At 45.5% G+C, this 72,089-nt stretch overlaps 1 protein-coding gene and 2 non-coding genes across 6 annotated transcripts; 1 reads left to right on the forward strand and 2 right to left on the reverse strand.

The window, feature by feature from the left end:
* Positions 1 to 6,505: 6,505 nt before the first annotated feature.
* On the reverse strand, positions 6,506 to 6,577 carry trnag-ucc (transfer RNA glycine (anticodon UCC)). Its single transcript has one exon. It is a non-coding gene; the product is annotated as a tRNA-Gly (tRNA).
* Positions 6,578 to 15,983: 9,406 nt separating this feature from the next.
* Positions 15,984 to 16,055, reverse strand: trnag-ucc (transfer RNA glycine (anticodon UCC)). Its single transcript has one exon. It is a non-coding gene; the product is annotated as a tRNA-Gly (tRNA).
* A 4,533-nt stretch (positions 16,056 to 20,588) lies between these two features.
* LOC132820929 (NACHT, LRR and PYD domains-containing protein 3-like) lies at positions 20,589 to 31,511 on the forward strand. Of its 4 annotated transcripts, none has more exons than XM_060833302.1 (7): positions 20,589 to 20,647; positions 21,103 to 21,164; positions 21,985 to 22,077; positions 26,194 to 27,913; positions 29,827 to 29,913; positions 30,045 to 30,212; positions 30,359 to 31,511. In XM_060833302.1, exons 3-7 carry the CDS (start codon positions 22,017 to 22,019, stop codon positions 30,438 to 30,440), a joined length of 2,118 nt encoding a protein of 705 aa, XP_060689285.1. In that variant the 5' UTR covers positions 20,589 to 20,647; positions 21,103 to 21,164; positions 21,985 to 22,016; the 3' UTR covers positions 30,441 to 31,511. The 4 variants fall into 4 exon arrangements, with proteins under 4 accessions (XP_060689285.1, XP_060689288.1, XP_060689286.1 ...); XM_060833305.1 differs by having other exon boundaries at positions 20,612 to 20,630; XM_060833303.1 differs by having other exon boundaries at positions 20,616 to 20,691.
* The last annotated feature ends 40,578 nt before the right edge of the window (positions 31,512 to 72,089 follow it).

Here is a 72,089-nt window from a genome sequence, read left to right on the forward strand (position 1 = left end):
TAGTAAATACAGATATAATAACTGTTGCTCCCGTGGTCAAGAGCCTTGACGGAGATGCAGCGAGTGGAGTAATGTAATGTAATTCAATTTTAATGGATTGTAATATAATTTAATGCTATTTTGTTTAATTTGAGTTTAATTTAATTTGGGTTAGGTAAATAAGTGACGATTGTATTTTGAAGAGTAGCAGGCAGTTTATTGTTAACGCTACTGTAATATAATAATAGCATTTTTTATTTGTAAAATATTGAAACATTTTTCAATAAGTATTTTTTTTAAAAAGACATTTGGATAGATACATGACTAGGAAAGGTTTGGAAGGATATGGGCCAAGAGTAGGCAGGTGAGATTAGTTTAGTTGGGATTATGTTGTCATGGGCTGATTGGACAGAAGGGTTTGTTTCCGTGCTGTGTGATTATATGACTCCATAAATATCAACTCTGCTTTTTTCCCACTAAAGGTCCCAGACTGCTAAGATTCTCCAGCAATTTCTAATTAGTGTCTGAACGTTGAGGAAATGAATTATTTCAGCCCAGCAATTTCCCTATGAACAATTTGATTTACATCACAAACACTCCCTCCATTGACCATTTTTGTTCCTGCGGGTGCTCCGGTTTCCTCCCACAGTCACAAAGATGTGCGGGTCAGGTGAATTGGCCATGCTAAATTGCCCGTAGTGTTAGGTAAGGGGTAAATGTAGGGGTATGGGTGGGTTGCGCTTCGGCATGTCGGTGTGGACTTGTTGGGCCGAAGGGCCTGTTTCCATACTGTAAGTCTAATCTAATCTAAAAGAAAATCAGTCAGACCCATTAGACGCAACCTTCCCTTAACAAATTCCAGCTGATTCTCTTGGATAAAACTTTCATTCTCTTTCTGGTCATTTCTATCATCTCTCAGAGTTTTCTCAGTCATTTTCCCACCACTGGAAATCTGATAACAGAGGGTCCCCATTTCTTACTTCTGACTCGCACTATCCAGCACAAGGGGAACAATTATTGCCTGTTGTCTCCATCTCTGATCTGGGAACTTCTCTACTCCTCAGGTGAGAGCCTACTACTGCCCGTAAATTGGAACAGCAATCAACCCGCTGAAATTCTCAGAAGCTGTCAGGATTAATGAAACAGCTCATGTACATCCCACACTCAATTTTTTTTAGATTCCCTACAGTGTGGAAACAGGCCCTTCGGCCAAACCAGTCCACACCAACCCTCCGAAGAGTAACCCAACCAGACCCACTTCCCTTTGACTAATGCACCTAATACTACGGGCATTTTGCATTGGCCAATTCAACTGACCTGCACATCTTTTGGACTGTGGGAGGAAATCGGAGCATCCAGAGGAAACCCACACAGACACGGGGAGAATGTGCAAACTCCACACAGACAGTCACCCGAGGCTGGAATCAAACCTGTGACCCTGGCGCTGTGAGGCGGCAGGGCTAACCACTGAGCTCCCGTGCCACCCCACATATAGATTGAAAAATAAAAACAACCGAATCTACATAATAACAAAAATTATTTGGATATTTGTGAACTGCCTAGTTACATCTTTCTTGAGACCGTGCAGTTTCCCTCCCACCAAAAACTATGTAACATTGAAAGGGGTGACATTTAATTTCAAATAAAATGAAACACTCTGCCTTTCTGGGGGCTTCCTGACTCCTGGGTGTTGTTTATATGGACTTCCAGAAGGCTCTTGATAAAGTCCCATCATACTGAGGCCTGATTCCTGACGTAGATAGGAAAATGGTTGAGTGGCAGGAAACAGGGAGTTGGAATAGTTGGTAAGTAATCAAACTGTAAGGTTGTGGCTAGTGATCCGTAGGGATCTGTGGTGGGGCTCTCAACTATTCGCCATTTCATTTCCCCTTTGATAGTGGCATCCAAGGCTGCTGAACACACAAAATTGGGCAAACCAATAAAATTACAGCAATATATTGATAGATTAGGTGAATGAGCAAAGCTGAGGCCATTGGATGTCAGTATAAGCAAGAGTCAAGTTATCCATTTGGAACGAACAAGGATTGATTGGGATTATTTTTAGAAGGCAAGTTGTTAAATACAGTGGATGTCCAAGGAGATTTTGAGGTTCAGGTGCAGAAAATAATCAAGACAGCTAATGGAATGCTGGCCTTCAAATCCAAAAGGCTGGAGAAAGGGGATGCAGATGGTATGGAAAATCCTAGTTAGATCCCACTTAGAGTACTGTGAGCAGAGCTGGGCATCATACATTGGGAAGACTGTTTTAGCTCTGGAGGGAGTTTCACACAGGTTTACAAGGATGATACCTGGGCTTCAGGGGTCAAGATATGCAATCAATTTAATCAAATTAGGCCTTTATTCACTAGAATTTAATGCTTATGGACTGAGACAATTGAGCTCTTCAGCAAATTAACAGGGAAAGACAGGGTTGATAAAGATAACTCTTTCCACTGGTTAAAGATTCTTGAAACGGGGTATAGTGTAAGAATTAGGGCCTGGAGGAACGGTAGAAAGCACTTAGTCACACATGACTAGTGGAGGATTGGAATTCTCTTCCTCAAATGGGTGGTTGTTCCTCATTCAATTGTTAAATTGAAATCTGAGATAAACATTCTTAAAAGCCAGGGTATCAAGGAATATAGGCCCAAGGCATATGGAGTTAGGCCATGGATCTGGCTTTTGAATGGCGGAACATGCTGCAGGGGCAAAACAGCCCGTCCTTGTTCCTCTGTTTCGAAATATGAGTCCATCATTACCTTTCACTTTGGTGTCATTATCAATCTAACCTGTTACTTTACCTTGCTACCACACTGTTATATGGGGCCATGGAACTAGAGACAGTTTATAGCAAAGAAAGAAGCATTGTCATTGTGTCAGTAAAACCAAATCAACTCTTGTCCAACACCAGGTTTGAACCAGGTCAGATCTTCAGGCTAACGTTCTCACAACTGAGCTATTTCAGCCAAGAACATATGTCACTATTCCTGTGATCCGTTTGACCTACATCACAAATGCTATCTCAATTAATAATCTTGTTCCTTCAAAGATAATCAGTTAAGTTCATCAGTCACGATCTTCTCTTAATGAGTCCATGCTGACTCTCCTGGGTTAAACTTTCACACTCTATTTGATCATTTGGAACTTTTTCAAGGAACAGATACGCAGTGTCCTTGATATGTATGTACCTATCAGGCAGGAAAGAAATGGTCGTGTGAGGGAGCCTTGGTTGATGAGGGAGGTTGAATGTCTAGTAAAGAGGAAGAAGGAGGCTTACATAAGGTTGAGAAACAGGGTTCAGACAGAGCAGTGGAGGGATACAGGATAGCCAGAAGGGACCTGAAGAAAGGGATTAGGAGAGCTAAGAGAGGGCATGAAAAATCCTTGGCAGATAGGATCAAGGATAACCCCAAGGCATTTTATGCGTATGTGAGAAACATGAGAATGACGAGAACGAGGGTAGGTCCGATCAAGGACAGTAGTGGGAGATTGTGTATTGAGTCAGAAGAGATAGGAGAGGTCTTGAATGAGTACTTTTCTTCAGTATTTACGAACGAGAGGGACCGTATTGTTGAAGAGGAGAGTGTGAAACGAACTGGTAAGCTAGAAGAGATACTTGTTAGGAAGGAAGATGTGTTGGACATTTTGAACAACTTGAGGATAGACAGGTCCCCCGGGCCTGACGGGATATATCCTAGGATTATGTGGGAAGCAAGAGAGGAAATTGCAGTACCGTTGGCAATGATCTTTTCATCTTCACTGTCAACGGGGGTGGTACCAGGGGACTGGAGAGTAGCGAATGTTGTGCCCCTGTTCAAAAAAGGGAATAGGGATAACCCCGGGAATTACAGGCCAGTTAGTCTTACTTCTGTGGTAGGCAAAGTAATGGAAAGGGTACTGAGGGATAGGATTTATGAGTATCTGGAAAGACACTGCTTGATTAGGGACAGCCAGCACGGATTTGTGAAGGGTAGGTCTTGCCTTACAAGTCTTATTGAATTCTTTGAGGAGGTGACCAAGCATGTGGATGAGGGTAGAGCAGTGGATGTAGTGTACATGGATTTTAGTAAGGCATTTGATAAGGTTCCCCATGGTAGGCTTACGCGGCAAGTCAGGAGGCAAGGGATAGAGGGAAAAAAATTTGGCCAATTGGATAGAAAACTGGCTAACCGGTCGAAGTCAGAGAGTGGTGGTAGATGGTAAATATTCAGCCTGGAGCCCAGTTACAGGTGGAGTTCCGCAGGGATTAGTTCAGATGGAGTTCAACCCTGCCAAGTGTGAAGTTGTCCATTTTGGAAGAACAAATAAGAATGCGGAATACAGGGTTAATGGTAGGGTTCTTAGTCAGGTGGAGGAACAGAGGGATCTTGGGGTCTATGTACATAGATCTTTGAAAGTTGCCACTCAGGTGGATAGAGCTTGTAAGAAAGTCTATGGTGTATTAGTGTCCATTAGCAGAGGGATTGAATTCAAGAGTCGTGAAGTGATGTTGCAGCTGTACAGGACTTTGGTTAGGCCACATTTGGAGTACTGTGTGCAGTTCTGGTCGCCTCACTTTAGGAAAGATGTGGAAGCTTTGGAGAGGGTGCAGAGAAGATTTACCAGGATGTTGCCTGGAATGGAGAATAGGTCGTACAAGGATAGGTTGAGAGTTCTCGGCCTTTTCTCGTTGGAACGGCGAAGGATGAGGGGTGACTTGATAGAGATTTATAAGATGATCAGAGGAATAGATAGAGTAGACAGTCAGAAACTTTTTCCCTGGGTACAACAGAGTGTTACAAAGGGACATAAATTTAAGGTGAAGGGTGGAAGGTATAGGGGAGATGTCAGGGGTGGGTTCTTTACCCAGAGAGTGGTGGGGGCATGGAATGCGCTGCCCGTGGGAGTGGTAGAGTCAGAATCATTGGCGACCTTTAAGCGGCAATTGGATAGGTACATGGATGGGTGCTTAATCTAGGATAGATGTTCGGCACAACATCGTGGGCTGAAGGGCCTGTTCTGTGCTTTATTGTTCTATGTTCTATGTTCTATGTTCTATGTTCTATTTCTATTGTATCTCAGAGATTTTCCAATCATTTTCTCACCACAGGAAATATAATAGCAGCTGGTCTCCACTCATTATTTCTAACTTGAACCGTCCAATACAAGGGGAACAAACCAGAGTGGGCTGTCCCAGAGGAGGCCGGAAGGTGTGTCAGGGTGGACTGAGAGCCGGAATGGGCATGGAGTGGATCGAGAGCTGGAAGGGGCATGGAGTGGACCGAGAGCTGGAAGGGGTGTAGGGGCAGGCTGCCTTAGAGTGGCCGGAAGGAGGGTGGGACTGGTGGGTTGCTTGTGGCCTATATTGTATGCATTTTTTAAAATGTAATTGGACTGTCTTATATGTACAAATATCATTGTTAGTGTTTTGTAATGATTGAAAGTGGGATTTGAGGTTTGTCCTCATTCCCCTGAAAACTGGTTGAACTGTAGGGTTGGGGCCTGGCTTTGCCACTCCTTTCCCTCGTAAAATTGCTGTTTCTCTGTGTACAGCTGTTATAGTTAATTGTTTTGCAAACTGCGGATTGTTTAATTAAAAAAAATACAAAGGGAACAATCATTGTCTGATGTCTCCATCTCTCTCTGATCTGGGAACTTCATTGTTTCACAGGTTAGCGCCCACTACCGGTCACAAGTGGGAACTGCAAGCCAAACGCGGAAATTCTCAGGGTCTGTCAAGGTTAAAGTTACAGCTAATATTAGGAAACAGATGTGTAACTTCCACGCTCAAGACTGTGCGCATTTAGACTGCAAAATAAAACAACCGATTCAATGTCATGAGGAATATTGTTTGGACATTTATGAATTTGAAGGAAGTGAGGATTGCAGATCAGAGTGGGGAGTGTGGTGCTGGAAAAACACAGCAGGTCAGGCAGCATCCCAGGAGCGGAAGGATCCAGGTTTTGGGAATAAAGCCTTCATCCTTCCTGATGAGGATCTGCTGTGCTTTTCCAGCGCCACACTCTCCCCCTACATTTATGAACTTACTCACTGACATTTTACTTAAGATCGTGCAGAGAGAAAAAAAATCTGAGTTTAACAATAAATGAGATGAAATACAGAAAGACCCACTTCCAAATAAAGATAAAAAACGAAATAAAAATAAAAGTTCTGGTGTTTTGAGGCACCGTTTTATTTTAACCACTTACTGATCTGACAGTTTATTCCTCCCTTGAATACAGAAGTTGCCGATCCTGTTTAGTATTTTCAGCAGCTTGTGTTAAGCATTTGAGATTCCCATTGCGTACAGGATCTCACAGTTTTAGCAATAAAACAATCTGTGCAGGAATGGATGTTTAAATAAGAACTGGGAAGCAGCTGACGAAAAAGAGTAAGGAAATCAGATTCTACACTGCGATTCACCAAAAAACAGTCATCAAGAGAAATAAGGAGCGATTCACCAAAAATTATCATCGGGAGAAATAAGCAGCTGTCTGCCGAATTATTTTGGATCAGCCACTAATCCTCTCATTGTAAACTATAAAGTTGCGATGGCCGGGAATCGAACCCGGGTCAACTGCTTGGAAGGCAGCTATGCTCACCACTATACCACCATCGCACTGTAACAAATCTGTTGCATAATCCCCAAATATAGTCTACAAGAGGCTTATTATAATAGATTCAATGGGATTGAAATAAAAGTAGAAGTTGCTGATGAAAACCAGCTTCAGAATTCTTCAGTTTTAACGAAGAGTCACTCTGTGGAATGGAAGGGTCATGCCTAAACATTCTCTCCTAGTACTGCAGGGAGTTAATCTAATCCTGCCTCGTGTCTAATTCTTTCCCTTCCCCCACCTCACCCTAGTTCCAAACTTCCAGCTCAGCACTGTCCCCATGACTTGTCCGGACTTGTCCGACCTGCCTGTCTCCTTTTCCACCTATCCACTCCACCCTCTCCTCCCTGACCTATCACCTTCATCCCCTCCCCCACTCACCTATTGTACTCTATGCTACTTTCTCCCCACCCCCACCCTCCTCTAGCTTATCTCTCCACGCTTCAGGCTCACTACCTTTATTCCTGATGAAGGGCTTTTGCCTGAAACATCGATTTCGCTGCACTTTGGATGCTGCCTGAACTGCTGTGCTCTTCCAGCACCACTGATCCAGAATCTGATTCTTGTAACAGGACAAGCCTGCTAATATATTATAAAAGGAAGGAGCGGCAGCTCCAAAACCTTGTGGTTTCAAATAAACCAGTTGCACTATAACCCGGTGTCGTGTCAGTTTTGATAAAGTGCCCCCAGCGTGGAGTAGGACTGACGAGAGACTGAAAATCCTGTGAGTTTAGCTAAGTGTGGGGGACATTTAGACAAGTGAGGGAGAGAGGATGTGTCTTATTCCCAGTCATTTCTGCAAAGTGGTGTTTTGTGGTCGAGGTGGTGCTGGTTAGATCTAAGATCGGGCCCGAAGAGCAGCAACAAGGACCTCTTTTTATCTCAGTAGCCCGATAGCTGTTAAAAGAGAGCAGACATGGCACTGGAGTGGTATGCTCCTCAGATGTGGGAGGTCAGGGAACAGTCAACTGTCCCTGGTGACAACACCTGCAGGAAACATGTCTGGCTGCAGCACCTCGCAGATCTTATGGATTGATTGGAGCAGTGTTGAGGAGCATACAGAAGGCAGTCATAGAGTCATAGAGATATAGTAGGAGAAAGTGAGGACTGCAGATGCTGGAGATCAGAGCTGAAAATGTGTTGCTGGAAAAGCGCAGCAGGTCAGGCAGCATTCAAGGAGCAGGAGAGTCGACGTTAGGGCTCATGCCTGAAACGTCGACTCTCCTGCTCCTTGGATGCTGCCTGACCTGCTGCGCTCTTGGAGATATACAACACGGAAACAGCCTCTTCAGTCCAGCTCATCCATGCTGACCAGATATCCTAAATTAATCTAGCCCCATTTGTCAGCATTTAGCCCATATCCTTCTAAACCCTTCCTATTCATATACCCATCCAGATTCCTTTTAAATGTTGTAATTGTACCAACCTCCACCACTTCCTCTAGCAGCACATTCCATACACACACCAGCCTTTTAGCCCTTTGTTGCCCTTTTAAATCTTTCCCCTCTCACCTTAAACCTCTGCCCTCTAGTTCTGGAATCCTCCTCCGCGGAGGAAAAGACTTTGCTTATTTACCCTATCCATGCCCCACATGATTTTATAAACCTCTGTAAGGTCCAGCCCTCAGCCTCTGACTCTGCAGGGGAAATTGCCCAAACCTATTCTGCCTCTCCCTATAGCTCAAACCCTGGTAACGTAGAACATATAACAGTACTGCACAGTACAGGCCATTCGGCCCTCAGTGTTGTGCCAACCTTTTATCCTACTTTAAGATCGAACGAACCTACATGCTCTTCATTTTACTGTCCATATGCCTATCCAATAGTCGCTTAAATATCCCTCATGTACCTGTCTCAAGTACCACTGCTGGCAGTGCATTCCATGCACATAGCACTCTCTGTGTAAACAACCTACCTCTGACATCTCCCTTAAACCTTTCTCCAATCACTTTAAAATTATGTCCCCTTCTGATAGCCATTTCTGCCCTGGGAAAAAAGTCTCTTGCTATCCATCTATCTAAACTTCTCATCATCTTGTACACCTTGATCAAATCACCTCTCAACCTTCTTCGCTCCAATGAGAACAGCCCTAGCTCCCTCAACCTTTCTTCATAAGACATGCCCTCCAGTCCAGGCAGCATCCTGGTAAATCTCCTCTGCACTCTCTCTAAAGCTTCCACATCCTTCCTATAATGAGGTGACCAGAACTGAACACAATATTCCAAGCGAGGTCTAACCAGGGCTTTATACAATTGCAGCTTAACCTCACGGCTCTTAAACTCAATCCCCCTCCTCATGAAAGCCAACACCCCATACACCTTCTTAACAGCCCTATTAACTTAGGTGGCAACTTTGAGGGATCTGTGGATGTGAACCCCAAATCGCTCTGTTCCTCCACACTGCCAAGGATCCTGCCTTTAAGCTGCATTCAAATTTGACCTTCCAAAGTGAATCACTTCACACTTTTCCAGGTTGAACCCCATCTGCCGTTTCCCAGCCCAGTTCTGTATCCTGTCAATGTCCCGTTGCAACCTACAACAGCTCTCCACACTATCCACAACTCCACCAACCTCATATCATCAGCAAACTTACTAACTCACCCTTCCACTTCCTCATTCAAGTCATCTATTAAAATCACAAACAGCAGAAGTCCCAAAACCGATCCCTGTGAAACACTATGGTCACTGAGCTCCAGGCTGAATACTTTCCATCTACTACCACTCTGTATTTTCTATGGGCCAGCCAGTTCTGTATCCAGACAGCCAGATTTCCCTGTATCCCTCGCCACTTTACTTTCTGAATGAGCCTCCCATGGGGAACCTTATCAAATGCCTTGTTAAAATCCATACACAGCACATCCACTGCTCTACCTTCATCAATGTGTTTTGTCACATCCTCAAAGAATTTAGTAAGACTTGTGAGGCATGACCTGCCCCACACAAAGCCGTCTTAATGATCTCTAATCAAACTATGGTTTTCCAAATGACCTAAAATCCTGTCTCGCAGAATCCTCTCCAGTAATTTGCCCAATACTGACTGTGATTCCCAGGGTTATTCCTATTCCTTTTTTTGACCAAGGGAAGAACATTTGCCACCCTCTAATTATCTGATACTACTCCACTGGACAGTGAGGATGCAAAGATCATCACCAAAGACACAGCAATCTCTTTACTTGCTTCCTATAGCAACCTTGGATATATCTTGTCTGGACCAAGGGACTTATCTATCCTCATGTTTTTCAAAATTTCTAGCACATCCTCCTTCTTAACATCAACCTTTTCCTGCATGTCAGCCTGTTTCACACTGTCCTCACATATGACAGGTCCCTCTCATTAGTGAATGCTGAAGCAAAGTATTGATTAAGGACCTCCCCTACCTTCTCCGACTCCAGGCACAAGTTCCCTTCACTATCCCTGATCATAACATCCTCATCAATTTTTTTCTGAACCCTTTCAAGTTTGGCAACATTCCTGATGAAGGGCTTATGCTCGAAACGTCGAATTCTCTATTCCTGAGATGCTGCCTGGCCTGCTGTGCTTTGACCAGCAACACATTTGCAGCAACATTCTTTCTATAGCAAGGAGACCAGGATTACACATAGTATTCTGAAAGTGACCTTCATAGCTGCAACATGACCTCCCAACTCAGTGCACTGACCAATAAAGGCAAGCATACCAGATGCCTTCTTCACTATCCTATCTACCTGTGACTCCACTTTCAAGGAACTATGAACCTGCACGCCAAAGTCTGTTTGTTCAGCAACATTTTCCCCAGCCAACCTTGCTGCATATAGCAGGTTAGGTGAATTGGCCATGCTAAATTGCCCGTAGTGTTAGGGGCAGGGGTGTATGTAGGGGAATGGGTGTGGGTGGGTTGGGCTTCGGTGGGTCAGTGTGGACTTGTTGGGCCGCAGGGCCTGTTTCCACACTGTAAGTAATCCAATCTAATGTCACATGATATTCTAACGTTAAATCTGACTGATTTCAACCTTGCTTATTGTAGCCAATCAGGAGGAGCCAGTGTATGGACTCTCCCCTCCCAGACATGCTCAAACGTTTAAGCAGATACAGCTCTCTCCTCAAATTGCAAAGACTTCCTCCCCTTCCTTTAAATCATGATGTGGAGATGCCGGTGCTGGACTGGGGTGTACTTAGTTAAAAATCACACAACACCAGGTTACAGTCCAACAGGTTTATTTGGAAGCACTAGCTTTCGGAGTGCTACTGGTTCATCAGGTAGTTGTCCTTTAATCAATAAGACATTGCCTTAAATAAAAGCAAATTACTGCGGATGCTGGAATCCGAAACCAAAAGAGAAAATGCTGGAAAATCTCAGCAGGTCTGGCAGCGTCTGTAAGGAGAGAAAAGAGCTGACTATCCCTTTGTCAAAGGTTTAGTTAGACTCGAAACGTCAGCTCTTTTCTCTCCTTACAGATGCTGCCAGACCTGCTGAGATTTTCCAAGACATTGAATTAGATGGTCTATCTATACAAACGGCAATCCCTGCAATGTCAATACTTCAGCTGCTTCAAAGCATACCGTCTAATGAAGACTGGGTAATTACCAAAGTGGACACAGTCAGTGAGAGTGTGACAGATACTAGTTTTGGGCTGGTGATTGCACTGCAGCTTCAGTCAGAAAAATGGGTGTCTACTAAGAGAGATAGTGCAGGTGTTTCCTGTGGCTATCCCTCTCAAAGACAATTATACAGTTTTGGATACTGTTGGGGAATAGCCTCTAAAGAGAAAATAGCAGCATCAGCCAGGTCTTTGGAGCCACAACTGGCTTTACTTTAACACAGGGTACGGCAAAGTCCAAGCAAGCAATTGTGATAGAGGCTGTCTAGTCAGGGGCACAGGCAGTCATTTCCACAGCGGTGAGCGTGATTCCAGGATGCTTTGTTGCCTCCCTGGTGCCAGGGTCAAGGATGTCTGAGAATGACTGCAGCGCATTCTTAAAGGGGAATGTTGGCTGCCAGAGGTCGTTTTACGCATCGGTACCAAAAGCAGAGGTAGAAGAAAAGGGATGAGGTCCTGCAAAGTGAATAGAGGGAGTTAGGCAGGAGATTACAAAGCAGGACTTCAAGAGTAATAATTTCTGGATTACTCCCAGCGCTACATGCTAGTAAGAGTAGGAATAGATGACAGATGAATATATGGCTGAGGAGGTGCTGTATGCAGCAGTGATTCAGATTTTTGGATCATTGGGACTGATCTGGAGTCGAAGTGACCTGCACAAGATGGATGGGTTGTGGTGGGGAGACTTGCTCGGGAGGGGTTCAACTCATCTGGCAGGGGGGGGCCATCCTATGCAGTAGTGAGATGAGATAGAAGGAAGGTTGAGGCTGGTATGGAAGTTAAAGATAACAAGTTAAATAGACAAGAGCACAGCAGAAAACAAGCTAAGACTGATAAATTAAACTGCATTTATTTCAATGCAAGAGGCTAGACAGGTACGGCAGATGAACTCAGGGCATGGAAGAGAGCATGGGACTGGGATATCATCGCTATTACAGAAATATGGTTGAGGGAAGGACAAGACTAGTAGCTCAATGTTCCGAGGTACATTCCAAGAATAGAAAGAGAGGCAAAAGAGGAGGCGGCCTGGCATTTTGATTAGGGAAAGCATCATGGTAGTCCTTAGAGAGGACATTCCTGGGACATGATCCAATGAAGCTATATGGCGGGGGAGGGGGGGGGGGGGAACTGAGAAATACGTAAGGGGTGATCACTGATGGAATTGTACAACAGATTTTGAGGGTCTGGTCAAGAGAAAGAAGGAGACATATGTCAGTTACAGACAAATGGGATCAACTGATTGCTTGAGGAGTTCAGGGTGTGTAGAGGGAAATCAGGAGAGCAAAAAGGGGACAGGAGATAGTGTGGGCAGATAAGGTTAATGAGAATCCAAAGAGATTCAACAAGTATATCAGGGCAAAAGAGTAACTGGGGAGAGAACAGGTTCCCTTAAAAAATCAAAGAAGCCATCTATCCATGGAGCCACTAAAGGATGGGGGGATCCTATTTCGTGTCAATATTTACTGTGGAGATGTCACAGAGGCTAGAGACAACTCAGGGAAATATATAGCGATGTCTTGAAAAACATTCACATGTCTTAAAATGCATGAAGCTACATAAATCCCTGGAACCTGGTCAACTGGATCCCAGACCATTGTGGGAAGCGAGGGAAGAAATTGTAGGGATCTTAGCAGAGATATTGGATTCATCGACAGCCATGGTCGAGGTGCCAGAAGACTGAAGGGTGGCTAAATTATACCACAATTAAGAAAGGCTGCAAGGAAAAGCCAGGGAATTACAAACCGGAGAGCCAGACATCATTAATGGAGAAGCTGTTGGAGTGGATTCTAACAGGCAGGATCTGCATGCATTTGCAAAGGTAAGGACTGATTAGGATAGTCAATGCGGCTTTGTGGGTGGGAATTGTGTCTCATAAACTTGATTGAGTTTCGTGAAGAGGTGACCAAGACGATAGATGAAGGCAGAGTGGTAGACATTGTCTACATTGAATTTAGCAAGGATTTTGACAAGGTTCTTACACAGTTAATGGTAAGGCCTTTGGAGGTGTTGTGCTATGGCCGTACAAGACATTGATAAGGCCACATCTGGAGTACTGTGTTCAATTCTAGTCGCCTTACCTGAAGGATGTTATTAAAACCGAAAGGGTGCAAAAAAGATTCACAAGGATATTACCAAGACGAGAGGGTTTGAGTTATAAGGAGAGGTTTGATAGGCTAAAACCTTTCTCCCTGGAGATTAGGAAGCTGAGGGTTTACCATATAGAGGTTATAAAGTCATAGATAAGGTGAACAGACAAGGTTTTTTTTTCCCATGACACATGGTGGGCAGCATGGTGGCACAGTGGTTAGCACTGCTGCCTCACAGCGCCTGAGACCCGGGTTCAATTCCCGACTCAGGTGACTGACTGTGTGGAGTTTGCACGTTCTCCCTGTGTCTGCGTGGGTTTCCTCCGGGTGCTCCAGTTTCCTCCCGCAGTCCAAAGATGTGCGAGTCAGGTGAATTGGCCATGCTAAATTGCCCGTAGTGTTAGGTAAGGGGTAAATGTAGGGGTATGGGTGGGTTGCGCTTCGGCGGGTCGGTGTGGACTTGTTGGGCCGAATGGCCTGTTTCCACACTGTAAGTAATCTAATCTAAAAAAGGAGTCCAGAACTAGAGGACACGGGATTCAGGAGAGGCGGAAAGATTTAAAAAGGACTTGACAACAACTGAGATGGTCAGTATGTGGAATGAGATGATAGAGAAAAGTTCAATTACAACATTTAAAATACATTTGGACAGTTACATGGTTAGGAAAGGTTTAGAGGGATATAGGTCAAACACAGGCAAGTGAGACTAGCTCAGTTTCGGAAATCTGGGTGGCATGAATAAGTTAGGACGAAGAATCTATTTCCATGCTGTATGACTCTATGTTGCCATCCCTGCTGAGTTTCACCAGTAATTTCTGTTTTCATTGCAAATCTTCAAGCTCTGCCAGGGTGAGAGGATTTGAGCTGCAAGGAGAGGTCGAATAGGCGAGGACTGTTTTCCCTGGAGCGTCGGAGGCTGAGAGGTGACCTTATAGAGGTTTATAAAACCATGAGGCACATGGATAGGATAAATAGACAAGGTCTTTTCCCTGGGGTGAGGGAGTCCAGAACTAGAGTTTGGGATGAGAAGGGGAAGATATAAAAGAGACCTAAGGGGCAACTTTTTCACACAGTACGTGTATGGAATGAGCTGCCAGAGGAAGTTGGTACAATTGCAACATTTAAAAGGCATCTGGATGGGTATATGAATTGGAGAGATATGGGCCAGGTGCAGGCTGGTGGGACTAGAATAGGTTGGGATATCTGGTCGGCATGGACGGGTTGGACCAAAGGATGTGTTTCCGTGTTGTGCATCTCTATGACTCTATAACTCCACGTGAAGGAGCATTTTAAATCAGAGAGGGGTCTGAGTGTAAGGATATGTATTGGCTGAAATTGAGTACAGTAACAGGATTGTTCAAATTTACATTTACTTTCATATGAACAAGATTGCGGGGACAGTTAAAATCTCTGTCGGTTCATGTTGACCAGTCTGTAGAGAGGATGATAGGTGTGGAACCAGTGATCGTTTACTGAATCCCAACCTTCTCCAGATCGAATCCTCTTTCACAGCATTTCTGTGAAGTTCACCAGCTGATGTAGATCTCCCCACAGTCTGCAGACAGCTTCCCCAAAACCAATGATTAACGTTTTATCATCTGCGAATTTGATATCCGACATCAATTCCACATCAGTGATAGATACACCAGACAAACAGGTGACTAATACTGAAGCCTGAGGAAAAATCAAAGAATTGTGAAACTTCATCAGATGGAGACGTACGAAACTCAAAATGTCAACTCTGCTTTCTCTCTGCAACACTGCTCAGATTCTCCAGCAATTTGTTCAGTTTCTGAACCTTGAGGAACTGAACTATTTCAAAACACATGCAGCATTCTTCTTATCATCAGGTTGGTCTACATGACAAACGCATCCTTCATTCTTTATCCTTTAAAGAAAATCAGTCAAGTTCATCAGACACTACCTTCCCTTAACAATTCCATGATGACTATCTTGGATGATGACGTGGAGGAGCCGGTGTTGGACTGGAGTGGACAATGTTAAAAACCACATAACACCAGCTTATAGTCCAACAGGTTTATTTGGAAGCAATAGCTGCTCCTTCATCAGGTAACTGTGTGATTTTTTCAACTTCATCTTGGATTAAACTTTCACTGTGTGTGTGGTCATTTCTATCATCTCTCAGAGTTTTACCGAGTCATTTGCTCATTAATGGAAATATAAAAGCAGTTGGTCTCCACTCCTCCTATTTCTGACCTGCACCGTCCATTGTCTGTTTTCTTCATCTCTCTGATCTGGGAACTTCATTGTTCCGCAAGTTAGTGACCACTACTGACCACTAGTGGGAATTGCAACCAACCCGCAGAAATACTCAAGAGTCTGTCAGGGTGAATGAAGTCAGCAAACAGATTCTGTCTGTGCACGACACAATCCGATTGGTGTACATTTCGATTCAAAAATAAAATAACCGATCTGATATAATAAGTAATGCTGTGCCCATAAACAATGGACTGCCCACCCACTTTTCACTTGATATTAGGCTGTATTTCACAAAAAAAACTGTGAGTAATGTTGAAAGGAGTGAAATACGGAAACATTTCCTTTGAAATAAGACAGAAAACTTATGATTTCAGTTTATTTGAACCGTAAAATGACCGGACTCCTTAACCTTCCTGGACACATCCTTAACCTCAAAGTGATGGCCGCACTCCAGAGGTTTGGCCGACTCAAGCTTCTGTGCAGATGGAACTGGTCTTTTTGCTGTTGAGCGGTTTAAAAAGCCACAGCATGCGATGGCCGGGAATCGAACCCGGGTCAACTGCTTGGAAGGCAGCTATGCTCACCACTATACCACCATCACAAGCGAAACCACTCCTCCACACATCAGCTAATGTGCAATTCGATCAATAGTTCTTGATTCGAAATTTCGTTCGTTTTTTGTTGCACATTTTGCAGTGAAATATTAGAATTCAGAAGTAATAAAAGACTGAGTTTTACTATTTGGGTAGTTCTCATCATAATCTTTAATTCACACTTTTTAATACACACAACCTAGCATTTCTCATGATCTGAAATAAATCAAGGACAAAAATACCCAGAAAACCTCAGCACAACCCTGGAACTAGCACACAGTTAAAACTTGTGAAGTTCTCAGAAAGGGCCACCGGACTGAAACGTTAACTCTGATTTGGGCTTTTGCCCGAAACATCCATTCTCCTGCTCTTTGGATGCTGCCTGACCTGCTGGGCTTTTCCAGCACTACACTCATCTTAACTGTCATCTCCAGCAGGGTAAAAACAATGACTGCAGATGCTGGAAACCAGAGTCTAGATTAGAGTGGTGCTGGAAAAGCACAGCAGTTCAGGCACCATCCGAGGTGCCCTGATGAAGGGCTTTTGCCCGAAACGTCGATTTTCCTGCTCCTCAGATGCTGCCTGAACTGCTGTGCTTTTCCAGCACCACTCTAATCTAGACTCATCTCCAGCATTTGCAGTACCCACGTTCGCCTTTCTCTTCATACAGCTTTACCACCAACTTTGGTTTTTCTTTCTGAGTTACAGCATCCACAGTTCTTAAAATTTGTGAAGGGCTTTCGTTAAACAAAACAGCAAAAAGAAGGAACTGTTCGACTGAGGAGATGCTGCAGTAATTATGGAGAAGAGGAAACTCCAGGTAACAGTTCAGGAAGCGAGTATCAAAAATCCATTTTCTGATTTTTCTAATTCTTTCTTGCCAATGGAATTACTTTGGTTTTCATTATGAAAACCTATTTCACTCTGATCAATTAGGGGATCATAATTCAGTTTTCTGATGTTTCCATTTTTTTTAAACCAATGGAAACACATTGTTCTTTATTAAGAAAATTGATTTCACTTTCAACTCCTTTGTCCAATCACCATTTCATCACTTGGGTGAACGTGTCAAGTTCTGTAGACTCTTCATATCAGTGAAGTATTTTTCATTGTTCTTGGCTTGTGGATAGACCATAACATATAGGAGCAGCCCATTGAGTCTGCTCTGCCATTCAATCGTGGCTGATATGTTTCTTAACCCCATTCTCCTGCCTTCTCTCCATAACCCTTGATCCCCTTACCAGTAAAGATCTTACCTAACTGAGTATTACATACCCTTAATGATTTGGCCTCCACAGCTCTCTGTGGCAATGAGTTCCTCAGATTCACCACCCGCTGGTTGAAGAAATTCCTCATTATTTCATTTCTAAAGAGTCGTTCCCTTCGCTCTGAGGCTGTGCCCCCCAGATCCTAGTTACTAATGGAAAGGTCTGCTTCACATCAACTCTATCCAGGCCTCTCAGTATTCTGTATGTTTCAATGAAATATCCTCTCACCCTTCACATCTCCATTGTGTACAGATCTAAAGTTCTCAATCATTTCTTGTCCAACAAGCCCATTATCCTCAGAATCATTTTTCTGAATGTTCTCTGGACTCCCTCCAAGGCCAGCACATGCTTCCTTAGACATGGGGTCCTAAACTACTCACAATATTCTAAATGTGGTCAGACCAGAGCCTTATCCAGCCTCAGTCGTACATCCCCTGCTCTTGTACTGAAGTTATCTCAAAATGAATGTCAACTGAGGACTGCATACAGAGGAAGTCAATCCGGGCGTTCCCCAACAGGAAACTCTGGATGAATCAGGACACACAGAACCTGCTAAAAACCAGGCGAGGCCTTCAGATCAGGAGACCCATTCAAATATAAAGAATCTAAGTATGACCTTGCAGAGCCATTAAGACAGCCAAGAACCAATACCGATCCAAATTAAAGACCCAGACCGACACCCTGCAATTATGGCAAGGACTGAAGAACATCACAGGTTCTAAAATGAGACAGTGCAAGATAGCAGGTAGTGACACATCCCTCCCATATCATCTCAACAGCTTCTATACTCGCTTTGAGCAGAATTTTGGCACAGAGGTAACACCTATTCTGACAAGTCCTGACGAACCTATCCCAACAGTCATTGCATAAGAGGTCAGATCAATTTTCCTTCGTGTGAATCCAAGGAAAGCGATGGTACCAGATGGAGTACCAGGCCGTGTACTCAGGGCATGTGCAGATCAACTGGCAGAGGCCTTCTTGGACATCTTCAACCTCTACCAGCAGCAGGCCACTGTCCCTGCCTGTTTTAAGAGGGCCAATATCATCCCTGTGCCTAAGGAGGCTCATGCAGCATGTCTCAAAGACACCGCCCAGTGGCCCTAACTTCGGTGGTCATGAAGTGCTTTGAAAGGCTGGTCATGGCATCAATCAACTCCAGCCTCCCCATTACTCTTGACCCACTCCAATTTGCCTATCAGACCAACAGATCCATGTCAGATGCCATATTAGTTGCCCTCCACTCCTCCCTAGGACATCTTGACACCAAGAACAGCTATGTAAGAATCCTACTCATTGACTATAGTTCAACCTTCAATACTACTATCCCCTTAGTCTGATCTCAGTATAAGCCCCAGTTTCTGCAAATGGGTCCTCAGTTTCCTGACCCACAGGCCATAATGGAACAATATTTCATCCTCACTAACACGCAACACTGGAGCCCCCTGGGGTGTGTACTCAGTGCCCTACGGTACTCACTGTATTACCCATGACTGCATCGCCAAATCCCAGATAATGCCATTCACAAGTTCGCTGATGATACTGCCATAGTCAGTTGAATCTCAGAACATATTACAGACGGGAGGTGGAAGACCTGGAAAAATGGTGCACTGAGAACAACTTAGCTCTCAATGTTGGCAACACCAAGGAACTCATTATTGACTTTCGGCGAATGCTACTCATGCCCGCGTGCACATTAGATTAGATTACTTACAGTGTGGAAATAAGCCCTTCGGCCCAACAAGTCCACACCGACCTGCCGAAGCATATACCACCCAGACCCATACTCCTACATTTACCCCTTCACCTAACACTGTGGGCAATTTAGCACGGCCAATTCACCTGACCTGCACATTTTTGGATTGTGGGAGGAAACCAGAGCATCCGGAGGAAACCCACGCAGACACGGGGAGAGTCGCACAGAGATGGAACGAGTGGACAGTGTCAAGCTCCTGGAGTGGTCATCCACAACAAGCTTTCTTGGACTCTCCATGTGGACCCACTGGTTACAAAGGTCCAACAACGTCTCTTCTACCTCAGGCAGCTGAAGAAATTTGGCATAACTGTGAATACCCTGGCACACCGATACAGGTGTGCCATTGAGAACATTCTGTCTGAATGTATCACAACCTGGTCTGGCAACTGAATCATTCAGGATTGGAGACGGTTACAGAGAGTGGTGAACCCAGCCTGGCCAATCACAAACGCCATCTATAGAATCCATCTACCAGGCCTGCTGTCAAGGAAAGGCTGCCAGCATTCTCAAAGATACCTCCCACCCTGGCAATGTTTTTCTACAGCCTGTGCCATCGGGAAGGTACAAAAGCCTGAACACACACACACCAGCCGGTTTCATTAACAGTTTCTACCCTACTGTTGTTAGAATAAAAGGACTCACAAACTCTTAACATTCGCCTGTACATGTGCTTTTGTGTTTGCTGCTCATTCCCTATTATTTACTTATCTAAGCTATTTAACTCTGTGATCTGTTTGTATTGCTCGCAAGACAAAGCTTTTCACTGTGCCTCAGTACACATGACAATAAATAAATTCAATTCAAGAAGTTTGCAGGTTATAAGAAAATTAGTGTAGTAAGTAACAGGGACAAAAGCCTGAGACTACAGAGCTGTGGCAACTGGAATTTCATTCTGAAACATGAGATTCACTGTCTGAAAAGAGTGTGTGTGTGTGGGGGGGGGGGGTTGGAGAGAGGCGTGAACTATCTAAACCATTTGAGAAACATTTAGAGATTAAACATAGAAAGCAACAGGTCAAGTACTGGAAAATGGGATTAAAGAAGAGTCGAATATTAGATAACTGGCACAAATGTGATTGGGTAATGGTCACTTTTCTGTGGCTGTAAAAAGAAATTCCATGACTCCATCTCCCACTTTCTAACTACGAAGTCAATCTCTTTGTCCTTCTCTCTCTCTCTCTCTCTCTCTAGGTCCCGCCACCATTCTCTGGATTCCACTAAATTCTCAACGAAAGGAACTGTGGACCGTGGAAATCAGAAGAAAAGTAAGAAATTGCTAAAAAGTATCATCATGCCCATGCAGCGACCCTTCTTCTGAACTTTTTCCACTTCCCTTATTCCAAACTCACACCAATCCCCGCCCCCTTCCTCTGCAAAGCTGACCAATCAGATCATAGGAACTCCAGTAGACTGTCCTCTCCAGCCTCCCATTGGCTAGAACGGGAAAATTGACAGCCTCGCGATCGAATCGGACAGACCAGGATCGAAGCCACACCCATAACAATGTAGCCATTTCGCACATCCGGAAGCTGGTGTTTCCTGCAGTCGGAGGGAAGTTGCTGGTTGGTTTGTGAAGATGGTGCGAAATGGGATTGATGTTCTTTCTGCTAGTGGACGATTATAGTGAGGATATGTAGTCATACTGAAATGTTACTACAAGCACAGATTGTTCCGGGTAATCCAACTGGGGATGCAGGTGGAGCCAGTGAGATCAGACACTGTGTGACCCTGGGGGAGGGAGGTGTTGGAGCCAGTGAGATCAGACACTGTGTGACCCTGGGGGTGAGGGGTGTTGGAGCTAGTGAGATCAGACACTGTGTGACCCTGGGGGTGAGGGGTGTTGGAGCTAGTGAGATCAGACACTGTGTGACCCTGGGGGTGAGGGGTGTTGGAGCTAGTGAGATCAGACACTGTGTGACCCTGGGGGGAGGGAGGTGCAGATGGAGCCAGTGAGATCAGACACTGTGTGACTTTGGGAAGCCAATCTCCATCACATGCCTCATGTGTAGTTTAATGTCTGTCATTTCGTTACAGCTGCTAAAGTTGTGTAACTTTTTCACGCTGGATGGAATGAGCTGCCAGAGGATGCAGTAGAGGTGGGTACAAATTACAACACTTAAAAGACATTTAGAGAAGTACATGGATGGGAAAGGTTTAGAAGGATATAGACCAAATGCTGGCAAGTGGGAAATGTTCAATTCCAGAGCTAACAGCAGTTGCATTGACATGGAGGAAGGTTTAATGGGCAATGTAATGTTTTCAAAAGCATGTTAGACTTTAGGCTCAATCTACCAATTTATTTTCTTCTGTGGGAGCCCAGTCCTGCGTGCCCTTTAAATAAAGCAATAAGAGAAGATATTCAATCTTACACTTTTAGTTTTATTCTATCAGTAAGTGGATAAAGTATACAGAGCTCTGGGTCTAAATCTTTCTGTCCCTGACAAACTACTAAGTAAGTCAGTTCACAAAGAACAAAAGACATATTCCTTCCCCTGACCCAGTCTTTTATACCATAGAAAACATCATACCATCACTCAAGTGAGATTGTCTTCTAATTGGCTGTTGCTCTGACTCCATTTCCCGCCTCGCATTCCCGGATGTCCGATCCCACGTGACCCTCCTTTGTTTCTGAAAAGGAGCACCACGAGGCCTCCTTTTGGGCACGAAACGGCAGACTCGCACACTTCCGGGGCGCGAAACAGCCGATCACGTGACCTCCTGGCACTCTTCCGGAGCGCGAAACAGGGAGACCATGTGACCGCGCCCGCATCTCGGAGCATCACGTGATCATCCTCTGCGCATGCATCAGAGGACCACGTGACCTCCGAACGCCGAGGACACGCCCACTCGCAATCTACAATCTATTCTACCAGTAAGCCATATATTTACAAACACTCCAATTTTTTTTTGTTTCAGAGCATTATTATTTGGGAAGGTGTAACACCACCATGGCTGAAGATTTGAACAGGAGAGAAAATTTGATATCTTCAAGAGTAGAAATGGACACAGGTATTTTCATAGAATCCTTTTGAAATCGCATTTCTGTCCTGGAAAAAGCTTCTGATCTCAAGCAAGAACTTTACGTAGGAAGTGGGAACAGGCTAGGGGCTGAGCAGCTTGAGGAGAAAGTGATCATGTTGAATAGGCTTGTCCATTTGGTGACCCAGTGGCCAGAATGAGGCTTGCCAAGGTGTTTTATTCATGATTTATCAACCTGTTTGAAAATCCTACAACATGCCTCTGCGGCCATCACATTCTGGGGTGACATTCAAACATGGGCCTTGTGACCCAGAAGCAGAGACACTGCCCCCTGTGCCACTAGAGCCCAGGACTAAATTATTTTTTACTCATCAGTCTGTTCCCACGGTGTCCTAAACAGCCTGTGACAGTCATTCCGAATACAGGTGGAAGGTTCTGGACAGAGATACTCCTGCTGGCAGAGCTGTTTCTCACCAGTGAGCATAGCAGCAGCAGCAAGTGTGGGAGAGGAACAGCCTTAGATTGGAAAAGTATCAAGCCTCCTTAAACCTCACTAACATCATTCAGCCTGAGGCCTAGATACTAGGAGCAGCAGCAGTTGAAGCTGCAGGGCATGAGAGGTGAGAAAGGGGAGATTGCAAGGGCCAGGATGCCAGCTAGGTGGGTGAAGGAAAGAAGCTGGCATTTGGTGGGCAGGGGCAGGTGGAGCCTGCAAGGTAATGAGTTATTGAGAGCCACTCTCCATGTACAGACGTTGATGGACAGCAGTGAGTATGGTGGAGTAGGCCTCCTGAGTCACCAGAGAGAGGGAGGGCACCTTGATTGTTGTAGAGACTGGAGCATTGGAATAGAAGTGAGAATGGTGGGAGGCAGGAAAGTTCAGAGTTGCAGAGTAATTGATTGAGAATTTCCAAGTTATTATAAGTTAGCTTTTAATGTTCATGACAAAGTTTCTGTCTAGTTATGATGTATAGAGAGGAAAAATGTATGATCTGTGCCAGTTGAATGTGGTTTACCCATCTCAGACCTGACAGCTAGATGGTGCAGAGTGTATTGATCTGTGTAGTTTGTGGCAATGGTCTGTTCAAGTGTTCAGTAGCTCTTCCTCTTGGTGTTTCTCCATCTTCTTAATCTTTTTGCATGGCGGCTCAGTGGTAAGCACTGCTGCCTCACAGGGCCAGGGACTCAAGCTCAATTCCAGCCTCGGGCGACTGTCTGTCTGTGTGGAGTTTGCACGTTCTCCCCGTGTCTGCGTGGGTTTCCTCCGGGTGCTCTGGTTTCCTCCCACAGTCCAAAGACGTGCGGGTTAGGTGAATTGGCCATGCTAAATTGACCTTCCAGTTCAGAGGCTTGGTGCATTAGTCAAGGGTAAATGTGGAGTAGTGGAGGTAGGCGAATGCTACTCTTTGGAGGGTATGTGTGGACTTGTTGGGCCAAATGGCCTGTTTCTACACTGTTGTGGATGCTATGATTCAATGATTTTTGACCTCTAAAGAAAGCAACTGCTTGATGAGGACTGCTCCTGTTGCCAAATGCTAATTTGACTGAGCACCAGTGAAGGCACAGCAACCTGGCTCCGAGTCTTCATGGTGTGTGACTTGGAGAGGATCTTGCAGGTGGTTCCTTGTCTCTGATGTCTTTGTCCTTCACGATGATAGAGGTTGCAGGTCTAGAAGGTGTGGTCTAAGGAGCCTTGATGAGATTCTTGTTGGCGGACCACTGGCTAGTGGTGAAGGGAGTAAATGTTGGAGATTGATGGGATGCAAAATGGGAACCTGATTTGGCCTGTCAGGTGTCAAACTTTTTCAGTGTTACTCCTCCAGGCAGTTTGGAGATAATTGTTCCTTGGAGGTAGTGGATAGGCTTTGAGCATGGTTTGATCCTTGGGCTTGGTTGTATTGGTCAAGTGGAGGATATGTCAAGGAAAGATATGCAGCAGTCCCGATTCTTTATCAGCGTATGTAGCATAACAGAGAATGACTAAAAGGTTAATCAGAACAAATAAGTTAGAGCATTACAGGAAGCTGGGTGAAAATGTAATACAGGTAGCAAGAGTTTCTGTAAGTATCTGTGAATGAAAAGATTAAATAAAGAGTTAGGTCTCTTGCATTGAAATAAATGCAGTTTCATTTATCAGTCCTCCCTGGTTTCCTGCTTTGTCCCTCCCTGCCCTGACTGTTACTTGCTCCTTTTCCCAACTGTACCAGTCTCAGACTGATCTCTTTCCTCACTATCTCCCTGGGTTCCACACCCCCACTTATTCGTTTAAATCCTCTCAAGCAGCTCTAACAAATCTGCCTGCCAATATATTAGTCCCCTTCCAATTCCGGTGCAATCCTTCCTTGTTATACAGGTCACTCCGAGCCCAGAAGAGATTCCAATGATTGAAAAATGTGAACCTTTCTCCCCTGTACCAGCTCCTCAGCCATGCATTCATCTGCTCTATCCTTCCATTTCTACGTTCACTAGCTCGTAGCACCGGGAATAATCCAGATATTACTACCCTTGAAGACCTCCTTTTTAAATTCCTGCCTAACTTTCTTCATTTTCTCTTCAGAATCTCACCCTTTCCCTTCCTATGTTATTAGTTCCAATGTGTACAATGACCTCCTGCTGGTCCCACTCCCCTTTGAGAACATTCTGCACCCTCTCCAAGATATTCTTGATCCTGGCATCAGGGAGGGCAACACATCATTCTGATTCTCGCTGCTGTCCGAAGAAACATCTGTCTGTGCCTCTGACTAGAGACCCCTATCACAATCGATCGCTTGGAACTCTCATTATATTAGAGTTAGTCTCGATACCAATAATTTGGCTGTTCATGCTACATTCCATTGAGAGTCCATCATCCTCTATATTTTCCAAAACAGCACACTTGTTTGAGATGGGGATAGCCCCAGGGGACTCCTGCACCACCTGCCCACCCCTTTTCCCTTTCTTGGAGTTAATTGTATCTTTAGCTTTTCCCCCTTCCTGTAACTGCCATCCATCACATCCCCAGTTCCTGTAAAATCCGTATTGCCTCGAACTGCCGTTCCAACCAATCCATATGATTCGATAGGATTCATAACCAGACACACTTCCTGCAGACATAATCATCAGTAACATGGAAACTCTCCCTAATCTCCCACATCCAACAGGAAGAGCACATCACTCTTTGTTTCACAAAGGCCATCTTTGTTTCACAATCTACAGACCCAGAAAATAGCCCAGTCTTACAGCTCTCAAAACACTGCTCCAGGCTAACCTAACACTTAGTAATTTATGGTTTATATTTTTAAAATTTAACTGAGACAGATCTCAATAATAGATATAATCAAGAAAGAAAGAAAGACCCCACTCTACTCAGTCTTGTAGATTTATAGCAAGGTAAAAGACTATGCACTTATCTGTTCCTGTGCTGTGGGCTCTCCCAAACAGGTTCCTCTAAGGTCAGCTGTGAATTCTGCTGTTTGGTATTTTTTCCTAGATGCACTCCGATGTCCAGAGGTACTTGAACTTAAACAGCAAAGGCAATAACTATGCAGATTCACTGCTGTGTCACACAGCACTGTAGGTTTCTTTTTCCGACCACGTGGTCGCTGCCTTTGTCTGTCTTCCTCCTTCTAAAGTACCGTTGTTTTGATCTTTTTTCCCCTAAAGTTCCAAATTAGTGCAACAGCTTCTAAAACAGTAATTGCTGCTCCTGGAATTTGAGGAAGTCAGCTCCAACATCTAAAGTATCTCAAAAAAGGGGTAGCTGTGACAGACACAATTTCTTTTCCTGTCCTCCATCTTGGCTTACCCAGAATCCTTCTTGAGGTGCTGCAGCCAGGCGCAACACGCTTTTTATTTTGGTTATCCCTTCTAATCTCCAGAGAAAAGAGAAGTCACATGTCACCACATTATAGTCCAACAGGTTTATTTGAAATCGCAGTCCTTCCTGGCAAAGGAGCAGCGCTTTGGAAGGTTGTGATTTCAAATCAATCTATTGGACTATAACCTGGTGTCATCAGATTCAGTTGCTGCATGCAAGTTGACAGAAGTTGTAAACAATATCTGCAACAATTTATTCAATAGTAAATACTAAATCATGAAATGGTGTTGAGAAATTATTATAGTGACAGTACATCTAACATTGAGAACGGCTTTCTCTCTCTGTTCCAGTTGAGGGTGTTCAGCAGAAACACAAGGAGTTTCTCTGGGTCCAAACTGAGAAACTGAAAGTGAACACAATTGTAATAAAGGAGAGGGTGAAGATTTTCCAGCTTGTTGATCAGTACACTGAGTTAACGCTCATCTCTCATGGACGAGATCGGACAGTTGTAGAACATGAACTGCTGGCACGAGGCCGAGACCATGAGGAATGCAGAGAGAAACATGTCCAGAGAGAACTGGAAAAACTACAGACTGAGCAGTTGTTCCAGAGCAGTTTCTCCCAAAGAAATTCCACATCTGGGATTATGGTGGTAATGATTGGAGCCTCAGGGGTTGGGAAAACAACAATGGTGCAAAAGATTGTTTATGACTGGGCCATGGAGAAAATATACCCTCAATTTCAATTTGTTTTCAGTTTTAACTTCCGGGATTTGAACACTATTAACGAGAGAATAAACCTGAGGAAGCTGATACAGAGTCAGTATCCTTACTTTGGGGATGTTCTGGGAGAAATCTGGAAAAACCCTGAGGGATTGCTGTTTATATTCGATGGTTTGGATGAATTCAAGGGCAAAATTGATTTTTCTGACAATCAGGGAAATACAGAACCTCCGTTCATGTGCACAGATCCTGAATGTTGGTGTGATGTGGCTGACATTGTGTACAGTTTAATCCAGCACAAGTTGCTCCCAGGATGTTCAGTGTTGGTAACCACTCGTCCCATTGAGTTACATTTATTGGGAAAGGCTGAGATCGACATCTGGGTGGAAATCCTGGGATTTAGTGGAGATGCACAGAAGGAATATTTCAACAAGTTTTTTGATGATCAGGAAGTGGCAGCAGCTGTTTTTAAGCACATAGAAGAGAATGAGATCCTGTACACCATGTGTTACAACCCTTCGTTCTGCTGGATTCTCGGTCTGGCACTGGGTCCCTTTTTCACAGAAAAGGACAGGAAACAGCAACAAGTTCCCAAGACCGTCACCCAACTGTATTCCTACTATATTTATAACATTCTCGAACACCATGGCCGAGAGATTGAAGATCCCCGTGACGTGTTGCTGAAGCTTGGTGAGATGGCCTTCACTGGAGTGTCTGAGAAGAAGATTGAGTTTCGAAGTGGTGATTTGATCCAGTACAATCTACAACCGTCCCAGTTCCTGTCTGGGTTCCTGATGGAACGTTTGGAGAGAGATGTTTCAGTCCAGAGTGTGGTTTACACCTTCCCACATCTCACCATCCAAGAGTTTTTAGCTGCACTTGCTCATTTCCTGTCTGCAGATCCTGAGGATATCCGGAGTCTTAGTGAGGAAGACGGTCGATTTGATATATTTCTGCGTTTTGTTGCTGGTCTCTCCTCTCCACCGGCAGCTAAACCCCTGCAGCGTTTTCTGGGTTGGTTTCCCCATCCAACAACCTGTCGAGTGATTGAGTGGGTGCAGCAGAAAGTTAAAAGTCGGATTGAAAACACAGCAAGTCCAAATGACAAAAAGAATATGTTGCACTACTTGTTTGAGACTCGGAATACAGCACTGACTCAGATCATACTCGGTTCTGCAGAAATCCTTACGTTCCGTGGGCTGGTCCTGAAACCAGTTGATTGTGCAGTCCTGGCACACCTCATTGGACTATGTGATTTAATACAGGAACTTGATTTGCAGTTCTGCAGCATTGAGTATGCAGGCCTTCAGCAACTGATACCTAGTCTTCACAAGTGTCAGGTGGTGAGGTAATTCTTCCTTATCTCTAACCACTCAACAAATTGGCGAACGGTCACAGATTGTGCCATTTCTCCAGATGGAAAGGAAACAAATGATTCACATAATGCACAGAAATACATCCAAAATCAATATAACTGATAATAAGATGACCAGTTTTTAGTTCAAGAACTGAAAATTTAAACTTGGATCTTCTGAACAAAGGATTTCACTGTTTGTGTGGGATTAGTCAACATATGTCATTTAAAGGATCTGATAATTAAACTGAAATTAGTCATGGGCCAAATAGTAGTGTCTAGGTCATCAAAGATGTGTGATGCTGTTCTACCAAGGTCCTAATGTACGGACTTTCATAGAAATTGCCTGGAAAGTCTTAAAATAGCAATTCCCCAGCTGGACTCTTTACAGATATCTCATCTAGGGTCAGAGGTTTTGGATAGTTCTTTGCTGGGTAGTTGCCCTGGAGATGTTAAGACCAGGTTAACCAGTAGCCCCTAATTATTGCTGACCATCCCCTCTCTTCAAACAGTCTGACTGAGACCTAGCCCTTCACGCCTGATCCAACATTCAAACCAGCCTCCTGATCTGACTTTCCACTCAGCTACCTGGTCCACCTCACCCATGTTCTCCTACCTCCCTATTCACTCACCTATTCACTAGCAGTCAAAGACTGGGCCTTTAAATTTACCAACTTAGCATCTGCCAAGTTGAGGAGAGGTGTGTATCTCCTCCTACCTCTGCCCCACCATTGTTCCCTGACGGAGACTGCACTGCACATTTCTTCGGAATCTGGGATTGGAAACTCCCAGAAGAAATGGGTAGTGGAGTCGGTTTTTGAGAATTTCGAGCGCTGCAGTAAATCACTGACCTTTTGGAGCTGTTTGAAAGATTCAGGACCACAGTTCTGCTGTCTATCTCTGTCTGAAATTCCTCCAACTATGAAATATGGATTGGAGCACGAACACTAAATATTCAGTGACAGGAAGCAAAGAGCAACTGCAGGATAGTGATCTACAACTGAGGGAACTTAGCCTGCCCCTCAGAGTGGTATTAGCTTAGCACACTGTATCAATGACAGCAAATACAGGTGACTAAAAGACATTTTGCTTGGGATTACTGCTGCTTTGTCACAAAATGTTGAAAGTGGGTGCCTTGCTTGTGATGTCAGTCAATTCTTTAATTAACTTGGAAACCAATATTATCTGAGAGAAAAGGTGATGGGATGATAGTTTATTAGTTATTCTTGATGTCGTGCAGAAATACACCAGTTGGGGCTCCTGAGTAAACCCAGAGCAATGAATCGAGGAATTTCGAATAATCCACGGGTTGTGTGTGTGTGTGTGTCTTTGCTCTAGGGGGCAGCTCCAAAAATTCCTCCAACTGTCAAGCCAGCCAAAATAAATACAGGCCCGATTTAATAGAGAATCAACTCAAAATACTCTATTTATAAGGAAATAATGAAGTAACATTTAAGAATTTTTAACATTCAGAATATTGATCCGAAAGTTTGAGGGATGGAGTTTACATCAGCTGCACTAAAACACAAGCTCTGTTATTTAACTGGTGGGAAATCATGCCTTTCTCCACAATTCCTGAGCTAAAGAGCCTGTAGTAGTGACCCATGTTCCCCAAACATGACCAGGTGTATCAGTGGCTGCCCACAGATTGATTCTGATGTTCAGAATGAAACCTGGTGGAGGGACACCGAAAGGCTTGACACAGATGGCAATTTATTGAACAAGCACATCTGCTGACTGATCCAAGTGTATGTAGAGTGGGACAAGGGTGCAATGCATTGTCAATTGGAGAAACTTTGAATATTCAATTTGCTGGGGTTTTTCAGCAGTTCTGGGACATCTAAGAATAAAAATCCGATCCTGATTTGATTCAGCTTGTTTCTCGCCCTCTATATGTTTCTGTTTAGACTGCGGGGCAATAAACTTGGACATTCAGGAGTAAAACAACTGTCTCTGGCTCTCGGGAAACCGGACTGTAAAATACAGAAAATTGAGTAAGTACTAAAATGTGAATTTGTGTACGTAAAGATGTGAATGTTGAACAGTGCACATTGTTATCAGTATTGATTAAAATGAAATTAATCCGGACTCTTGTTATTTTGCTTTCGGGCTCTCTGACCCACAGTCTTTGGGCTGTTGGTCTAACAGATTGTTGCGCTGAAGATCTCCTCTCTGTCATCAGTGTAAACCAGTCACTTATGTATCTGAACCTGGGATCAAACTCCTTCACATGCAAATCTGTCCCCACTCTCTGCCAACTCTTACAGAAGTGCAGGAATCTGAAGCAAATCTGGTGAGTGTCTGTCTGAATGGTTCGTACACAAAACAGCATTTTAATGTCTTTGTCAGATTTGTTGGTGAAAGTTATTTAATTGCTTTTTGAAATAAGAACTTCACTCCCTATTAGTTACATTGCTCAATCTGTTTCAATAATTTTAGGCTGGTTGAGAACTCCTTCGCGTCACCCGGACAACTGAAGTCATTGCAGGATATGAGACCTGGGCTGAAAGTTACAGTGTAAACATTTCCATTAATAAACATCACTCCTTTCATCACAGCGACATTCTCGTCCCTCCCTTGAAATGGCTGTACTTGGGGTTGAAACCTTATTCGCTGTTTCCCAGCTTCCAGTTTGAGCTCGGTCAGGGTGTGAGTGAGTCCTACGTTCAGTGCCTCGGAGTTATCCTACCGTTTCCCACAATGTATCAGAAAGTTACATCAACGATTCAAGTAGACAGACTGAGAACATTTTGGGCAATTTCAGCTGACATTAAACTGTTAAGTTGAGCATGTTATTAAACTGGAAAGAGAGCAGAAAAAACATTATGAGAATGTTGCCTGGACTGAACAGACTGAGTTACGGGGAGAGGTTGAACAAGCTAGGACCTTTTTTTGTACAGTGTAGGAGACTGAGGACGGTACCTTTTTATAGAGGTGCATACGATCATGAGAGGCATGGATATGATGAATGCACTCAGTCTCTTTCCCAGGGTTGGGGAATCGAGGACTAGACAGCATTGGTTTAAGGTTAGAGGGGAAAGAATAAAAGGGAACCTGAGGGGCAATCTTTTTTCACAGAGGGAGGTGCGTATATGGAATGAGCTGCCAGCGGAAATGCTTCAGGTGAGTACATTGACAACATTTAAAAGGCATTTGGACAAATAGGTGGATAGGAAAGGATTGGAAGGATGTGGGCCAAGTGCAGGGAAATGGGGTTAGTGTGGACAGACATTGTGGTCAGCATGGACCAGTTTAGGCTAAAAGGCATGCCTCTGTGCTGTAGGACTCTGACTCTATGACAGTTACAATGGTCTTACCAATAACATCCACAGCTGGGGAATGGACAGTAAAGAAGCTTGTCACCTAGGTATAAAGGTGTTATTTTTACCCAAGACACAGTGGGGAAAAACTGAGGTGTTTCTGCTGAAGTAAAATGGGGGTCCGTTCAGTTTTCAGACACTCACCTAGTGACTCAAATCCATGTAAATAGTCTTGTATGTGTAAGAGGTCTTTGGTTTGTTTGAATAGAATCAAACTCCAAATGTTTATTTTTTTTCCTTGAAATGCTATTGTATAAAGCTGAACTGCATTTGTGACTATATGTACAAAGATTTTTTTATGGATAAAGTAATTCTTGAAATATAAAAAAGAATTTGAATGATTTATAGAACACAGAAATGACAGCACAGTACAGGCCCTTCAGCCCTCAATGTTTTGCTAACCTGTGAACCCAATCTGCAGCCCATCTAACCTACACCATCCCATTCTTGTCCATATGTTTATCCAATGACCATTTAAATGCCCTTAAAGTTGGCAAGTCTATCACTGTTACAGGCAGGGTATTCCATGCCCCTACTACTCTCTGATTAAAGAAACTCAGTTATAGACATATAGACAGATAGTTATAGACATCTGTCCTATAACTATCACCCTCAATTTAAAGCTATGTCCCCTTGTGCTAGCCATCACTATCCAAGCAAAATGGCTGTCACTGTCCACCCATCTAACCCATTGATTATCTTATATGTCTCAATTAAATCACCTCTCAATCTTCTTCTCTCTAACGAAAACAGCCTCAAGTCCCTCAGCCTTTCCTCATAAGACCTTCCCTCCATACCAGGCAACATCCGAGCAAATCTCCTCTGAACCCTTTCTAAAGCTTCTTAATCCTTCCTATAATGTGGTGACCAGAACTGTACGCAATACTCCAAGTGCGTCCGCACCAGAGTTTTGTACAGCTGCAGCATGACCTCATGGCTCCGAAACTCAATCCCTCTCCCAACAAAAGCTAACATACCGTATGCCTCCTTGACAACTCAACCGGGGTATCAATTTTCAAGGATCCATGTACATGGATACCTCGATCTTTCTGCTCATCTAGACTACCAGGAATCTTACTATTAGCCCAGTACCCTGCATTTCTGTTAGTCCTTCCAAAGTGAATCACCTCCCACTTTTCACATTAACCTCCATTTGCCACCTCTCAGCCCAACTCTGCAGCTTATCTATGTCTCTCTGTAACCTGCAACATCTTTCATCACTATCTGCAACTGAACTGACCTTTGTGTCATCCGCAAATTTACTAACCCATCCTTTTATGCTGTCATTCAGGTTATTTATGAAAATGACAAACAACAGTGGACCCAAAACCGATCCTTGCGATACCCAACTAGTAGCTGAACTCCAGGATAAACATTTCCCATCAACCGCCACCCTCTGTCATCTTTCAGCTAGCCAACTTCTGATCAAAACCACTAAATCACCCTCAATCCCTCGCTGCTGTATTTTGTGCAATAGCCTACCATGGGTAACCTTATCAAATGCCTTACTGAAATCCATATGCACCACATCAACCACTTTACCCTCATCCACCTGTTTGGGCACTGTCTCAAAGAATTCAATAAAGTTTGTGAGGCACAACCTACCCTTCACAAAACCGTGTTGACTGTCCATAATCAAATTATCCCTTTCCAGATGGTTATAAATGCTATCTCTTATAACCTTTCCCAACACTTTACCCACAATGAAGTAAGGCTTGCTGGTCAAAAATTTCCAGGGTTGTCTCTACTCCCCTCCTTGAACAAGGGAACAACATTTGCTATCCTCCAGTCTTCTGGCACTATTCCTATAGACAATGTCGATATAAAGATCAAAGCCAAAGGTTCTGCAATCTCCTTGCTGGCTTCCCAGAGAATCCTGGGATAAATTCCATCCAGCTCAGGAGACTTATCTATTTTTACACTTTCCAGAATTGCTAACACCTCTTCCTAAATCCCATCTAGTCTAGTAGCCTGTACCTCAATATTCTCCACGACAACATTGTTTTTTCCAGTGTGAACACTGTTGAAAAATATTCATTTAGTACTTCCCCTATCACTCTGACTCCACACACAACTTCCCACTACCATCCTTGATTGGCCCTAATCTTACTCCAGTCAATCTTTTGTTCCTGATATACCTATAGAAAGCCTTAGGGCTTTCCTTGATCCTATCCACCAGTGACTTCTCATGTCTCCAGCTGGCTGTTCTTAGCTCTCTCTTTAGGTCTTTCCTGGTGAACTCGTAACTCTCAAGCTCCCTTACTGAGCCTTCACTTCTCATCCTAACATAACCCGCCTTTTTCATCTTGACCAGAGATTCAACTCCCTTACAAAATCATAGCACATGCCTGACCACTTCCTCCCTGCCTGACAGCTGCATACTTATCAAGGACACGCAATAGCTGTTCCTTGAGTAAGTTCCACATTTCAATTGTGCCCATCCCCTGCAGTTTCCTTCCCCATCCTATGCATCCTAAATCTTACCTAATCCCATTGTAATTGCCTTTCCCCCACCTATAATCTTGCCCTGCAGTATATACTTATCCCTTTCCATCACAAAAGTAAACATAACCGAATTGTGGTCACTATCACCTACCTCCAAATCTAACACCTGGCCAGGTTCATTACCCAGTACCGAATCTAATGTGACCTTGCCCCTTGATGGCCTGTCTACATTCTGTGTCAGGAAACCCTCTTGCACACGTTGGGCAAAAACTGACCCATCTAAACTACTTGAACTATAGTATTCCCAGTCAATATTTGGGAAGTTAAAAAGTCCCTGTAACAACTACCCTGTCTCTCTCACTCCTATTGAGAATCATCTTTGCTGTCCTTTCCTCTACATCTCTGGAACTATTCGGAGGCCTATAGAAAACTCCCAACAGGTGACCTCTCCTGTTTCTAACCTCAGCCCATACTAGCTCAGTAGACAAGTCCTCAAATGCCCTTTCTGCCACTGTAATACTGCCCTTGACTAACAGTGCCACACCTTCCCCTTTTTTACCATCTTCTCTGTTCTTCCTGAAACATCTAAATCTCAGAACCTGCAACAACCATTCCTGTCCCTGTTCTACCCATGTATTTGAAATGGCCACCACATCGAAATCCCAGATACTTATCCATGTTGCACGTTCATTCACCTAATTCTGGATGCTCCTGGCGTTGAAGTAGACACATTTCAAACCACCTTCTTACTTGCTGCTACCCTCTTGCAATCTTGAAATCTCAGTTCTGACGTCACTACTCTCTACTTCCCGAATAGTCGAACTACAATTTAGGTTCCCATCCTCTTGCTGAATTAGTTAAAACCCACCCCAATAGCCTTAGCAAGTGTCCCCCCCAGGATATTTGTACCCCTCTGGTTCAGGTGAAGACGATCCTGTTTGTAGAGGTCCCACCTACTGCAGAATGAACCCCAAGTATTCAAGTATCCAAAACCCTCCATACTGCACTATCCCTGTAGCCACGTATTGAACTCCTCTCTCTCTCTCTCTCTCTCTATTCCTCGCCTCACTAGCACGTGGCACAGGTAACAAACCAGAGATAACAACTCTGTTTGCTCTCGCTCTAAACTTCCTTCCTAGCTCCCTGAATATCTGCCTCAAATCCCCATCTCTCTTCCTACCTATGTCGTTGGTGTCCATGTGGACCATGACTTGGGACTGCTCCCCCTCAACGATCCCAAAAAAGACATCATGAACCTGGTACCTGGGAGGCAACACACCAACCATGAATCTCTCTCATTCACACAGAACCTCCTATCTGTCCCCCAAACTATGGAGTCCCCAGTGACTCATGCTCTGCTCCTCTCCCTCCTTCCTTTCTGAGCAACAGGGACAGACTCTGTGCCAGAGACCTGTACCCTATGGCTTACCCCTGGCAAGTTGCTCCCTTCCCAACAGTATCCAAAACGGTATGCTTGTTATTGAGGGGAACGGACACAGGGGATCCCTGCACTGCCTGCCAGTTCCCTTTCCGTCCCCTGACTGTAACCCATCTGCATTTTTCTTGTACCTGAGGTGTGACTACCACCCTGTAATTCCTCTCAATAACCCCCTCTGCCTCCTGAATGATCCGAAGTTCATTCAACTCCAGCTCCAGTTCCCTAACATGGTTTTCAAGGAGCTGGAGTTGGGTGCACTTCCCGCAGATGTAGTCAACAGGGACACAAGTGGTGACCCTTACCTCCCACATTCTGCAGGAGGAACATTTAGCTGCCCTAACCTCCAATCCCACTGTTCTAAACTCCCAACAAGATGACTGAAAACCTTTAAAAAATAAAGAAACTAGTCACCTTACCAATCTAGCGCACAGAACCTTATTTTTAGTTAGTAGAAGAGGATGGGTGGGAGACACTACCCGAAGAGTGTTTCGGGTAAAGCAACCACCCCAATATAAAACCTCACTTACCCAGCAATCCTGCTCCTCCCACTCCAACTGCTGCTGACAAAATGAAGGTCTCTGTGAAGCTGCCAATTTTCGAGTGTTGGTTGCTCAATAGAGTCGCACGTCGAGGGGAAGGTGTACTTTCAGAGACCACATATCATCTCTTGTTTAACAGGCACCATCTGTTGTATTCACTTGAACAGAGAGAGACTGTGCCATTAATTAACTGCTCATCGGTGGAAGTGAATCAATGGCCCTGAGTCCAAAAGGCACAGTCCGCTGTTTGATCGATTGAACAGTGGAGCTGGCTGGGACACCATTTATTCCCCATCCATTGGTGCCCAACCACCCCCCCCTCCCCCACCGCCTCAACGTTTCCACCTAATATTGTGTTATTCTCCACATAAAAGCAGTGTTCCCTTCTGCCCCTGACTGTCCCTCCATTATCACTCACCCAGGACAAAAAAGCCCTTCTTCATCTCCATCTGTGTACTATACCCCCTCCCTCTCTCGCAAGGTTTCACACCCGGGGCCAGACCTAAAGAGTCTCTGTGATCTGGCTGGCACAGCAAGATCCCATAGGCACGGTGGGACCACTGAGGGATTCTCTCTAGGCTATGCAGGAACCAGCCAATCACCACCACCTCCACACCCAACCTCTGACCCTGTCCCCACACCCACCCGTGACCCCACACCCTTCCCTGACCCCAGCCCCACACCCTCCCTGAAGCCGCTCCCACACCAATCCCCAGACCCCACCCGCACAACCTCCCCCTGACCCCACCTCCATACCCACTACCTCCACACCCACCCCCGACTCCACCTCCAAACCCACCCCATGACTGCACCTCCATACCCACCCCCCGACCGCAACTCCACAACCACCCCCGACCCCAACTCCACAACCACCCCCTGACCACACCCCCACACCCACCTCCAAACCTCACCTCCACACCCTCACCTTGACCCCACCTCCACAACCTCCCCAGACCCCACCTCCATACCCAACCCCGACCCCACCTCCACAACCACCCCCTGACCGCACACCCACCTCCAAACCCCACCTCCACACCCACCTCCCGACCCCACCTCCACACCCTCCCCTTGACCCCACCTCCATAACCTCCCCTGACCCCACCTCCATACCCACCCCCGACACCTCCACAACCACTCCCTGACTGCACCTCCACACCCACCTCCATACCCCACCTCCACATCCACCCCCGACCCCACCTCCACAACCACCCCCTCCCACCTCCACACCCTCCCCCTGACCCTACCTCCACAACCACCCCCCTGACCCCACCTCCATAACCACCCCTGACCCCATTTCTACAACCACCCCCTGACCCCGCCTCTACAACCACCCGATGACCCCACTTCCACACCCACCCCCTGACACCACCTTCACACCCCCACCCTGACCCCACCTCCACAACCACTCCCTGACCCCATTTCTACAACCACCCGATGACCCCACCTCCACACCCACCCCCTGACACCCCCTTCACACCCACACCCTGACCCCACCAACACACCCACCCTCTGGCCCCACATTCACAGCCACCGCCTGACCCCACCTCTACAAACAACCCCTGATCCCACCTCCACAACCACCCCCTGACCCCACGTCCACAACCACCCCCTGATTGCACCTTCATACCCACCCCCTGAACCCACATCCACACCCACCTCCTGACCCCATCTACATACACACCCCCGACCCCACCTCCAGACCCCGTCTCCACACCTACCTCCTGACCCCACCTACACACCCACCCCCTGACCCCACCTCCACAGAGTCCCCTTGACCCCAATTCCACACACTTCCCCGATCCCACGTCCACAACCACCCCCTGACCCCACCCCCACAAACACTCCCTGACCCCACCTTCAGACCCACTCCCTGACCCCACCTCCACACCCTCCCAAGACCCCAACTCCACAACCACCTCCTGACCCCACCTCTACAACCATCCCTTGTCCCCACCCCCACAAACACTCCCTGACCTGACCTCCACATCCACCCCCAACCCCACCTTCACAACCAACCCCGACCGAACATCCACACCAACCCCTGACCCCACCTCCTCATCCATCCCCTGACCCCGCCCCCACAACCTCCTCCTGAATCCACCACGACAACCATCCCCTGACCACACCTCCTCAACCTCCCCCGACCCTAAATCCACAACCACTCTCTGATCCAACGTCCACATCCACACCACATGATCCCACCTCCACATCCACCCCCTGATCCCACTTCCACACCCACCCCCTGAACACACCTCCACACCCACCCCTTGACCCCATCTCCACAGCCAAACCCAGACCCCACCTCCACACCCACCTCCACACCATCCGCTGAACATACCTAAACAAACACCCCTGACCCCACCCCCACGCCAACACCCTGACCACACCTCCACACCAACCTCCTGACCCCACCTACGCACACACCCCCTGACCCACCTTCACACCGACCCCCTGACCCCACATCCACCTCCACCTCCGGACCCCACCTACACACCCATCCCCTTGACCCCACAGTCTCCCCTTGACCCCAATTCCACCCCATCCCACTGACCCCATCTCCACCACCATCCCACTGACCCCATCTCCACAACCACCCCCTGACCCCACCTCCGCAACCAACACCTGACCCCACCCCCACAACCACCCCCTGACCCCACTTCAACACCTACCCCCTGACCCCACCTCCACACCCGCCCCCTGACCCCACCTCCACAACCACCACCTGACCCCACCCTACAACCACGCCTGACCCTACATACACATCTGTCCCCACCACTACAGCCATCACCTGACCCCACCCCAACACCCACCCGCTGATCCCACCTTCACACCTGCCCCCTGACCCCACCTCCACAACCACCTCCTGACCCCACCTCTACAACTATCCCCTGTCCCCACCCCAATAAACACTCCCTGACCTGACCTCCACATCCACCCCCAACCCCACCTCCACATCCACCCCCTGACCGAATATCCACACCCAACCCCTGACCCCCACCTCCACATCCACAACCACCTCCTGACCCCACCTCTACAACCATCCCCTGTCCCCACCCCCACAAACACTCCCTGACCTAACCTTCACATCCACCCACAACCCCACCTCCACATCCACCCCCTGACCCAGACCCCACAACCTCCACCTGACCCCGCCCCACAATCTCCCCCTGACCCCACCTCCACACCCACCCCCGACCCCACCTCCACAGCCACCACCTGACTCCACCGTATGAACACCTCTGACCCCACCTTCACACCCATCCCATGACCCCATCTCCATACCCTCCCCCGACCCCAACTCTGCAACATCCCCTGTCCCCACTCCCATAAGCATTCCCTGACTCAACCTCCACATCCACCACCTGACACCACCTCCACATCCACCACCTGACCCCACCCCCACACTCACCCCTGACCCCACCTCCACAACCACCTCCTGACCCCACCTCTACAACCATCCCCTGTCCCCACCCCCACAAACATTCCCTGACCTGACCTCCACATCAACCCCCAACCCCACCTCCACATCCACCCGCTGACCGAACATCCACACCCAACCCCTGACCCCACCTCCACAACCACCCGCTGAACATACCTAAACAAACATTCTGACTCCACCCCACGCCAACACCCTGACCCCACCTCCACACCAACCTCCTGACCCCACCTATACATGCATCCCCTGACCCCACCTTCACACCGACCCCCTGACCCCACATCCACCTCCACCTCCTGACCCCACCTACACACCCAACCCCTGACCCCACCTACACAGTCTCCCCTTGACCCCAATTCCACACCATCCCACTGACCCCACCTCCACAACCATCCCCTGACCCCACCTCTGCAACCAATACCTGACCCCGCCCCATACCACCCCTGACCTCACCTCAACACCCACCCCCTCTTCCCACCTCCACACCTCCACACACGCCCCCTGACCCCACCCTGCAACCACTCCCGACCCCAACTCTACATCATCCCCTGTCCCCACCCCCATAAGCGTTCCCTGACTCGACCTCCACATCCACCATCTGACGCCACCTCTACATCCACCACCTGACCCCACCTCCACATCCGCCCTCTGATCCAGCCTCCATAACCTCCCCTTGAAGCCACCACGACAACCATCCCCTGACCCCACCTCCTCACCCTCCCCGACCCCAAATCGAAAACCACCACCTGAGCCCACCCCCATGACCACTCCCTGATCCAACCTCCGCATCCACACCCCATGACCCCACCTCCACAATCATCCCCTGAACCCACCTCCACATCCACCTCCTGACCCCACCTCTAAAACCATCCCCTGTCCCCACCCCCACAAACATTCCCTGACCTGACCTCCACATCAACCCCCAACCCCACCTCCACATCCACCCGCTGACCGAACATCCACACCCAACCCCTGACTCCACCTCCACAACCACCCACCGAACATACCTAAACACACATTCTGACCCCACCCCACGCCAACACCCTGACCCCACCTCCACACCAACCTCCTGACCCCACCTACACATGCATCCCCAGACCCCACCTTCACACCGACCCCCTGACCGCACATCCACCTCCACCTCCTGACCCCACCTACACACCCAACCCCTGACCCAACCTACACAGTCTCCCTTGACCCCAATTCCACACCATCCCACTGACCCCACCTATGCAAACAATACCTGACCCCACCTCAACATCCACCCCCTCTTCCCACCTCCACACACGCCCCCTGACCCCACCCTGCAACCACCCCTGACCCTACATACACACTCACCCACTCTTCCCACTACCACAACCATCCTCTGACCCCACCCCCACACCCACCCCCTGACCCCACCTTCACACCCGCCCCCTGACCCCACTTCCACACCAACCCCTGACCCCACCTCCATACCCACCTCCTGACTCCACCTCTCCACCCATCCCCTGATCCCACCCCCACAAACACTCCCTGATCCGACCTCCACATCCACCTCCTGACCCCACCTTCACATCCATCCCCTGACCGAATATCCACACCCAACCCCTGACCACAACTCCACATCCTCCCCCTGACCCCGCCCCCACAACCTCCCCCTGACCCCACCACCACAACCTCCCCCTGACCCCCTCCTTACCTCCATCAACTCCAACTCCACAACCATCTCCTGACCGCACCCCCACAACCACTCCCTCACCTGACCTCCACATACACCCCCTGACCCCACCTCCACATCCTCCCCTGACCCCACCTCCACAGTCACACCCAGACCCCTCCTCCACAACCAACCACCGACCCCGCCCACACAACCACCCCCTGACCCCACCTCAACACCCGCCCCCTGACCCCACCTCCACACCCACCTCCACACCATCCGCTGAACATACCTAAACAAACACCCCTGACCCCACCCCCACACCAACACCCTGACCAACCTCCACACCAACCTCCTGACCCCACCTACGCACACACCCCCTGACCCCACCTTCACACTGACCCCCTGACCCCACATCCACCTCCACCTCCTAACCGCACCTCCACAGTCTCCCCTTGACCCCAATTCCACACCATCCCACTAACCCCACCTCCACAACCACCCCCTGACCCTACCTCCACAACCAACACCTGACCCCACCCCCTGACCCCACCTCAACACCCACCCCCTCTTCCAACCTCCACACCCGCCCCCTGACCCCACCTCCACACCCATCCCCGACCCCACCTCCACAACCACCACCTGACTCCACCGTATGAACACCTCTGACCCCACCTTCACACCCATCCCATGACCCCATCTCCATACCCTCCCCCAACCCCAACTCTACAACATCCCCTGTCCCCACCCCCATAAGCGTTCCCTGACTCGACTTCCACATCCACCACCTGACGCCACCTCCACATCCACCCTCTGACCCAGCCTCCATAACCTCCCCCTGACCCTGCCCCACAACCTCCCCCTGAAGAGTAAAAAATGAGGTCTGCAGATGCTGGAGATCACAGCTGCAAATGTGTTGCTGGTCAAAGCACAGCAGGTTAGGCAGCATCTCAGGAATAGAGAATTCGACGTTTCGAGCATAAGCCCTTCATCAGGGCTTCAACCTCCCCCTGAACCCACCACGACAACCATCCCCTGACCCCACCTCCTCACCCTCCCCGACCCTGAATCCACAACCACCTCCTGAGCCCACCCCCATGACCACTCCCTGATCCAACCTCCACATCCACACCCCATGACCCCACCTCCACATCCACCCCCTGAACCCACTTCCACATCCACCCCCTGACCCCACCTCTACAACCATCCCCTGTCCCCACACCCCCAAACACTCCCTGACCTGACCTCCACATCCTCCTGCTGACCAAACATCCACACCCAACCCCTGACCCCACCTCCACATCCACATCCACCCCCTGACCCCACCTCTGCAACCAACCCCTGACCCCGCCCCCACATCCGCCCTGTCACCCCACCTCCACAACCGCCCCCGACCCTACACACACATCCTCCCCGACCCCACCTCCACAACCACCCGCTGAACATACCTAAACAAACATTCTGACCCCACACCCACACCAACACCCTGACCCCACCTCCACACCAATCTCCTGACCCCACCTACACACGCACCCCCTGACCCCACATCCACCTCCACCTCCTGACCCCACCTACACATCCAACCCCTGACCCCACCTACACAGTCTCCCCTTGACCCCAATTCCACACTATCCCACTGACCCCACCTCCACAACCACCCCCTGACCCCACCTCTGCAACCAACACCTTACCCCGCCCCCATACCACCCCTGACCCCACCTCAACACCCACCCCCTCTTCCCACCTCCACGCACGCCCCCTGACCCCACCTCCACAACCACCACCTGACCCCACCCTGCAACCACCCCTGACCCTACATACACACCCACCCCCATTCCCACTACCACACCCATCCCCTGACCCCACCCCCACACCCACCCCCTGACCCCACCTTCACACCCGCCCCCTGACCCCACCTCCACGCCAACCCCTGACCCCACCTCCATACCCACCTCCTGACTCCACCTCTGCAACCATCCCCTGATCCCACCCCCACAAACACTCCCTGATCCGACCTCCACATCCACCCCCTGACCGAATATCCACACCCAACCCCTGACCACAACTCCACATCCTCCCCCTGATCCCTGACCCCCTCCTCACCTCCATCAACTCCAACTCCACAACCACCTCCTGACCGCACCCCCACAACCACTCCCTGACCCGACCTCCACATGCACCACCTGACCCCACCTCGACATCCTCCCCCTAACCCCACCTCCACAGCCACACCCAGACCCCACCTCCACACCCACCCCCGACCCCACCTCCACAACCAGCCCCTGACCGCACCTCCACACCCACCTCCTGAACCCACCTACACAACCCCTCCTGACCCCGCCCCCACAACCACTCCCTGATCCTGCCTCCACACACTCCCCTGACCCTACCTACACAACCACCCCTTAACCTAACTCCACACTCAACCCCCGACCCCACCTCCACACCCACCTCCTCATCCTGCCTCCACACCCTTCCCCGACCTTAACTACATACCCACCACCTGTCTCCACCTCCACACATGCTCCGTGACCCCATCCCCACAACCACTCCTGACCCCGCCTCCACACCCTCCCCCTGACGCTACTTACACACCCACCCCTGAACCCAACTCCACACCCACACCCTGACCCCACCTCCACCTCCTCCCCCCTGACTCCACCTCCACACCCATCCCCTGACTCCGCCTCTGCACCTTCCCCTGACCCTACATACACACACACACACACACACCTGACTCCAAATCCACACCCATTCCCTGACCCCAGCTCCAAACCCATCCCCTGACCCCACCTCCAAACCCACCACCACCCCACCTACACAAACACACACTCACCCCCTGACCCCACCTCCACACCCACCCCCTGTCCCTACCTCTACAACCATTCCCTGACCCCACCTCCACCTCCGACAAGGAGAGATGCTGACATTGGAATGAAGGAAGATCTGCACAGCCGGATCCCACCATTAGTCCCTGCCCAGGAGACTTCACCATCCCACCTCTGAGTTTGACCACTGCTGCTATAAAGACCGCAAGCCGTTCGTGCATAGCAGGATCCCACAGGCTGCAATATGAAAACAGGCATCCCTTGAATGACCAGAAAATGCTAACCTCCATATTTCATTTTGGACTGACTGAATACTGGAATACACCTCTCCCCAGATCCTGTATCCACTCTCTGCCAACTCCCTTTCCCTCTTTCAACTGTCTTTCTTTCTCCTCCCAACACCGCATTTCTCTCTGCCACCCGGCTCTCTCTTTCTTGTTGCTGTAATGTAAGGACACACAGAGACAGAAATGGCTGTGGCAGAGTCAGATTCAACCTTCTAATTCATTCCCCAGCCTAGAACACACACAATCATCAGGAATTCAAACAGACCTTTTCAGGATTTCACTGACTGAAGGGGAGGCAGAGAGACACAAAGGCATTTACGCACATACTCTCTCTCTCACACACAGACACACGCTCACTCTCACACATAAAACACCCCCCAACCACCTCCTAATTAAAACGGGAGGTCACAGTAGAGTACCTTACAAATATTTAGAGATAAAATACAGAAATGAAATGGCTAGCTGGAGAGAGAGGGAACTCCAGCCCTCCCCTCCCCTTCCCTACTGCTCTCAGTTCTTCAATAAACTAAATTCCAATGGCACCTGTACCTTCCATTAAATCCTCACCGCCTTGTGCCCACTCTGAAACTCTCACAGCTTCACAAATGCTCAGGACTTCTGATCTCCCAATTCCCTACCCCACTCCTCCACCAGAAGGAGCTAAAGTTGGAATTAAGGAACAACTGCATAGCAAGATCCCACATGAAGTCTCACTGTGTTCCAATCACATAGTTAGAACCCAGAGGCTGCACAAGATTGAGACACCGTCACTACCTCTCTCCTTGTTTGTGTATCTCTCTGACTCATCTCTGTCTCTTTCTCTTTATGCAGGCTGTCATTTTTGCTCATGCTGTGAAGTATTTCTCATGCACTTTCAATGTTCAATGACCGAACACTGGAGACCATTGCCCCCAGCCCTTGTATGTATTCACTCTCCCCCAACCCAGCGCACCCATCTCTCTCCCACTCTAGCTTGTTCATGCTCTCCTTCTCTCCCCATTTCTCTTTTCACACACTCCCTCCAATTTAAACCTTTGTCTCTGAAATGTTCTCAGTTGTGTTATTTTGTAAACCTGACCCATCATATTCCAGCATTGACATTTTAAAATGATGGATGGCCTGGAGAACTTGAGTGGGGAGGGAGACCCAGGTGGAGGAATGATGATGGACAGAGGGAAGGAGAGAGAGAGAGAAGACAGAAAGAAAGACCCAGACAGTGGACAGAGAGAGAGAGGAGGAAGACCCAGATGAAGGAAGGTACAGAGAGAAGGAGATGGACAGAGTAAGAGACAGACAATGACAATGTACAATCAGAGCCTCTGCAAAAAAACGTTTTGACACTGAACTACTTGTTGCAATGTAGGACCCAGCAGGTGATTTGGGACACAGTAAGATCCCATGAGCAGCCGTGCAGGCAGATTGTGTGCCCACTGACACTGGTTAATAGTTCAATTTTGGCCTCAGGTTGACAAACAGGGACTAGTTCTGTTGTTTGACACATTCGAAACACTTTCCCCTTTCTTCTCTATGTGCAACTGTAGCATTTACATTTGACAACATTCTGTTTTATAAATGGGACACTGTTTCTGAGCAGTTTCTATGCCAGCAAAGCATTGGCAATTTATGCAGAGTGGGATCTCATCCATTCATGCTCCAAAATATGCTCAAATCCCCCTTTACACTCAACAAGAGGTGGCTGATTTCTTTGGGACGCTTGTTAAAAGATTAATTACTTCCCCCATTGTCCCAGGATTTAATTTTTCGAGAAGGAAGTGATTGAAGCTCACAGTGACGAGATATTGGAGACCTCTGCAAATTGTTTCTCTGTTTCCCAACCAATCTAAAAGACATACCTTGTCCCTTTAGAACTTCCTCCCTCCCACATCCTCTCTCTTTGTGCACATCTGTGTCTTTCACCCATTTGTCTCAAAGAATCACCTTGTGCTGTGAACTATTTCTATCTCTCCACTTAAACTAACAATGAGTCGCATTGATGTGCGTAGGATGGTTTTATTTGTTTGAAGAAGCAACAAAAGAAAGGTAGAGGGGCTTTACGGTGAGTGGACAGAGAGAGAAAGACAGAGAAATCCCCTCCCAGAAACACAGGGAAGTAAGTGCGACACGAGATACAGCAATCAGAAATCATAAAGTGAAGGGACAGGTCAAGCTGGAAATGACAGACAACAAGGAATGCCCGTTGGATTAAATGGCATCAATTTCAGTGCAGGGGGGCTGACTGGTAAGGCTGATGAATTCAGAGCAAGGCTAGGTATGTGGCACTGGGATATTGTAGCCATTCTCAAAACATCTCTGAGGGAGGAACAGGACAGGCAGCTTAACGTGCCAGGGTACAGGTGCTTTAGGCAGGACAGAAATGGTGGAAAAAGGCGAGTGGGAGTTGCATTTTTGATTCAAGCAAATATCACAACAGTAATCAGAGATGGAATAACTGAAGACTTATCCAGTGAGGCTTTGTGGGTGGTGCTAAGAAATCAGAAAAGGATGGGGAGGTTATTGGGCCCCCAAATAGACATTGAGTCAGAGAGTCCTACAGCATAGAGACAAGCCTTTTGCCCCAAACTGGTCCATTTCGATCAAAATGTCCATCAGTGCTAACACCATTTCCCTGCACTTGGCTCATATCTTTCTAATCCTTTCCTATCTATGTTTTTGTCCAAATGCTTTTTAAATGTTGTTCATGTGCCCACCTCAATCACTTCCACTAGCAGCTCATTCCATATGCGTACCACCCTCTGTGTAAAAGATTTCTCCCTCAGATTCCCTTTTATTCTTTCCCCTCTAACCTTAAACTGATGCCCTCTAGTCTTCAAATCCTCAACTCTGGGAAAAAGACTGGGTGCATTTGCCCTAACCATACCTCTCATGATCTTATACACCTCTATAAGGTCCCCCCTCAGTCTCCTACACTCTGAATGAAAATGTCCTAGCTTGTCGAACCTGTCCCTGTAACTCAAACAATTGAGTCCTGGCAACATCTTTGTAAATTTCTCCTGCACTCTTTCCAGTTTAATAACATCCTTCCTAGAGCAAGGTGGTCAAAACTAAACACAATACTCTAAGTCCAGCCCTCACTAATGTCCCACCTTGTACACTCAATGCCCTGACTTATGAATGCCAATGTACCAAAAGCCTTCTTCACTGCCCTGTCTACCTGTGACTCCACTTTCAGAGAACCGTGTACCTGAACTCCAAGGTCCCTCTGTTCCACCACATTCCTTAAGGCTCTACCATTCACCATGAAACTCCTACCTTGATTTGAGTTTCCAAAATACAAGACCTCACACCTATCTATATTAAACTCCATTTGCCATTTCTTGGCCCACTTCCCCAGCTGATCAAGGTCCTGCTGCAATTTCTGAGAACCTTCCTCTCAGTCCACGATACTGACTATTTTAGTCATCAGTAAGTTTACTAAACTTGCCTTATATATTCTCATCCAAATCATTGATAAAAATTACAAACACCAATGGGCCAGCATCGAGCACTGAGGTACACTATTACACTATTACCCTCTGCTTGCTACCATCAAGCCGGTTGTGTATCCAATTTGCCAGCTCCCCCTGGATTCCATGCAATCTAACCTTCCAGAGCAGCCTACCATGTGGAACCTTATCAAAGGCCTTATTGAAATCCATACAGACCATGTCTACTGCCCTGGCCTTGTCAACCTTCCTGGTCATTTCATCAAAGAACTCTAACAAATTTGTGAGGCATGATCTCTCATGCACATAGCCATGCCAACTACTCCTAAACAAACCCTGTCTTTCTAAATGCATAAATATCCTATCTCAGAATCTTCTCAAGTAACTTACCCACCACAGAGGTTAAGCTTACTAGTCTGTAGTTCCCAGATTTCTCTTTGCAGCCCTTCTTGAATAAGAGCATAAAATTCACTACCCTCTAATCTTCCAGGACCTCACCCTTAGTAATGTTGCAAAAATATCAGCCAGGACCCTCGCAATTTCTACTCTAGCTTCTGGCAATATTCTTGGATATATCTGGTCAGGACCAGGAGATTTATCCACCTTCACATATTCTAATACATCTACTACAGTAAGGCTTTTGATAAGGTTCAACATAGTAGGCTGCTCTGGAAGGTTAGATCACTTGGAATCCAGGGGGAGCTGGCAAATTGGGTACTCAATTGACTTGATGGAAGGAAGCAGATGGTAATAGTAGAAGGATACCTGTTGGACTGGAGACCTGTGAATAGTGGAGTGTGTCAGGGGTCACTGTTGGATCCATTGCTGTTTGTTATCTAAATCAGCGATTTGGATGAGAATGTACAAGGCATAATTAGTAAGTTTGCAGATAACACTATAATAGTCAGTCTTGTGGACAGTGAGGAAGGTTCTCAGAAATTGCAGCAGGACCTTGATCAGCTGGGGAAGTGGGCCAAGAAATGGCAAATGGAGTTTAATGTAGACAAGTGTGAGGTCTTGCATTTTGGAAACTCAAATCAAGGTAGGAGTTTCATGGTGAATGGTAGGGTCTTAAGGAGTGCAGTGGAACAGAGTTGTACATGGAGTTCAGGTACATGGTTCTCTGAAAGTGGAGTCACAGGAAGACAGGACAGTGAAGAAGGCTTTTGGTACACTGGCCTTCATCAGTCATTGAGTATAGAAGTTGGGAAATTATGTTGCATTGGACAGGACATTGGTGAGGCCACACTTAGAGTATTGTGTTCAGATTTGGAACCTTTTTATGGAAAGGATGTTATTAAACTGGAAAGAGTGCAGAAGGAATTTACAAAGATGTTGACAGGACTCAACGATCTGAGTTATAGGGAGTTCTTCTGAGTATAGGAGACTGAGGGGGGATCGTATGGAAGTGTATAAGATCATTTGAGGCATGGATAATGTGAAAGCACTCTGTCGTTTTCCCAGAGTTGGGGAATCAAGGACAAGAGGGCATCAGTTTAAGGTTAGAAGGGAAAGAATAAAAGGGAACCTGAGGGACAACTTTGTTACACAGAGGATGGTATGCATATGGAATGAGGTGCCAGCACTGCTGCCTCACAGTGCCGGAGACCCAGGTTCAATTCTCGCCTCAGGCGACCGATTGTGTGGAGTTTGCACATTCTCCCTGTGTCTGCGTGGGTTTCCTCCCACAGCCCAAAGATGGGCAGGCCAGGTGAATTGGCCGTGCTAAATTGCCCGTAGTGATAGGTATAGGGGTATGGGTGGGTTGCGCTTCGGCGGGTCCGTGTGGAACTGTTGGGCCAAAGGGCCTGTTTCCACACTGTAAGTAATCATTAACAATATTTAATAGGCATTTGGACAAATACACGGAAAGGTTTAGAGGGATATGGGGTTAGTGTGGATGGGCATTTTGTTTGGCATGGATGGGTTTGAGGCAAAGGGCCTGTCTCGGTGCTGTAGGACTCTTTGAATTGAATTGAAACTGCCAACCTGCGCCTCATTTTATGTCACTCTCAAATTTTATCATGCTTGCCTATACACATCCCACTTTGCTCTGATGTTAGAGTAACTCAGTTAAGGGAGTTTCTCATTTTGGGTTTTAATTCCCTCTTTGGGGAGTCCTGTCTGTCAGATATTCACTGCGGTTCGACAAGTTTGTGTCAAATCACAAGGTCCAGTTACTTTAATCCTAGTCTTCAAACATGTTTTAAAATGAAAGGGCAGCAATCCGACAGGACCCAGTTAACCAGAGATCCCTAAAAAGGAAATTAAACCTTGGGGTAATAAACAAACATTATTCACATGGACCTCCCAAGGTTTAGCCTGTCGAACAGGCCTCAGGATTATGTCATCTCTAGAGAATGCCGTTATTCAAAGGACTCAGCATCTGGGTGGGTACATGAATAGGAAGGGTTTAGAGGGATATGGGCCAAGTGCTGGCAAATGGGATAGATTAGGTTAGGATATCGGATCAGCATGGACAAATTGGACTGTTTCCGTGCTGTACATCTCATATGGATATATAACTCCTGATCTCAAACTTGTTCCCAGTGGAACACCATGAATTCCACATTTTACTATCGTTTCTGGTAAGACTCTGTTTGGATTGCACATCCTCACCTCTCTCTCAATCAAAGACCATAAGACCATAAGACATAGGAGTGGAAGGAAGGCCATACGGCCCATCGAGTCCACTCCGCCATTCAATCACGGCTGATGGGCATTTCAACTCCACAAAGATTGACTTGCTCTCATATCTCTCAAAATCTTAATTTCTTTACCTGTTCCTTCTGACATACATGAGTAAACTTTACCCTCACAAGTAAATTCTTCAGCGACCTGGCACTTTCTTCTCAACTAACCCCTGGCCAGATTGGACAAACTGTTGCAGTTTTTGAGCTTCCACTGTGCTTTCCTTTACCAATTCAACAAAAAAATCGCTGCTTTATCTAAAAACCTAAAAAAACTGCAGTTGCTGTCAATCAGAAAGCAAACCAGAAATTGCTGGAAAAGCCGAGCAGGTTTGGCAGCATCTGTGGAGAGAATTAATTTTGACAGTTTGTGTCAGAGCGGCAAGGAGAGAAGGTGGAGTGAAGTGAGGGCTGCTGGGAAGGGTAAGTTTTCCCACTTAAAAAGGGACTTACCTCGGGAGTCGGGCCTCCATTTTGACAGAGCAGTGAGGAGAGGAGGTGGAGTGAAGCGAGGGCTGCTGGGAAGGTAAGGGCTTTATTTATATTTGGGCAGTGGCTAAACCCAGGATACTACACGTATAGTATCTCCCTCCCACCCCTCTCCTCTTACCGGAATAAAAAGACTCAGTAAGATAAGGCTTTTATTTTTTCTTTATCTTTCTTTTTCAGATATTTAAGTGCATTATTTGGGTTTAGTTAGTTTATATATAGCTAAGCTTACAATGGCAGGAGACCTCAGATCCGTGGCATGCGACTCTTGCTTGATGTGGGAGCTTAGGAACGTGTCTGACGTTCCTGACTCTTACACTTGCAAGAAGTGTGTCCAGCTGCAGCTGCTGTTTGACTGCATGACAGCTCTGGAGCTGTGGATGGACTCACTGTGGAGCATCTGCGATGCTGAGGAGGTCGTGGATAGCACAGTTAGTGAACTGATCACACCACAGGTTAGAATTGTTGAGGGAGACAGTGAATGGGTGACCAAAAGACAGGAAAAGAGTAGATAGCCAGTGCAGGTGTCCCCTGCGGTCATCTCCCTCCAAAACAGGTATACCTTTTTGGATACTGTTGGGGGAGATGGCTCACCAGGGGAGGGCAGCAGTTGTCAAGATCATTGCACCATGGAGGGTACTGTTGTTCAGAAGGGCGGGAAAAAGACCCATAGGGCCATAGTCATAGGGGATTCTATTGTAAGGGAAGTAAATAAGTGGTTCTGTGGCCGAAAACGGGACTCCCAGATGGTATGTTGCCTCCCAGGTGCTCGGGTCAGGGATGTCACCGAGCGGCTGCAGAGCATTCTAACAGGGGAGGGTGAACAGCCAGTTGTCTTGGTGCATATAGGCACCAACGATAGAAGCAGAAAACAAGATGAGGTACTCAAAAAAGAATTCAGGGAGCGGATTACAACCAGTGCCACATGCTAGCCAGCATAGAAATGAAAAAAAATAGGCAGGATGACCATGTGGCTTGAGAGATGATGTAGGAGGGAGGGGTTCAGATTTGTTGGACATTAGGACCGATTCTGGAGAAAGTGGGACTGTTACAAAATGGGCGGTCAACATTGAACCAGACTGGAACCAATGTCCTTGAGGGAGTTTTTGTTACTGCTGTTGGGGAGGTTTTAAACTAATATGGCAGGGGGCTGGGACCAGAAGAGAAAAGAAGTCGGCAGCGAGGTGGAGACTGGAGACTAAGAATTATGAAGAAAGCATTAATAAAGGGAAGAGTAGGCAGACAGCAGATGAACGCAAAAGAACTGGTGGCCTGAAATGCATCTGATTTAATGCAAGGAGTATAGTGTGTAAGGCAAATGAACTTAGGGCTTGGATTGGTGCCTGGGAATATGATGTTATTGCAATCACAGACACTTGGTTGAGGAAGGGCATGATGATTGGCAATTAAATGTTCCAGGATATAGATGCTTCAGACAGGACAGGGAGGGAAGTCAAAGGAGGAGTGGAGTTGCATTGCTGGTCAAGGACAATATCACAGCTTGTCCTGTGCTAAAAGAGCACACGATGGAGGTCTTGCGGGTGAGGCATTGTGGGTGGAGATGAGAAATAAGAAGGGTGCAGTTACATTGTTGGGGCTGTATTACAGACCTCCCAACAGTGAGCTTGAGGTAGAAGAACAAGTAGGTAAACAGATTATGGAAAGATGTAGAGGCAATAGGGTAATGGTGATGGGAGATTTTAATTTTCCCAACATTGACTGGGATACACTTAACGTCAAAGGTCTGGATGGGATAGAATTTGTACGGGGCGCCCAGGAGAGTTTTCTAGAGCAGTATGTCAAATAGTCTGACGAGGGAAGGGGCCATATTGGACCTGGTATTGGGGAACAAGCCAGGACAAGTGGTAAAAGTTGCGGTAGGGGATTTCTTTGGGAACAGTGACCACAATTCTATAAGTTTTAGAATACACATAGATAAAGAAGAGAGTGGTCCTAAAGGAAGAGTACTAAACTGGGCCAAGGCCAATTATATCAAAATTCGGCAGGAGCTGGGAAATGTGGATTGGACACAGCTATTTGAAGGGAAGTCCACATTTGAGATGTGGGAGGCTTTCAAAGATAGGTTAACGTTAGTGCAAGATAGGCATGTCCCGTTGAAGGCAAAGGATAGGAAGGGCAAGGGTCATGAACTGTGGATGATGGGAGAAATTGTACAACTAGCCAAGAGGAAAAGGGAAGCATACATAAGGTCTAGGCAGCTAAGAACAGAACAGGCCCTGGAAGAATATCGGAAGAGTAGGACAAGTCTTAAACGAGGAATCAAGCGGGCTAAAAGGGGTCATGAAATAGCTTTAACAAGCAGAATTAAGGAGAATTTTATTCCTTAAGCATTTAAGGAAGCATTTTATTCTTATATAAGAAGTAAGCGGGTGACTAGAGAAAGGATTGGTCCACTCAAAGGATGACTAAGGAAGGCTGTGTGCCGAACCTGAGAGAATGGGTGAGATTCTCAATGATTACTTTGCATCAGTGTTCACTGAGGACAGGGACATGACGAATGTTGAGATCAGAGATAACCGTTTGATTAGTCTGGATCACATTGACATAAGTAGGGAAGATGTGTTGGGTAGGCTAGAGGCTATTAAGGTGGACAAATCCCCAGGACTGGATGGGATCTACCCCAGGTTGCTGAGGGAGGCAAGAGAGGAAATAGTTGGGGCCCTGACAGATACCTTTGTGGCATCCTTCAATACAGGTGAAGTGCCAGAGGACTGGAAGGTTGCCCATGTTGTCCCCCTATACAAGAAGGGTAGTAGGGATATCCTGGGTAACTACAGATCAGTGAGCCTGACGTCGGTGGTGGGAAAGTTGCTGGAGAAGATACTGAGGGACAGGATCTATTTATATTTAGAAAACAATGGGCTCATCAGTGATAGGCAACAGAGGTTTTGTGCGGGGCAGATCGTGCCTTACCAATTTAATAGAGTTCTCCGAGGAAGTGACCAAGTTGATAGATGAAGGAAGGGCTGTTGATGTCATGGACATGGACTTTAGTAAGGTGTTTGATAAGGTTCCCATGGTAGACTAATGGAGAAAGTGAAGTCACATGGTGTGCAGGGTGTTCTAGATAGTTGGATAAAGAACTGGTTGAGCAACAGGAGACAGAGAGTAGTAGTTGAAGGGAGTTTCTCGAAATGGAGAAAGGTGACCAGTGGTGTTCCACAGGGGTCAGTGCTGGGGCCACTGTTGTTTGTGATATACATAAATCTGGAAGAGGGAACTATTGGTATGATCAGCAAGTTTGCAGATGACACGAAGATTGGTGGAGTAGCAGAAAGCATAAGGGAGTGTCAGAGAATACAGGAGAATAAAGTTAGACTAGAGAGTTGGGCAGAAAAGTGGCAGATTGATTTCAATCCAGATAAATGTGAGGTGATGCATTTTGGGAAGTCCAGCTCTAGAGCGAATTATACAGTGAACAAAAGAGCCTGGGGAAAAGTTGATGGGCAGAGAGATCCGGGAGTGCAGGTACATTGTGCCCTGAATGTTGCTGCTCAGGTGGATAGAGTGGTCACGGAGGCATATAGTATACTTGCCTTCATTGGACGGGGTATTGAGTATAAGAGCTGGCAAGTCATGTTAACATTGTACAAGACATTGGTTCAGCCGCATTTAGAATACTGTGTACAGTTCTGGGCACAACATTACCAAAAGGATGTGGACGCTTTGGAGAGGGTGCAGAGAAGGTTTACAAGGATGTTGCCTGGTATGGAAGGTGCTAGCTATGAAGAGAGGTTGAGTAGGTCAGTTTTATTTTCATGAGAGAAAAAAAGATTATGAGGGAACCTGACTGAGGTTTATAAAATCATGAAGGGTATAGACAGGGTGGATAGAGACAAGCTTTTTCCCAGGGTGAAGGATTCAATAACAAGAGGTCATGCTTTCAAGATGAGAGGTGGGAAGTTTAAGGGGGATACACACGGCAAGTACTTCTTACAGAGGTTGGTGGACGTTTGGATCGCATTGCCAGCAGAGGTGGTTGAGGCAGGTATGGTCGATTCATTTAAGATGCATCTGGACAGATGCGTGAGTAGGTGGGGAGCAGAGGGATACAAATGCTTACGAATTGGGCGACAGGTTTAGACAGTACATTTGGATCAGCTCAGGCTTGGAGGGCCGAAGGGCCTGTTCCTGGGCTGTAAATTTTCTTTGTTCTTTGTTCTTTGTTAGTGTTTCAGGTTGAGAACTCTGAAGTGTTGTATGGAATGATCACTTGCCCCAAAATGTTAACCCTGATTTCTCTTCACAGATGCTGCAAGACCTGCTGAACTTTTCCATCAACTTCTGTTTTTGTCACTGGCTTATCTGTTTTCCCATATCTGTCTTCCCAGTGCTTTTCCTAAACCACCAACACTGCGATTCTGAGGCCTACTATATTACAGAGAAAATACCTGGGCTTTTTTACTTCACTTTCCCCTCATGGGTTTCCTTTTTACCCTGAGTTAAGCTACCTTTACTATCTTCAATGACATCTTTTCCTTTACTACCTGAGGATGCTCTTTTCCCCAATTTCTGTCCCTCACAGATTGAAATTGATCTTGAAAACATCAATTAGATTAATAAGAGCTATTACATCAGGCAAACACAATTCATTTGATTTGATTGTTCAGCGTACTCACATACAGGTGTACTGTGAAAAGTGTACGATGCTGCCACCATATCAGGTACACCTACCTACGTACAGAAACTTAAGAATAAGGGAGAAAGAAAGAACAAAGTTAAATGTTAAATATTGCACTAAAGAGTAAAACATGTGAAATAAAGTTAAAAGTGACACATTGCAGACTTTCTTACTTTTAAATAGAAAATAAAGAATGAAAGCTGAAAGTGCTTAGCCAGGGTGCAACTCCACTTCAAGGAATCACCTTGAAACCAACGGAGGCTATGTCAGGCTGAGAGACAGCCATGAACTGCCAAAAGACCACCATGCTGGGCCTCTGATAGATTGTCATGACAGGCCAAGAGACAACCACACTGGGGCTAAGAGTCCACCCTGCTGGGCTGAAAGAACACCACGGTGGGCCAATGAGAGATCATCATGCCAGGCTAAGGGACCATCAAGCTGACCATCATGCCGAGCTGCAAATCCACCTCACTGGGCGAGGACACCAGCAGGGCAGACCAAGAAAAGACTATGCCAGGCTGGGAAAGCACTATGCCAGGCCGGAAAAGCACTCAGCCATGCCAGACCGAGAGGTTACCCATCAGGCTGGGAGAGCACTATGCCAGGCTGAGAGGTCGCTCCACCAGGCTGAAAGTCCGCCTCACTGGGTTTGCATTGACTCTGAGGCCAGGATTAGGAGGCTGGGAGTCGAAGGTCAGAATCCCTCGGCTGGGAGAAGAAAGAAGAGAGACAGAAAAAGAAACAGAAAAGAGAAGAAAAAAGAGAGAAAAAAAGAAAAGGAAATGGATGGAGTGTATGGGCCACCATCTTGGTATTACTTAAACTGACTGAATGCAAGATGCAAAAATAGAACACAAACACTCACCAGTTTGAATCCAATCATCCAACACCCAACTTGGAATTACAGGTTTAGGTTCAGACAAGAGCTTCCAATTTGTTATGGACCAGACCAAACCAAACCCCCTCAAAACATGTCGAGGAGATAGTTCAGATTCTAACATTTTCTTATTTTAAAGGCATTATGTTCCAGATGTAATACATTTGGCCAAATTATCAATCTTGAAGCAAAACACACTTTATTCATAAGCTACGGTTAAAATTGGTTTAATTGTAACTCAATCAAAATGCTTATCAAAGTATTTAATATATAAATAAACTGCTACTAATTAACTGCTACAATGTGGTAACATCCCATACATAAACCATTGGAAAAAGCAAATTCAGTAAAATAGCTTGCCTCACATGAAATTCTCACAGGAAGAAGAGAACCTAACTGTACCAGGAAGAGGAAAAACAGCTTCAACATACAGCTTCAAGCCCCAGCAGCAACTGCTACGGGAAAACTGAAACTAAGATGAAAAATCCTGGTTCTGTGAGAGCTTGAGCCGACCCATTCTGGCAGCTTCTATTGTTTCAATTTCAAAACAAAAGGCCTCTCAAGCTGTTTATTGGCTCTTAGCAGACTGCTTCCCACCTATATCTTAACCACTCATCACTAAAAAAGTACGCAATTATTATAAAGTTGAAGGTGTGTGGTGTACCTTTAAGAGAGAGTGAATGCTGTTCTGAACTGAGAGTTGAAACACACACCTTTGATGACTAGATAGCAGTCTCAGGGTGGACTGGAAAATTGAAAATATGTAACATTTGGCTGTGAAATAGCCACCTGAGTGAGTTGCTGTTTTGTCAACAATTCAAATTTAACCAATCAGTTTAAATTATGCCCCAGGATTCTAAACTCCAATCGAGTTTGAATTTATTGCTTCTGCCAGCATCAAACCAATGGTCCAATGTTGGGGGGATTAAAAACAGGCATTTTGAAAGTCAGACAGAGAAACTGCCATTGAGAGAGTAACTGCCATCAAGAGAGACTGCCATTCAAAAACATTCACTATCAGAGGTACCTCTTTCATCCGAAATGCATTCCCAGTAAAAAGAAAGAAGACAATCCAGGGAGATCTTTAGCCAGAAGAAGACAGACACTGAAGACCACAGCCGCTGTATGGTTTTGAAATGAAGTTTAATAAGTGCTTTTGTATGAGAACAGTATATTGTTATCGAGTTGGAGGCAGATAATAAGCAATTACATGAAAGGGGCAGCTTAGAGTTGTGAATAATTGTGGTTAATGTTCATTTTTAGAATTAAGGAATTAATTGATATTATTTTCTTCAAATACTGTAGTTTGGGAGTTCTCTGTCACTCACACTTGAACAGATTACAAGTGGAGGTGAGCTTTACTGGGTATTTGGTTTAATTAACAGAAGGATTCACCACTGTGCTGTAACAGTTTGGGCTCGGGTCTGTGATTTGAACAGGTTTACACAGATCTAACCTGAGATTTGGACAGATTTGAACAGATTTGGCATATGAAAGATACCAGCAGATTTAAATGCTAGCCGATTAAAGTCGATTAAAACATAGGTGAGACAATTTGTTTAATTTGGGTTATTGTGGTTGGTTAAACCAGAAGTGAGAGAAATGGCTCTTAACATTGCTAAAAAGGTTCAGGGGTTTGAAGATGCTTCCTAAATTTGCCAGGGAAGTTTAGTAAGACAGAGGAAGACATACGTTTAGAATTAGCAAATAGGTTGGAATTGGATTTAACCAGGAACAAAAGGAAAACTGAAATTGTAAGGGAGTTGGTCTAACTCTACTGCACTTGTCTGTTTCACTGATACATTTAGGTGCATCAGTGAAATAGACAAGTGCAGTAGAATTAGAAAAACTTAAATTACAATTGAGGAAGATGGAGTTGGAAGGTAAAGAAAGGGAAAGAAGGATATTGCCAGGGTTGGAGGATTTGAGCTATAGGGAGAGGTTGAATAGTCTGGGGCTGTTTTCCCTGGAGCATCAGAGGCTGAGGGGTGACCTGATAAAGATTTATAAAATGATGACGGGCATGGATAGGATAAATAGACAAAGTCTTTTCCTTGGGGTGGCGGAGTCCAGAACTAGAGGGCATAGGTTTAGGGTGAGAGGGGAAAGATATAAAAGAGACCCAAGGGGCAATGTTTTCACGCTGAAGGTGGTACGTGTATGGAATGAGCTGCCAGAGGAAGTGGTGGAGGCTATTACAATCGTAACATTTAAAAGGCATCTGGATGGGTATATGAATAGGAAGGGTTTGGAGGGATATGGGCCGGGTGCTGGCGGGTGGGACTAGATTGGGTTGGGATATCTGTTTGGCATGGACAGGTTGGACCAAAGGGTCTGTTTCTGTGCTGTGCATCTCTATGAATCTATGAGCCATGACAGGAGAGAGAGAGAGAGAGAGAGAGAGAGAGAGAGAGAAGGAGAGAAGACAAGGAGAGAGAAAGAGAAAGAGAAAGAGAAAGAGAGAGAGACAGTGAGAGAGGAGAGAGAGAAAGCGAGGTAGAGAGAATTTGAATTTCAGAAGGGTGCGAATTAATCAGGAAAGTCAAGTTAACAGGATAGAGGCATCATGGTAGCCCACAAACCCACCAACACACTAAAACAGCAACAAATGAACTTGAAAGACCATATACAAACAACAAGCAAAACTAATGTCATTTACAAAATACCTTGCAAGGACTGTAACAAACACTACATTGGACAAACAGGCAGAAAACTAGCCACCAGGATACATGAACACCAACTAGCCACAAAAAGACATGACTCACACTCACTGGTATCCTTACAGGCAGCTGAGGAAGGACACCACTTTTTTGGGATTTTTGGGACTAAGCAGATTCCAACGGAAGTTTGTTCCAAACTTGAGCAGCACAGCTGACTGATTTACTGAAGAAGAACACAAACTTTGGGTTGGACAGAACAATGCCAGGAGATATTTGACAATTTAAAGCAGCATTAACCACGACACCAGTTTTAGTTACCCCACATTTTTTGAAACCCTTCAAAGTTGCAGTCGATGCTAATGATATCGAAGTTGGAGCTGTCCTGCTACAGGAAGATTGTGTGATTTTTAACTCTGGCAGTTCCACACATACATAACCACTTTAGTCCTTGAGGGACCCTATTCTCTAACTCAAGGAACTAAAATAAGAAAATAAATGGTTACATTTTGTTTAAATGATGGAAGTCAGGGGTTTTCTTTCAGTCACTCGGATTTTAACAGATTACAAGGCAAGACAAGCTTTTCTGGGTTTTTTAGTTTTAATGAGCAGAGGGGTGCGACCTCCACATCATAACAGATGGGGGCTCGTCATCCTGGATTTGAACAGGTTTAGGTAGATCTAGATGGATCAGTTCTGGGATTTGAACAGATTTAGGATGCAATAGGCCACAGCAGACTTTAAACACTTGGGGGTTAATGTCCTCGATCTTCAAATAAAATTTAGGTGAGGAAAATCAGTTTAATGTTGGCTACTTGTAGCTGGTTAGATTAAAAGTGAGAGAAATGGCACTTTCTGGGTGTGGAAGAAGTGACTTTGGGAGTTTTACGAAAGGCGAACAAGGAAAAACTGCTGCAAATGGCAGACCAGCTGGAGCTGGGGTTGCCTGAGTCTCCGAGAAAAGTTGAGCTTATTACCAAAATAACTCAACATTTAACTGTGCTGGGGAGGCCATTAGAATCTTTGGAAATGGCTAAAATTCAATTACAGATGAAGCAGTTTGAGTTAGAGGAGAAAGAAATGGAGAGAAGATTCTTAGTGGAGCAAAGAGAAAGAGAGAGAGAAGAAAGAGAGACAGAGAGAGAGAGAGAGAGAGAGACAGAGTTTGAACTTCAGAAGTTGTGAATTAGTCAAGACAGTCAGGTTTACAGGATGGAGATGAAGGGAGAAGATAATGATGCATACGAATCTGTTAAAACATTGCCACGTGAGAAAAATGTCAAAGTCTTTTTTATTTCATCTGAAAAATTGGCTAGGCAGCTGGAGTGGCCAGAGAACTTGTGAGTAATGTGAGTTCAGACTAAGGGGGTGTAGGTTTGCTCGCTGAGCTGTAGGTTTGATATCTAGACGTTTCATTACCTGGCTAGGAAACATCATCAGTGGCGACTTCCATCATCAGTGGCGACCTCCAAGTGAAGCGAAGCTGTTGTCTCCAGTTTTCTATTTATATGTTGCCCAAATCGGGTTCCTGGGTATGTGGTGATGTCATTTCCTGTTCGTTTTCTGAGGGGTTGATAGATGATATCTAGATCTATGTGTTTGTTTATGGCATTGTGGTTGGAGTGCCAGACCTCTAGGAATTCTCTGGCATGTCTTTGCTTAGCCTGTCCCAGGATAGATGTGTGGTCCCAGTTGAATTGGTGTTTTTTTTCCTCCGTGTGTAGGGCTACGAGGGAGAGAGGGCCGTGTCTTTTTGTGGCTAGCTGGTGTTCCTGTATCCTGGTGGCTAACTTTCTTCCTGTTTGTCCTACGTAGTGTTTGTGACAGTCCTTGCATGGAATTTTGTAGATGATGTTGGTTTTGTGCATGGGTTGTGCTGCATCTAAAATTCATCAAAAACACCAAAATAGAGGAAGATGAAACAATTCGACGTTCACCTCCATCAACATTATAGTTGTTGGCCTCAAAGTGCTGCCCCACTGACACCTCAGTCACTTGCCCTGTTTCCCAAGACTAGGTCAGGTTTTGCACTTTCTCTAGAAGGTACATCCACATACTCAATCAGAAAATGTTCTTGTATACATTGAACAAATTCCTCTCCATTAAAACCCTTAACACAATGGCAGTCCCAGTCTATGTTTGGAAAGTTAAAATCCCGTACCATAACCACCTTATTATTCGTAAAGGTAACTGAGATCTCCTTAAAAAATGTGTTTCTCAATTTCCCGCTGACTACTTTTGGGAGTCGGGGGGTTGTTGCTTTTGTGACATTAACAAAATCCAACCACACAGGATCAATGTTGATTTCACCAGTTTCCTCATTTCCCCTCCCCCTACCTTATCCCAAATCCAACCTTCCAATCCGGCACTGCCCTATTGAACTGCCCAACCTGTCCATTTCCCTTCCCACCTATCCACTCCACCCTCCTCTCCAACCTATCATCATCACCCCCCACCATCATCAACTTATCACATTCTCAGCTCCCTTCACCTCCAGTCCCCTTTGCCCCCTATCCTCCCACCATTCCTGATGAAGAGCTTATGCTTGAAATGTCGACTCTCCTGTGCCTTGCATGCTGCCTGACCTGTTGTGCTTTTCTTGCACCACACTTTTCAACTCTGATCTCCAGCACCTGACAGAGAAAAACTGCATCAAGTATGACATGCGAATATGTTGAAACTTTACTATAATAGAATCAGGCAACTGACGAAACAAGTGTTAGTTACTGCCCACAGAGTGAGGAATGAAATCCAGATGTCGTGGAGTTTGATGTGCCTCAAAACACATCAAATAACAAGGAAGTCATTGAAAAATGAGGTAGGATAGTGAATTATCAGTCTCAGGAGCAAAGAACCAAGTTGAAAGGTTTGTTGTCGTGTAATGAGGGCATATGTAGGAATAGAATTGGGAGAAGTAATACTATTGTGCATGAGGTGGAAGTAGGGCATGCTGTTCCAATAAAACAACACCTGTACAGGCTTAATTCTGTCAAAGCCACACAGCTAGAGAAGGAAGTGAATGTGATGCTCAATGAGGATATCATCAAACCGAATCAGAATGAGTGGAGTTTGCCAATCATGTTAGCTCCCAAACCTGATGGGACTCAATGATTCTGTGTGGACTATCGGAATGTCTGTAACTAAGGTAGACTCATATCCGACACCAAAGTGAAAGAACGGTATAGAGAAAGTTGGGTGAGCCACTTATATCATGAAGTTGGGTTTACTGTGGTTATTGACTGATACCTGTATCAGAGTAAGCAAAAGAAGTTTCTGCATTTGTAAACACAAATGGGTGATATCAATTCAAAATGGTGCCCTTTGGAATGAAGAACGCATCAACCACATTTGACTCATGTACAGAGTTGTGGCAGGTTTAAGTAATCATGCCATTTAACTAGATGATGTAGTGATCTTTAGCCGTTCATGGAAAGATCATATGCTTCAGTTGGCAGAGCTCTTTGAATGATTAGAAAAAGCAAAACTAGTAATAAACTTAATGAGAAGAGAATTCACGAAGGCAGAGGTGACCTTCTTGTCACCTCATTATAGGAAGGATATGGAAGCTTTAGAGATGGTACAATGTAGATTTATCAGGATGCTGCCTGGACTAGAGGGCACGTCTTATGAAGGGGGAGCTAGGGCTTTTTTCATTGGAGCAAAGAATCATGAGAGGTGACTTGTACAAGACGTTGAGAGGCATAGATAGAGTGGTTCGCCAAGGACATTTTCCCAGGGCGAAAATGGCTATCAGAAGGGGGCATAATTTTAAAGTGATTTGAGGAAAAGGGAGATGTCAGAAGTTGGTTCTTTGCACAGAGAGTGGTAGGTGTGTGGAATGCACTACCAGCAGCAGTAGGAGAGTCAGAGACATTAGGGACATTGAAGCAACTCTTGGATAGGCTCATGGAAGATAGTACCATGAAGGGTATGTAGGTGAGGTTGATCTCAGAGTAGGATAAAAGGCCAGTACAACATCGAGGGCAAAAGAGCTTGTACTGTGCTGCATTGTTCTGTGTTCAATGTTCCATAACATCGGACATGGAAAGGTGACCTCAAAGAATGTGAAGACGAAGGTCATTGTGGAAGTTCCATGACCATCCTCGAAGATTTGGGACTGAGCAGATTGTAACCGGACATTTCTCCCAAAAATCAATAGCGTGGTGTCACTGCTGACAGGTTTACTGAAGAAGAACACAAAATTTCAGCGGACAGACCAATGTCAGGAAACATTTGAGAATTTTAAAGCTGTATTATCCACGGCACCAGTTTTAGCAAAACCAAACTTTTAAAAACGCTTGAAAGTTGCAATCGATGCTAGCGATATAGGGGTTGGAGCTGGATTGATGCAGGAAGTTGGTGATGGAATTGAGCATCCAATTGGCTACTTTTCAAAGAAACACAATTTCTACGAGAAAAAAAACTCCACCATCAAAAAAGGAATGATAGAGTTTGGTAATGGCCTTCCAACATTGTCATGTTTCTGTGAGGAACAATGTTTCAGAGACGGTTGTGTGCACTGATGACAACCCTCTCACATTTTTGGAAAGATTTAAAGACAAAAATATGAGACTATTTTGTTGGAGTCTTATGTTACAGATTTTTAATTTGCAAATTGTAATGTTTGGATAATAAAAATGTTATTTCAGATGTGTTATCACAGATTTAAAAGAAAAAGTGTAGATAAGATTGGATGGTGGTGATTCCAAAGTTTTTTATGCGTTCAGAATTAATATAAGAGGCATAACTTAGATTAATGACCCTATGTGTTTTATGATAATTGTATTAAGGTTTAGAAACAGAAGTGAAGAATGAAGGCATTTCTCATGATGATGGTTCATTTCTTTCTGAAGGTGGGGGAGGTGTTAGAAAGTTCAAAGAGTGTGTGGTCACTTTAACATAGAAAGTGTTTTCTGGATTTAAAGTACAGCCAGAGCTGCCAGTATACAGAGCAGCTGGGAGAGGGACTGTTCCAGAATAGATACATGTGACAATTGGCTGTTAAATGGACCTCTGAGGTTTGGTTGCTGTTTTGACAACAATTCAAATTTAACCAATTAATTTAAATTATGCCCCGGACACCAAAACCCAATTGAGTTTGAATTTAATGTGTTGACAGCATCGGACCAATGAGAAGGTATGATGTTGGGGGGCATAAAATACAAGGACATTTTGAAAATTGGTCAGAGCAAATACAGTCGCGTAACTGTCATCTGAAGGAATTAAAGCATCTTGCTCTCAAAGAAATCTCAGAAGGCACTGTCTATCAAAAGGCACCTTTTCCTGTAAAAGCAGTAAAAAGTAAGAAGATGACCCAGGGAGAAGACAGCAGAATGTGATGAACAGAAGAAAGTAACAGTTTTGGGAGATTGGAGAAAAGACAGCATGAGAGACTGTGTGGATTTGAGATTAAATTAATGTAATGTTTAATACTTGTGTTATTGAAGCAGCATTTTTATAGAGTTGAGGTCAGATAGTAATTAGTTAAGAAAAAGGGGCTTAGATTTATTAATAGTTTCTGTGTGGTATTAACTGTTAGAGTTAGAATAATAAATTGTTTTTTTCTTTAAACAGTGGAAGTCAGGGGTTTACTTTCACTGACTCTGATTTTAACAGGTTACGAGATAAGACAAGCTTTCCTGGGTGTTTTGGCTTGAGTTAGCAGAGGGGTTCGACCCCCACATTGTAACAATGTACATTACCATTGTTCTGGATGAGCATTTCTGCAGACAGCCTGAAATAATCAATGATCTGCCAGAATGGAATGAATCGTGGATGATCTAATAGTCTGTGGTTATGAAGAGAAACAGAAAACAAGCCAAAGCAGAACATGGGACTGAAGATAACAGAGGGAAAGTATTTCAAGATTCAGAGAAGAGGTGGCCAACGAACATGAAGGAAGTGCATCAATTTGTCGGATTTGTGAACTACCCTCTTTTTCAATTTGTTAACCTCTGTACAATGAACTTCTGTAGAAACTGACTATAAAGGACATTCAGTAGGACCTGTTCAGAACTTTTGTGTGTCATATCAGCAATAGGGTTCATGGATTTTCTACACTTCTCACATATATCATCTTTTTGAAAATAAATGAATGTGTCATTTGTGATAAATATATCCCCATCTTATTTGCAACATGCACATTACATGCATTATATAAATTATCAAAACTACTTTAATTATTCCACGTTTTTTTAGTTTTCCTTCATTTCCTTTCCTCAAAATGCTATGAGTAAAACATTAGTAATTTGTGAGTGAATGCTAGTGGGGAGTTTGATTGTTGTAGCATCACAATCTAAAATTACACAGAAGGAAGCAAGTATTCTCTGCAGAATTACAATGGTTTGTTGCTCTCATATTGTTCTACAACTAAAGGTTGACATTTTTTTTGGATTCCAGTCACTGATATCTCACTTTCTGTCAGCTCACTGGAATGCTGGAACAGTATAAAATATGCTTAGACTGCAGCTAGACTATTATGAGCTGTCTGGGATCCCCATAATAATGAAGAGAGTGTACAGGGGATTTATCAGGGTGCTGCCTGCCCTGGCAAATCTAATTACAAAAAGAGACTGGACAGACTTGGGTTGATTTCCTTGGAGATTTGGAATTTAAGAGAGAGCACATTGTTGATATGTATTAGGTTAGACATAGCCATGATAACATTTGAAAAGGCCAGAGGCTAATCTCCCCCCACAGATCCTGTTGAGTAAGGGTTCCCTGGAATATAGGTCCCACTTGCTTCAGAGGGGTGTAATAACATCCCTGAACAGATTGATTCGAAATTGTCAGAAAGCAGGCCCAGAGATGGGTCTCTAAATCTGTTTGTCCTTATACATGGACTAGTCTGTGCAAGTCACGATTGGTGGCTCTATCTTTGTGTTCAACAATGAATAATGTTGCTTTCCAGAGAGACCTCCTGAATTATTACACAGATAGTACAGCGGTACTCAGCTTTCCAAATTTCTAGCATACAAAAACAAAGGGAGGAATAGCAAAAAGAAGCACAGACACCATTGAGCTACCATCAACAAATCACTCAGTGCTAAACACACCCTCCTATTAAGGAGCTGTTTATGAAAATAGGATGTATTTGTTCTTCGAAAGAATGGTGGACTAACTCTCAGATGAAGGCAGGCAAGGGGATAATGATCATCCAACATCATGAATGGCTGCTCTATGACAATTGACACAGGTAATTGACACAGAGAATATAACCTGCCCTGAGAAATATGAACAATGAGGGCCAGGCAAAGAGAGGAGGCCTCAGGATAAGCATTGCAAGGGGAAGGCTGCAGGGGCTGGGTCAATTCAGCACTGGGATAACTGCACTGGGGACAAGGAAGTGTCAAAAACCAAATTATGGTGGAAAATCCCTGCAGGAGCCAAGAGATTTAAGGTGAAATATTCTGCGCTGGGGAAGGACTGAGTCAAATAAATGCTGGAGAAGGGAGAAAGAATAGAATAGACTGTTGAATAAAAGGGGCATTTCTCATCAAGCACACCCAGTAGGCAGCAGTTCTCATTGGAAAGTCTTCATTGATCAGGCATCACCAGCCCGGTGGAAGACTAACCAGAAGGAGAGGAGGACGACCAAGGGAAGAGTTCACACACACCCCGGATAGTCAGGAGAAAGATACCCCCAACAATTTAATGAGACTGAAATATTCTGCAGCAAGAGCCTGTTAGTCCTCTGGTATCAGTGAACAATCCACAATTGGCACGGTTGTCTACCTCTTGTACCTAATTTACAAACCTATCATATCTAAACTGCTGCTTCTTAATAAACTCAATAAACTATGAGAACATTACTTACAAACTGTCCACTGCCTACCTTTGGTAACTGCGCTTGTGAATCCCGAAAATCAATACACACATGTCCAACTACTTGCATTGCTGATTCATCAAACTTATTCAGAAAACTCCATCCAATCCAATATAATACTTTAAGCCATGTCTTTTCAATATTTCTTCCACCTTTATTTTGGACTTCCGTCCTATTTGCTTCAAGCCCTTATTTTCTCTGCACCAACATTTGAATCTTTATCATCCATTTTTGCTTCAATCATTCCTATCTCCCCGACCAAATTCTATCTTCCATACTCTAAACCGTTCCCTCACAATGTCCCAGACAGCACTATCACATTGTCATCCTTGGGTATGTCCTGTTCCAGTGGCAGGAAAGACTAAGCACATGTGACAGCACAATGGTGTAATGTCAATGGGGGACAGATGCTCTGGGAGTGCTCACAAATGACTCTGGAGCCAACGAAGTCTCCTGGCATCAAGTGAAACATGGGCAAGGGAACCTTCTGCTGATTATCACATACCACCCTTGCACGTGCACATCTCCACACCTCCCCTGGTGTTAGGTCATCTCGGAATCAATGGATTGATTGAAGTTATTTTCTGACACAGAGTCGGATGTAAAAAACAAGCAATTAACTAACCTCGAGATGTTCTGGATAGAATAGTATCTGAGTACTGGAGTGTGTTGATGTGTCTTCATCAGTTGGAGGAGCTGTACCAGATCAAGACAATTGCAATAACTGTATAAATTGCATGTTCTTTGTCTGTTGCAAGTCTGTTTTGATGTGAGATTTATTACTTGAGGTGATATATTCATTTTAAACATTGTATTACATTGTGCTGCTGTATCATATTAAAGTGTTGTTTCAGTCTGTAGTTTCACATGTTGTACTAGTTTAATGTTGGAAAGATGTCCCCAGTCATCTACTGTTATCACTTGACCATCATGAAAGTGGACAGCCTCATCCGAGAGTAGAATAGGACCATCAGGACGGAGGCCCTCCCTCATGTGATACTTAACGTCACTGTGTTGAGAGTTGAGGGAATTTGTCATCACTGAAGAAAATGCTTGATCTGGGTGTTGTGTTGATTGCGTTTGAGAGATGTTGGATTCTTTAGTGTAAAAAGGATCACATTTTGCTTTCGTTCACAATTGTGACCTGTATTTTCCAAGTGAACCGCGTTACATCACAACAGAAAATCACAAAACAGTGATTTGTGTCTAATTTAAAATATATACATCAGAAGATGCTGCAACCTGAATATCCCCATGGAATTCCCACGGCATATAAATGAAATGACATCAAATGTAATCTCACAAGGTTTAATGAAAACAGACTGCCTACCTCTCAAACTGAGAGATCATTTCGTGCAGAAAATGCATTATCCAATTGAGAGCATTGTGAAAATATACTACCTGATCCTCGTTGTTATTGGTGTTCCTGGTAAGTGGGTGTTACAATTGCCATTGTGTCAGTTTGTATCAGAACTGGTAGTTGTTTTATTCTGTGCTTTATCTTGTCACATATGAATCTGCTTTGCACCTTGCTAAAGGCACCCAGTCTGTGACATTGTATTGTTGACTCAGCTGTACCGAATTATTGAGATTATTTCATTAAGTTGTCTCATTTCCTAACAAATGTTGTGTATGTTGGTCATATGTTCTCACACCAGTCTATTGCCTTGAGGAGAAACAGACCTTAGTGAAGGGCAATGCTTTGACTGAAGTTACTGCTGGGAAAATCTCTCAATAGAAATGTCTAGACTGATGACCAATTGGCCAATTGGAACAGCTCTGACCACAGTGACTGACCAGGCATTTCTGGAAGTTTCACTCAATGGAGAGTTTAAATTAACCTGGGCCATTCGCGAGAGTCTTGTAATGATTTTGTTTTTTGGACATTAACAATTTCTGACACAGTGTGTAAAAATAATGATAGTGTTATTATATTAAGGAGTTTCAACTCTTCTAATGTTAATTGAGATCATCATAGAATAAAGGGATTAGAACAGGCAGGTTTCCTTGAAATGTATACAGGAGAGATTGTTTTGTGAATGTGTAGATGATCCTCCAAGGGAGTGTGCAGGGCTATATCTAATTCTCAGGAATCAGATTAGACAGGTTTTGGTGGGTGTTCAATGTGACAGTGCGGGTCCATTTCAGTGAGAGCAACCAAAACAGCATCCGTTTTGAGTTTGTAATGGAAAAGAATAAAGATATTCAACCAAACAAAAAACAGGAGGGGTTGGAATTTGTATTAGGTAAGACATATTTTATTAAAATAAAGCATGATCCAACAAACTAGATGGGGAAATGCTACTTGAGCGTGCATCTACAGAAGAACAACAGGAGGCATTCATAAAGTGGGAGGTGGTGGGACAGATCCAACATTTTCCCTTTTGGGTTAAGTGTAAGAACAAGCCCAAAGATTGATGGATGTCTAAGAATATTCAGGAATAGATAGAAAAGAAAAGAAATGTTTAAAATGTACAAAGGAAGCAACACAATATTGGACTGAGAGATGCATAATAAGTGTGAGAGGACCCAAAGAAAAAAATGAGGAGAGCAAAGAGGGTGTATGAGAAAGCACTGGTGGGCAAGATGAGAGAAAATCCCAAGATGCTCTCCAAGTATATGAAGGAGAAGAGAATAACAATCAGTGCATGGAGCCCACAGGACTCTGGGACAGTATGATATGGATACTTCACATATGTGTTTATTCGCGAGAAGCAAGGTGAAAGTACAGAAATTGGGAAGTTGGATGGTGAAGTTATGGATTTTAGATTGATCTTAGAAGCGAGGAGCTATTGGAGGTTTTGGTAGATTTTGTATCCCTAGGTCTGGGAAGGTTTGAAAGTACAGGTGGGCTGAACCAGATTTACAAATCATCTCTATCCACAGGTGAGATGCTGAAGGTCTGGAGGGAAGCTAATGTGGTTTCACTTTACAAGTAGGGTCATGGAAATAAACTAGGGAACAAGACACCAGTGAGTCTAACATCAATGGAAGGAAAAGTATTGGAGAAGTTAGTGAAGATGAAAATTAATCTCCATTTGGAGAGCTAAGGTTGATCAGGGATAGTCAGCACGGCAGTTTCAGTCAGGGTTCATGTTTAGTTATGCTAGTGAAGCATTACATGACATGACCTTTGTGTATAGATGAGGATGGGGTGGCTGGTGGTAGGTTGTATGGGTTTCAGCAATACTTTTGACAAGATCCCAAATGGGAAAATGGGAAAGAAGGAAAAGCTCATGTGATCCAGGGTAAATTGGCAAATTAGATTCAATGTTGCCAGAGGGACAGGAGACAGGGTATGGGGGAGGACTGTTTGTGTGACTGGAGCCCGCTGTGCAGTGGCATACCACAGGCCTCATTGCTGGGTTCCTTATTGTTTGTAATAATCATAAATGATGAAAATGAGAGTATTGGTGGACAATATGTCAGCTGTCAAATGACATGAGCATTGACCTGGTGATTGACAGTAAGGAGGAAGGTGCTAGATGACAGGAAGATGTAAGCAGATTGTTCTGATGGGATGTAAACCTGAAGCAATGCACTTTTGAACAAGGGAGCACTGTGTGAATGTTGGGATAGAAAGAAGCTCAGAGGAACAACGAGATCTTGGGGTGCTGGTTCATAGATCCCTGAAAATGGCAGGGCAGGTTAATGAGTCAGCTAAGAAGACACATGGGAAACTTGCCTTTATTGGTAGTGGTATATAAGAGCAGGGGGATTATGCTGGTGCTGTACAGAACTTTGTTTTGGTCACAGCTGGAGGATATGTGCAGTTCGGGCTCCACGCTATAGGAAGGATGTGATTACACCAGTGGGGTGCAGAGGAGGTGCCCCAGGAGTTTGCCTTGGATGGAGCATTTTAGCTATAAAAAGTGACTGGATATGCTCGGATAGTTTTCCATTGAGCAGAGGAAGTTGAAGGGGTCCTGGTAGATGTGGATAAGATTATGAGAGGCATGGACAGGGTGAATAGACAGCAGCTGTTGCTCTTAATCTGAAAGTCAATGACAAGAGGACATAATTTTAAAGTGAAAGAGCAAGAGGCTTAGAGGGGATTTGAGGCAAACTATTTTTCCCCTGGAGGGTGGTGAGAATCTGGAATGCACTGCCTGGGAGGATAGTCGAGGTGGGAGCGTCACAACTTTTAAAAAGGTTCTTGGATGAGCACTTGTAATGTCATAACATTCAAAGCTATGAGTCTAGTATGGAACAAAAGTAGGAGAACTGCAGGTAGGAGTGTAACTTTTGTGGTGAGGACTGGATGGGCAGAAAGGCCTCATCTCTACATTACATGTCTGTCGGATTCTACAATTAGAACATAGAACATTACAGCACAGTACAGGCCTTACGGCCCTCGATGTTGCACCGACCTGTGGAATGAAGCCCAACTATCCTACACTATTCCATTTTCATCCATATGCCTATCCAATGACCTTTTAAATGCCCTTAAAGTAGGTGAGTCTACTACTGTTGCAGGCAGTCAGGTGTTCCACGGCCCTGCTACTCTCTGAGTAAAGAAATACCTCTGACCTATGTCTATCACCCCTCAAGTTAAAGCTATGTCCCTTTGTGTTCATCATCACCATCCGAGGAAAAAGGATCTCTCTATCCACCCAATCTACCCCTCTGATTAGCTTATATGACTCAGTTAAATCACCTCTCAACCTTCTTCTCTCTAACTAAAACAGCCTCAAGTTCCTCAGCTTTTCCACATAAGACCTTCCCTCCATACCAGGCAACATCCTGGTAACCCTCCTCTAAACCCTTTCCAAAGCTTCCACAATCTCCCTATAATGACCAGAACTGTACACAATACTCCAAGTGTGGCCGCACCACAGTTTTGTACAGCTGTGGCATAATCTCTTGGTTCTGGAATTCGATCCCTCAACCAATAAAAGCTAACACACTGAATGCGTTCTTGACAACCCTGTCAACCCCTGGGTGGCAACTTTCAGGGAACTCTATACTTGGACACCAAAATCTCTCTGCTCATCTACACTACCAAGAATCTTAGCATTAGTTCAGTACTGTGTATTAATGTTACTCCTTCCAAAGTGAATCACCTCACACTTTCCTGCATTAAACCCCATTTGCCAACTCTCAGCCCAGCTCTATGTCTTATCTATGTCTCTCTTTAACCTACAATATCCGTCATCACTGTCCGCAACTCTACTGACATGAGTGTCATCCACAAATTTACTAACCCATCCTTCTACATCCTCATCCAGATCAGTTATAATTCCACTATTTACCAGGTTTCCCATATGTCCCCCATTCCAGTCGTTCTCATGTGAGAATGTATTCTTTTGTTCAGATGCAAATACTATATTTTCAATTGCCCCAATCTTCTTGCGACTTGATGAGTTTTAACATTCAGTCTCGCTTGCACTCCATCTTGGTTTCCTCTATGTCCCACTATTTACATTTATAATACTTGGAAAGATTATAAACACATATCCACTAACTCTGATACATGGTTGGGAAAAGTCTCTGTTCCTCTTTGCCAAAGACCTGAATGTTTCCAAATTTCCCTTTTTTTTATTCATTTGTTGGCTGGCCAGCATTGATAGCCCATCCCTAGTTGCCCTTGAGAAGGTGATGCTGAGCTGCCT

This window comes from Hemiscyllium ocellatum, chromosome 12 (genome assembly GCF_020745735.1).
Source record: "Hemiscyllium ocellatum isolate sHemOce1 chromosome 12, sHemOce1.pat.X.cur, whole genome shotgun sequence".
Classification (NCBI taxonomy): domain Eukaryota; kingdom Metazoa; phylum Chordata; class Chondrichthyes; order Orectolobiformes; family Hemiscylliidae; genus Hemiscyllium; species Hemiscyllium ocellatum.

Coding starts and splice junctions, on each gene's coding strand:
- LOC132820929 (XM_060833302.1), top strand. CDS start 22,017: ATGGCTGAAGATTTGAACAGGAGAGAAAATTTGATATCTTCAAGAGTA. Junction 29,914..30,044: donor TGTAAAATACAGAAAATTGA/GTAAGTACTAAA, acceptor TCTGACCCACAG/TCTTTGGGCTGTTGGTCTAA. Junction 30,213..30,358: donor AGGAATCTGAAGCAAATCTG/GTGAGTGTCTGT, acceptor CAATAATTTTAG/GCTGGTTGAGAACTCCTTCG.